The 72,089-nt window shown below is 35.7% G+C and overlaps 1 pseudogene; it reads left to right on the forward strand.

The window, feature by feature from the left end:
* Window positions 1-26,718: 26,718 nt before the first annotated feature.
* On the forward strand, window positions 26,719-56,855 carry LOC141489443 (armadillo repeat-containing protein 8 pseudogene; annotated as a pseudogene).
* Window positions 56,856-72,089: the final 15,234 nt, after the last annotated feature.

Below are 72,089 nucleotides of genomic sequence, written 5' to 3' on the forward strand. Positions count from 1 at the left end.
GAAGATAGATGTAATTTTAGCTCAGTACTTCTTTCTGTGAGAACAGGGCAGTCAGTCTCAAGACTACTATCTTTTATTTCCTACCTGTCAAGAATTAAATGATTCCTTGGAGAAGGATTGATAAAAGAACATCTAGAGATATATATTCACACTTCAATTTGTGCTGCCTCGATTCCTTCATTAGTTTGCTTTTTTATTTCTTTAATATACACAGACCTATTTTTATGATAAATTCAAGCAAGGTTGCTTTCCTTATTATGCTAGATACATTCATTCATCTGTGTGTATGCAGAAGTGATTTAGTTTCATGTCATCAAAGTTATTTATCTTTTTGTAATTGCTTCTAAAAGCTATGTAGGTGTTGCCTATATAGATTAATTGTTTCCACACAGGTATCCAAAATGTTGCTCAAAGGTGTGACTGTAAGCTCAATAAGCAACAACAGAGTGATAGGACATCTAAAAAACTCCAATGTAGTCTTAGACTCCTGGGATTTGGGAGTTGATAATCCCACTGTCTTTTGACCCAGTCAGACCAAATCTGGAGAATCACATTGAGTCTGGGCAATGCATTTTAGAATGAACAAAAATAAGCTCCAAATCCTCAAAACAAGGGTAATTTGATTTAAAAAAAACTGCTTCAAGTTCATGCCATATGAGTCTTTGAAGGAATATGAGATGTTTTACTTAGAGAATAGAAGTAAATAGGAGTAAAGCTAGAACTCTCCATAAATGCATGATAAGCAATCATGTAGAAAGGGAATTATACACCTGTTATGTCTGGACCCCAGAGGAAATAGCTAGGAACAATAAATGTTCATTTCAAAGATACCAATTTATACATGATAACAGGAAAAAACTCCCTAGGATCATACATTTAAAGCTAGAAGGAATCTTAAAGGGTAATACAATATGACTGATTCATTTTACAGATGGGCAAACTAAGGTCTAGAGAGGTCAAATAACCTGCCCATGATTCCACACTAGCATCTGGAAGAGCCAGTATTAGAAATCATAACATCATACTCTAAATTCCATGTTTTGGATTTTTTTCCCTTTGCATCATGTTGCCAACCACAGTTAGAGCTACTCCCAAAGTGGATTGGGCTTCTTTGGTGACTAAATGCTTTCCTGATATTGGAGCTCTAAAGAAAAACCAAAACAAAGCAAAATGAAACAAAATCCAAATAGTCTTTTCCTTGTAGAATATAGAGATTCTTGTTCAGATGTGGATTGCACAAGGTATTCAACAAAGTTCCTTACTGAAGAATGAAATTTCTGAGACTCTATGACAGACACACTCTAGTTTCCCTCCTTCAGGTTATCAATGTCTTTCTTCAAATTTAGGGCCCAAAATGAAACATTTAATTTTTCATATAGATTTGGACCAAGTTCAAGTACAATTAGGCTACTGCCTCTCTTTCTCCAGAAATTATACTTCTCTTAATTAAAGAGCTATTGTCATTATAAATAATTCAAACATACTATAGCATGAAAAAGTGGGGGAAATGAGAGTGGGGAGTTTAAAGGGAAAATGGGAGGAATGAACAAATTCTTTATCTGAAGATTAGCATAGAGGTAAGTATAAACCAGGAAAAGATTAAATTATAATGTTTTTGAGCATTCCTATGATAAGAAGACACTTTCATAAAAAAAGGTTCCAGTAGATTAAGGCATAGTTTATCTGGATTTATCTTTATCACTTATAATGTATTAGGTGAAAAATAACATTTCCTTGTGAGGTATATCAAGATCAAAATGTTCCTTTCAGATTCAAAAGAGTAATAGGATTAATTACCTAACAATAGTAGAAGAGAAATTTGAGAAAACAACTAACTTCCCCTCCTGGGTCTTTGTCATTTTGAGGTTTTTCTCTGGTTAAAGCAGAAAATACCAAATTCCAGAGATTAAATCATGCCGCAGTAAAACCATTCCTCCAAATGTGATTTAAGCATTAATGCTCCATCAGACTTTAAAAATGCACAACAAAATCACCAGGGCAACATAGTGGTTTGGAAGATAGTTTAACATTTATAAATGTATGTGGCTGAAAATTTTAAAAACATGCAGTACAACTAACAAACCAAATACAATTATCTCAACCAAATTTTCTTTGACCATGTCAGCTCACCATGGTTATTTAGCAATTAATTATTTCCTAAATATTTCATGTTTATTGGAGAATTTTGTCTCCCCCAATTATACTGTGTATACTCCTTGAAGAGGTTGACATATTTAATATGACATCTGTATTTTCAACAGGGCTTGGACATAGAACATAATAAATTAAGGAAATAAATGGATAATAATCCATGGGGTAGTAGAGAATATTGGAGTAAACAAAGAAGGCTGCTGTAGCATATCATCTTTGACAATTTATGCAAACCTAACTGATAGGTTACTATCCTGAGCATAATAAAATACACATATAGGAAATTATTATTGGAAATGGAGTTGAGATAAACATATGGGCAGTGGTAGAGGACAGGGAATGTTCAAAGACTTTGAAAGACTCTACCATATTGGAGTGATCCTCTATGGAAGATTTGTAGAGGACAAAAACAAGAATTTCCTAGGATGAGAATGAAACGATGAATGCTTTGATATCATAGAAGAGATTCTTGGTCAGGTATGGGATGGATTAAGTGATCTCTAAATATCCTTCCAAATATGATATTCTTTGATTCTGGGAATTTGGAAAGCAGGGGCAGAAAACCACAGTACACTCAACTCCATGCAAAGATATTACCTGCACATGCTAGGGATTCTTCAAATGAAAGGTTGGATATGTATTTAATTAAAACATGGCTGCAAATGGAAAGAAATAGAAACTGGTTTACCCACTAACATTTTTTAGTAATAATGGATCCATTGGAATAGTACTACTACTATTAATATTTAGACTTTGAAATCCTCATTTGGTTTTTTAGTAAGGAGGTGACCCAAGAAACCAAGTTTAATAATGAGGCTTTCAGGGTTTAGGGAATAAGTGAAGGGTAAAGTAGAGAGAAAATATATTCTCCTCTTTCAAAAGCTATGACAATAGATTGGGCGGGGCCAAGATGATGACAAGAACTGAAAGTTTCATAGGTACTCTCTCATAAAACTCATAAGCTAAGAACTCTAACTAAATTTTCAAGAGACAGAACCCACAGAGGGACCCAGTGAGGTAGTTCTCCTACTCACGGTAACCTGGAAAAGAGCAGAAAGGCTCTGCTCCCTGGGGTTGGAGGGGCAGCCCACCAGAGGGGTGGCCCACCAGAGCAAAAGAACTTAAGCCTCCTGGAGGCAGCCCCAGGGAGCTGGGAGCTGGGGCTCCCAGCAGTGGGGGAGTTTCCTGAGCTACCTCCCGGACAGCACCGGGCACAAATTGGGGGAACAGCAAGGAGGACCTCTGCCAGAGCAAGCACATGAAGCCCAGCCTTCAGGGCACACAGAGAGCAGGGTGGCTAGCTCAGCCCAGTTCCAGGAAACAGAAGCAGGTGGAGCCAGTAAGCAGGAGCCCCCAGGGCATGAGCCCATTGAACCTAGGGAGGGGAGTGAAGACAGAGACTACCAAGCTCTGCCCCTGGAACAGGACTCTGGGGCTCTGAACACATTCAGATCCTGATCGCAGTCTAGACCCCCCCCATAAAACAGCAGGAGCCCCCTCCACCTCAGCCCCGTGGCAGAGGGGGGCACATATGGTCACTCACAGACCAGGAGGGAGGAAAGAACCTCATGCACTGAGACCCTTGTGGGAGTGTCCCAAAAGCTCAGGAAGCACCCCAACACCAGGCTCAGGCTGGGGAAATGAGCAAGCAGAGAAACAAGAGGAAGACCATTGAGAAATATTTTGCATATGAGCCCAAGAGGGATCAGTCTGAAGGTAAGGAAGCACAAGCTCCTGCATCTAAAGACTCCAAGAAAAACAGAAATTGGGCTCAGGCTATGACAGAGCTCAAAAAGGACTTTGAAAATCAAATGAGGGAGCTAGAAGGAAAAACCTGGGAAAAGAAATGAGAGAAATACAGGAAAAACATGAAAATGAAGTCAACAACCTAGTCAAGGAAATTCAAAAAATGCTGAAGAAAATAACATGCTAAAAACCAGTTTAGGTCAAATGAATTAAACAGTTCAAAAAGTTATTGAGGAGAAGAATGCTTTAAAAAGCAAAATGGGCCAGATGGAAAAAGAGATAACAAAACTCTCTGAGGAGAAACAAATCCTTCAGACAAAGAATAGAACTCAAGGAGATTGATGAATTTACGAAAAACCAGGACTCAATACTTCAAAAGCAAAAAAATTAAAAATTAGAAGAAAATGTGAAACATCTCATTGAAAAAACAACGGATATGGAAAACAGACTTAAGGAAAGATAATTTAAAAATTATTGGAATACCTGAAAGCCATGATCAGGAAAAGAGCCTTGACATCATTTTGAAAGGATTACTACAGGAAAATTGCCCTGATACTCTAGAAGAAGAGGGCAAAATAGAAATGGAGAGAATCCACTGATCCCCCCGAGAAAGAGATCCCAAAAAACCAACCCCTAGGAATATTATAGCCAAGTTCCAGAACTCCCAAGTCAAAGATAAAATATTAAAAACAGCCCAGAAGGACACAGTTCAAATACCGTGGAGCTGCAGTCAGGATAACACAGGACTTAGCAGCAACTACATTTGAAGCTCATAGGGCTTGGAATATAATATATTGGAAAGCAAAAGAGCTTAGAATGCAACTAAGAATCAACTACCCAGCAAGGCTGAATGTCCTCTTCCAGGGAAAAAGACGGACTTTCAATGAACCAGGGGAATTTCAAATGTTCCTGTTGGAATGGCCAGAGCTAAACAGAAGGTTTGATCTTCAAATACAGGACTCAGGTGAAGCGTAGAGATTGAAGGAGAAGGGGAAAATATGAGGGACTTAATGATGATGAACTGCGTGTATTCCTGCATAGAAAAATGACACTGATAATACTTACATGAACCTTCTCAGTTAATAAAGCAGGTAGAGGGAGCTTTTATAGTTGAAGCATAGGAGAAAGCTGAATTTGAAGATAAAATATGGTGTAAAAATGGAGTCAATAGAAAAAAAGGGGAATGTAATGGGACAAAGAAAAAGGAGAGGGGGAATGGGCCAAGATATTTCATATAATAAAATTTTTCTTTATTACAATGAGCTACGGCAATGACATGTAAGTGAGAAAGGCAAGGGGGAATCAGGGAATCTTCGCTCTCATTAGAGGTGGCTAGGAGAGGAAACAGCATATATACTCAATGGGGTATAGGCATCTAGAGTAAGAAGGAGGTGGGGAGACAGATGGAAGGGAGGAGATGTGAGTGATGGAGGAGAGGATGGACCATGGTGGGAGAGTGGTCAGATATAACACATTTTCTTTTTTACTTCTTGCAAGGGACTGGTCCAGGACCATAGGGCCAGGTGGATGCTGGGCCTAAGGGGGGTGGTATGGAAGCTCCGGGCCTCTTGACCCCAGGATCAGGGATCTCTCTGCTGTGCCAATCAGCTACCTTACAGCAGAGTCAGAGTGAAAGGAGAAAGAAAATATAGTACATGGTAGTGGAGAAATGCGAAAGGAAGGATTTGCAATCAGCAATGGCAATGGTGGAAAAATATGGAAGTAACTTTTGTGATGGACTTATCATAAAGAATGTGATCCACCCATGACAGAGTTGGTGGTGTTTGAACACAGACTGAAGCACATTTATTATATTATTATTATTATTATTATTATTATTAGGGGAGTAGTGCAGGGCAAATGGGGCTGGGTGGCCTGCCTGAGGCCTCATAGCAAGGTGATCGGTTGGGTGTTGGAGGCCGGATTTGGACCTCGGTGCTCCTGGCTCAAGGGCCAATGCTCTGTCTGCCACCCAGCCACCCCTAGAATTATTATTATTTTATTTTATTTGGGGTCCTTTTCTCCCCTTATTTTGGTTTTTGCAGGGCAGTGGGGTTCAGGTGGCTTGCATGTCACACAGCTGGTTGATTGTTGGGTGTACGGGGCTGGATGTGGGTTCAGGTGCTCATGACTCCATGACTTTTGCTCTGTCCATTATGCTACTTGGCCATACCTACAATTATTACTATTATTTTTTTAAATATTAATTTTTTTCTCTCCCCTTTACTTTATTGCTCAAGCGAGTCTATATTTATAGGGGAGGGGGCATTTCATTTACTCTTGAACAAGAATATTTTATTAATGTATAAAAACATTATTTGTACAAAATGAGAATAAATATTAAATAAAAAAAGACTTAAAAAAAAGAAAAAAAGCTATGACAATAATAGTGACAATAGTGATGACTTTTGACTGATAGACTACTATCCTTTTCCATGTTATAATATAAAAACCTTTCATTAAAGTTTACTGAAAGTTTTAAAGATAGTCTTTGGAAGGAAAATGCTTGTACCATTTATTTGAAAAGCACTATCTATAAAAGAAATGAGTAATTCTGGCTAACAAAAAACTTCTAGCTGATTAGGTGGTGAGCTCAGGTTTTTATCTCTTGCAGAAGGAATATAAGGGATTATAACAATTAAATTTCATAATTATGGGATAAAAATCTTGATCACTACATCTTAGCTTTAATTCTGTGAAAGTGATATAGAAATAGCCACCTGTGCCTGGGAGAGACAACCAGTTTAACATTGTGTAAGCCATCAAAGTTGTCGTCTTTGAGATCTGGTAGGACAGAAAATAGTTGAATATTTCTTAAAGTTTCATATCAGTGCACTTCTGGCATAATGATAGTACAGAAAAATTCACAAATACCTTATTTTCTCAATATCTAACTATTTATTACAATGTATTTTTTTTCAACTCAAGAACAGATGACAAAAATTCATCTTATTTAGTGAATCTTTGGTTGTTAACTGAAATGCATGTTGTATCCAATAAACAATTTCCTGTTCTGGCTGCATCCATGGGATTAGACAGTGGGGAACACTCAAGGTCATCAGCATAATCACTGTCCAAACAGCTCTGTTTCTCAGGGATACCAATGATATGTCAGGGTCTCTCTCCCTTGAGAATCTATTGATTTTGTAATGAAAAAAAGATAAAAGCCTCAGATATTCATTTTTTCTTTCTCTCTCCTTAAATACCTTGTATTGGTTTTATTGCTTTCATATATCTATATAGCAATTATTTTATTTATTATACAAATTCTTATATACATTATGCATATTATCACCCTCATGGACTGTATAGAGATAGACTGTGAATTCCTAAGAATAGGTATTCTTCCCACTTTTGTCTATATATCCTGCACATCTGGAACTTAATTGATGATCAAAAAGTGCCTGTTGTTTGATAAATTGGTTAATTTTCAGTATTGGGATTTAATGTCTCAGAATTTAAGGTTCTACTAACCATTTTTGAAGTTCATCATCATAAAATATAGGATCATGATTACTAGTGATAGTCATATAATGTTAAAAGGAACAGTAAATTGAGGGAAGGTATTTGTGAGATGTTTCAATTTATTTTTACAAAATATTCTACATAATAAAATATAGTATTCTGGACAGAGAGCGATTAGCAAGTTTGCAATCTTAGCATTTTCTTCACGTATTCTCTTCAACTCCCATATTTGATTAATTGGCAAGAGTTTGTTTTGTTCTTTCTAAAACATATTATTCAAATTCATCTCCATTTCTCCACTTACATAGCCTCCACCCTATATAGTCATCAATCAAAAAGTATTTACCAAGTACTATGTGTAAGAGAAATGGCCAGATGCTGGAGATACAAAGATAAAGAGGACCTATTCTTGAGTTTACATTCTCTTGGGTGAAATACCAGAAATATATATCTACATATATCTACATGTATTTATAACTATGTTGTACATACATAGGGTTGTGTTATATGTGTATATTTATATATGTATGGACATTATATACATATATCATAAGCATATATAGAACAATTATGAAATAAATATCAGACAGTTAAATACAAGATAATTAGGGAGATATGTCACTAAGAGTCTTGAGTGGACTAATAGAATAGCCTTCTAATTGGTCTCCCTGTTTTAGATTTTTTTTTTACCTTTCCTAATTAGTCATCTTCACAACTGCCAAAAATCAAATTTACAAAGTTCTAATTAAAATTTTTAAAACTTGTGATTACTTTAGAATAAATATCTATTTCTCAGTCTCTTATTCTTTACTATCTGTTTTCCATAATTTCATTCTAACCTTTTGTCTAAATGTGTCAATCTATCATCCATTTCAATTCAAGTAGGGATTGTTTTATTCTTTGGACAGGTGACACAATGGATAAAATGCTCGACCTGCAATTAGGAAGATCTGAATTTAAATATAAACCGTATTTTCTTGCTACATAACCCTTAATTCACTTAACCTGTTTAATTTAAATCCCCTAGACAAAGAAAAGGTAAACCACTCTAGTATCTTGGTCAAGAAATCCTACAAACAGTATTGGTAGATTATGATCCACAGAGTCACAAAAAGTTGTATAAAACTGAAAAATCAAGCAACAACAAAATTATCTTTTACAATATATTTCATTAATATAAGATACTTGTCTTGAAACAGTTTGCATGATGTAAAAATAGAAGCAAAATTAATCCATTATTTGTTTATATATCATTATGCAAACAAGAGTATAAGAGATGTCATCAGAAAGAAGCATAAATATTTTTAAAAATAGTCAGTCACATAGCAAGAATAGAACATAACCAGTAGAAATTGGAAGTTCTGCTGATATTTGTAAATTACCAAGAGAGACAGGAAAAGAGACAGCTTATTGGGTTCATCCTTTCTAATACAGTTATGAGAAGAAAAGTTTAAAGATGGGCAGTAATAGGTGGATTGCATTGTACAACACTGCAGGGAATATACAAATCTATGTTCTATAATCTGGTCTGCTGCTTATTGAAGGTTTTGTGGCAGTATTGATAGAGAACCAAACTTGGAATTAGACTTACTATACTGTGTAACCATGTACAAGTCACTTAATCTCTGTTCACCTTGGTTTCATTATCTGTAAAATATAAGTAACAATCTCACCTCTTTAAAGGGTTGTTGTAAGGATCAAATGAGTATGTGTAAGGTATTTTCCAAACTTCAAATTTCTATATAAATGTTAGTTATTATTCTTTACGATTGTATCACTAGAATTTTAACCTAATAGCCACAATTAATTCTTTTTTCAACAGTTTTTTCTTTTTTTTTCCAATTACATGCAAAGAGAGTTTTCAACATTCATCCTTTTGAAAGATTTTAAGTTCCACAATTTTCTAACATCTTCCTTTGTCTTGCCCCTTCCCAAGGCAGTAAACCATCTGATATAGGTTGTACACATATAATCTGTATATAATATATTTCCTTATTATTCATATTGTGAAAGAAGAATTAGAGCTATGGGGGAAAACCTATGAGAAAGAAAGAAACAAGAAAAAGAAGTTTAAAAGTGAATATAGTGTGTTTTACTCTACAGAAGACTTCTTAGTTTTTCCTCTGGATGTGGATGACATTTTCCTTAATAAATCTCTCAGAATCGTACTGGACCACTGATCTGCTGACAGGAGCTGTGTCCATCACAGTTGATCATCTCACAATTACTGTTAATGCCACAATTAATTCCTTATTGATTCATACAGACTCCCTATGCCTGAAATGTATTTCTTGTTCATCTCTGTGTTTAAGGTTTGTCTTCCTTCCAGGCTTAGTTCAGAAACCTCTTCTGACTTGAAACCTTTCCTATTCCATGTTCTTAGATTTCTCTCATTCTGAAAATCAACTTGCATTTATTTATCTATGTATCTATCTATGTATTCATTCATTTATTTATTCATTCATTCATTTATTTATTCATCTATCTATTTATTTATTTATATATTTAGTTAGTGTGAATTTTCATTCACTCTGCCTAGAATATAAGTTTTTTAGGGCAAGTATTTTTTTCCCTATTTTTGTCTCTGCTAGGTCAGCACACATTAATATATACATTATATATATATATATATATATATAGAGAGAGAGAGAGAGAGAGAGAGAGAGAGAGAGAGAGAGAGAGATCATAGTATTTAATAAATGTGTGCTGAATAGAGCATGTTCCTTTGTAACCCCTCTGTATGGCACTTGGAAAGCACTTAATGATTTCTTTTGACTAACCCTGTGCTGCCAAATTATGACTATTTGGGAAAATAGTAATTCTGTCTTTTATCACCATTAATGTCCTAGATAGATGGAGAGGGCCTTTTTTGCATTTGAGGGGAGATGCTGTCAATTCCAACAAATTTATCCCAGCATCTTTGTCCATCATTACTCAGCTTGGAGCTGAAAGTCTAATTCTCCTTAGGAGTGGAGTTTAGAGGCTTCCATCAATATTAACTTCATTGACTATTATTTGCAAAGATTGCCACTCATCAATCTGTTTCCATGGATTGCCATGAGCATTTGAGTATGAACCCTCAAATGACCAGGCAAACAAATAGCATTCCCTATAAGGAGAGATGCCAATACCATTGCAAATAAGATTACATAATTTTCTCATTAGGATTATGGTAGATAAAGATGATGAAAAGAAATGACTATATGTTCTCTGAGATTTGAGACCTTTTTTCAATAAAAGGACTCTCCTGGCTGTCATTATTGTTGATTTCTAAACCACAACACTGAAACTGCAATGAAAAAGGACAGAAAACCAATGTGGTTGCTCTAGTTACTCATAGACTGAGATTATTAACTTTTCTTCACCCATAACTTTCCCATCAATTATATATATATATATATATATATATATATATATATATTATATAATTCATATATGTAATCTTTTTCAAATCTAATCAACATCTTCTATCAGCTTTCATTTTTAATCTCTCTTTTCAAATCTGTCATTGTTTAACAAACACTCTTCCTCTTCATCCTGATCCCACAAAACATTGTAACTTCTTGATTCATCAACCTCAACTCCCATAATTTACATCTCCACTCTATTTTAGTCAGTACAGGGATGATCATTGCTTAGACCTCATCATCCCCCCAAAGTTTTCCACTACCCACAATTTCGATGGTAATTTCATGTCCTCCTCCTCCCTCTTCTCCTTCTCCTTCTCCTTCTCCTCTTTCTCCTCCTCCTCCTCCTTCTTCTTCACCTTTCTTTGCATCCCTCATACTTAACATAGTACAAAGTCCTTAGTGTTTAATTACTTGTTGATAGACAGTTTGACTCTCCCTCTATTCTTGCCTTATTGTAGCTATTGGAGATCATTTGTCCTCTCCTATTTACATCTGTGTGGCTTTCCACCATGTCTACTCTTGTCCTTCCTTCTTCTTTTCACAGTTTTACTCCTATGAGTTAGCAGGTTTACTGTACATTTTCCTCCATCTTCAAATAGCTAATTGATTTCCATCTTCAATTGTCTGCTGTTATTGTTCCTACTTCTGAGACACTGGATACTGAGAGAATTGTAGAACCCTGCTAGCTGGGTCCACCGTAAAATTATGTAATCTAATTTCAGTTGGACTGACATTGATATATGGTAATCCTTTTTTCATCTCTTGATTGACTCTCTATCATGTTCCTTAAAATGATTACCATCACCAACTTTTCCCAGTCTTCTTAAGCATCAATTGTCATCCTCTCTCTCATAAAGTGACTATACCTCGCATAGGAATTTAAGGTCATTTGTCATAAGCAGGCTCACATATTCAACCCTTCCTTAAAATGAAAAAAACCACCTTCTTCCCTTTTATGCAGATGTGGAGAACTCTGAATGTACAATACTACAAATACTTATAGTCTCAGTTGCTATGTTCATTACTTTTGCTAAACTGATTTGTCTTTAATTCTTTTTGTTCTGTTATAAAGGATGTCTCTGTAAAGAGGGGAGAACAGAAAGAAATATTGAAATGAAATTGATGTCTAAACAAAATTAAGATTTTAAAAATCCTTCTACATCTTCCCCTGCATTTTTCTTCTGTGCTTTAGTATTTAGGGAAAAGGGGTGTTTTCCTTGCCAAGACTAAAATCAATATGTGGACTCAACAGTGCCTAGAAATTTTGGGGGGAATTTCTCCCATTGAGTATTCTCTTTCTATCACATGCTGTCTTTCTCCATTTTTTTCAATCATCTAAAACATATTCTAATTTTTCCCAATTTCAAAAACTTTCACTTCCATTTTTTAAGTTATCATTCCAAATTTCCTCACTTTCAAGCCAAATTCTTAAAAAAAGAACAATTTACATTTGCTTTTTTACTTCCTCACCTTCCACTTTCTTTTTGGAATTAGAGATTCTCAGTCAGAAAGTTTCTCAAAATCACTTTGTTCAACCTGTATTTTAATTTTTTTTTATTTTTAAGGCAATTGGGCTAAGTGACATGCCAAAGATCACACAGCTAGCAAGTCTTAAGTGTTTCAGGTCAAATTTGAACTGAACTCCTCCTGGCTCCAGTGCTGGTGCTCTATCTACTGCATCTCCTAACTGCCCCAGTTCAACCCATATTTTTAAAAAAATCCCTTCTCTAACAATCAATAGTCTTCTTTTTTGCTCACCCCTCTACCATCTATTTTTCAACTCCAAAGTTTATTGATGATTTCTTTATGACTGTATAAGACATCGTTTTTGTCAGTTCTCATGAGGCTGCTACCATTGTTAATTTACCCTTTCTTCTGTTGATTTCTACATATGTGCTTTCTCCTGGTTCTCTTTCCACTTCATCAAGCAGCTCTCATCCTCTACAAATGGGAATGCCTCTCTAGGCTCTAGTCCCAACTCTCCTTTCTCTTTTCTCTAGACTTCATTCCTTGGTTATTTCATCTACTCTCATGGAGTTCACCATCATCTCCAAGTATGGTTTGAAACTATGGATGTACATTTCTCCTAATTCAGGTTTTCCCATTGGTAGTTCCTTTCCATTTTAATAAAGAAACTGAGGAATCACTTGAATGATGTAACTGAGCTGCCCGTTCTAAATCTATGCTTATTTGCTGAATATATCAGTAATTCCACATAACACTATACAGAGATTAAAGTTAAATAGTTATCTCATGGTTCCAGAATAAGTAGTTCCTCCAACTCCTGTTTCCTTGGGCATCCATAAGCCTATAGAATAGATATCGTGGTATAACAACCATGTTTAATAGAAGGCCTAAGAGGAATATAGAGAGGTTTTTTTAAAAAAAAATTTCCCTCTGAGTTCTAAAAGCTGTTCATTAAACCATCTCATAAACACGGGTTAGTGGCCTGGTGCCCTGGAAAAGATGATGACTGCCATCTACTGGACTCATACTGAACTGCAGAGAGTGGCCACAGGCCATGCTGAAGGAATGTATATCATTTAAATGCCAGAGGACTTATCTTGATCCTTAAGGTACTACAGAGAACTATGAGCAGAACAGAGCCTACCAAACAAATGGGGATGAGCACCGCCTTATGGAGAAGAGCTGAATTGTGGGAGCAGTGGAGCAGAAGTGAATATTGGTAAACTGACTTCGGTGAGACAGCAAATAGCAGGAATAGCAAGGAAACTACCAGTGAGATCTGCCCTGAGGAGGGGAGCTAAGGAAAGTAAGGAGCCTGAATCACCTTCCATGTTCCCCATTGACCCAAACCCAAGTTTGAGTCCAACCAATACTATTGATGAGTTGACAGAACCTGGGCAAGTCATCTTACCTCTCTGAGACTCCATTTGCCCAAATTTCCTTGAGCTTATGTAAAATAAATATAATAATACATCTAATGCTTATTTCTAAAGATTGTTGGGTGATTTGAATGAGAAAAACCTAGGAAATGCCTTATAAATTTAAAGCATTCTGAATACAAACTTCTACTATAATTATTATTTTTGAAGCAATAAAAGAGGATCTGCAGTTTAGAAAGAAAGAAGAAAAAGGACACGGGCATGGGGAGGTGAATCTGGACACATCCAAATGTTTCAGGTTAAAAGGCATTCATCCAGTCAATAAACATCCATTAGGCACACGTGTGTGTGTGTGTATGTGTGTGTGTGTGTGTGTGTGTGTGTGTGTGTGTATGAGAGAGACAGAAACAAAGACAGAGACACACAGAGAGAGAGAGACAAAGATAGAGAGACAGAGAGTAGGAGGAGACAGACAGACAACAGAGACAGACAGTCAGAGAGAAGAACAAGAAGAAAAAGAACAAGAAGAATAAAGACAAGAACAAGAAACAAAAAAGGTGGAGGAGGAAGAGGAGGAGGGGAAGAGGAGAAAAAAGAATGGAAGAAAGGAAAGAAAAAAGAAAGGGGGAAAGAGGGAGGAAAGGAAAGAAAGGAGGGGTACAGAAAAGGAGGGAGAGGAGAAAGGAAAAGAGGAAGGGAAAGAGAAGGAAGGAAGGAAGGAAGGAAGGAAGGAAGGAAGCCCTATTCCTGCTTTAAGGAATATACTCCATGCTAATAGAGGAGACAATGGATAAACAACTATGCAATAAACAATGTTTTCAGAGTAGATGAATGAAATCTTAAAGGGTAAGACACTTCTTAAGTGGAGGAACCAGGAAAGATCTCCTGAAGAATATAGGATTGTAATTAAATCCTAAAGGGGAAAAAAGAGAAGGTAAAAGGATGAGGTGAAGTTGGAGAATATTTCAGGCAGAGAGCACAAGTAATGCATGGACACAGAGACATTTGATATTCTAGGAGCTACAACCAGACCAAAGTAGCTAAATCATAGACTGTGCGGAAAGGAATTCAGTGTAAGACCCCCATAAACACTTGGTTACAAAGAGCTTAAATACTAGGGTACTTCATATTTGTTTTTTGAGGTACTAGAGAGTTAGTGGAACTTTTTGAAAATAGGAAGGAGGGAAAGATGACATGGTGAGCGGAGAAACCCGAACTTGTTTCCAAAGGGTGCAAAGTGGTCAACCAATAAGCATCTATAAAGCCCAGTGTTAATTATTGAAAAGATAGAGAAAGGTAAAATCAAAGTCCCTGCTTTCAATGAGCTCACATTATGATGAGGAGACAACATGTAAACACTATATATATATATATATATACATATACGTATATATATATACATATATATATACGTATATATATATATATATATATATATATATATATATATATATATATATAGATATATATATATAATAGACAAGGGGACTGCAGGAGCCTCCTAGAGAAGAATGAAATTTGAGCTTAGTCTTAGTGAAAGCCAGGATGATAATATTGTGAGAGGAGCAGAGCAGTGTAATACCAAATGGAGAGAATAAAAGGATCATTGAATTAAATTACAGATATGATACTTTTTATGAAATGGAGAGAACTATACAATTTAAGGAAGAAACAGCTGCTTGACCTCCAAGGAATGATACTATGAATTTAGACTGCCACCACATGAGAGATCATTCAGTAAGAATAAGACAGAGGAAATAATCATTGGTGTGATTCAAGACTCCCTGAATCATTGATTCAACTATTTATTGGCCTAAAATATTTTTTTAAGAAAAGGGAGTGGGATGGGAGGAGAATGAGGAGTTGGTGAAACATCAAGAATTTTGCAAAATTGGAATTGAAATTTGATACCTCATGATATTTCTTATGTCTGTCCTAATCCACTTTAAGCAACCTTTATCTTCTCTATGCCCTATGGTAGCATGGGACATGAAAAAAACAACAACATGAGGGTCAAGACAGTGGATGACTCAAGGAGAAAATGAGACCTTTCAACCATGCCATTTGTCAGCTCTTCCTCTTATTTATATTCTTCTAAAAGTGATCATTAGAGTTAAATGCAATACTTTAGATGTCATCTGATAAGGGATTACCACCTCATTCCTAGAAACTGAGAGTATCTTGATGAAATCCATAATTTCATTAGCCTTATCACACTACTCACTCATAGAGATTTTGCTCCACCAAGATATCCAGAAGACTATTCTTGAGTAAATTGAAATCTCACCCATTATTCCACTTTCTACTTGTAATGTTGGCTTTTCTAACCAAATCTAGTCCAGTTCCTTCTCTTTATAGGTGTCAAAGTGAATTTCCTAAAGCTCAAGTCTGAAAATATTAATACCTTGAACCTAATAAACCCCAGTTGCTCCCTATTACCTCTAGGATCAAGAATAAAATCCTTCTTGGGGCTTTTAAAACTGTACCATTTCCATTTTCTCAGGATTCTCATACTTAATTCAGCTCCATGTACTATATAATCCAATGACATTAACCTTCATTTTTTTGTCTATCACTTTTCACTGGTTTTGCCCCATGCCTATAATGCTCTATGTTTAACCTCACTTCCTGTTTTCCCCTGGCTTCCTTTAAGCTGCAACTTAACTTCCGTCTAAGCCACTTATAGCCCTTCTCTATCTCTTCAGTACTAGTTTTTCCCTCTGAGATTACCTCTTATTTATATTGTATTTATCATATTTGAATTTGTCTCCCAAATTAAGATACTTGCTACCTGAGCATAGGGGCCATATTTTGGCATTTTATTTATGAGCCCAATCACTAAGGTCCCTTTCAAATCTTAATCTATGATCCAGAATGTAGCCATTCCTTTCAGCTCTATTTCATATGGATATCTGATAGGTGTGTCATCTATGCTTTTATCAAAATCATTGGCAGGGCAGGGCCAAGATGGCAGAGTTGAGAAGCATTCATCTGAATTCTATCAATATTCCCCTCCTAACTCTTTTACAATAATACCTCAAATAAAATTTTGAAGTAGCAAAGTTAAAAAAAAAGACTAGAGAAAGACATCATGTCTCTTTTTGGCCAAATGTTCAAAACAACTTAGAAGATCAGAGAGATGTTTGAATAGACATGAAGGTTGATGCTTGAGTCCGTGTGGATAAAACATTGTCTGGAACAGGAAGTGGTGCCAAAAGCAGTAGCAACTTGGGAACTTATCAAGACAGAGATGATAAATAGACCTGTCAACTAATCAGAAAAGGAATATAAAGGTCCCCTGTGCTAGCACTGGATGAAGGGCAAGGTGTTGTCTGGCAACTATAACCACATTTGAATTATAGTTCAAAAGCAGAAAAGAGCACTTTCAATCAATAGGGATCAGATGTTCTGTGAGACAGTGTGTCTCTTTGGATCATAAGGGATCAGGAACCCTGAGGGATAGGATCACTTCCAGTCCCAAAAGACCAGAAGAAGAAAAAAGAGTGAGAAAGAGGGAAAATTTGAAATTCAACATTTTAAAAAAATAATTCATTTTTTTTTACAAATAATTAGGAACTAATGAAATCAGTGGAATTAATTTCAAAATGATTTGTTGAATAGAAGAGGGCAATAACTGGAAAAAAATAGTATCTAGGACCAGGACCATGCCTCTGGACATGACAGCAGAAAAAATAGATCTTTTGAGTAATTGACCAACACCTACAGCTATATAAATAGATAGAGAGATAGATAGATAGATAGATAGATAGATAGATAGATAGAGATAGAGATAGAGATAGATTTGAGATAGAGATAGAGATAGAGACAGAGACAGAGACAGAGACAGAGATAGAGAGAGAGATATCTATATCTATATAGATATAGATGATATAGATATAGATATAGATGGATATGGATATGATATGGATATGGATATGGATATGGATATGGATATGGATATGGATATGGATATGGATATGGATATGGATATGGATATGGATATGGATATAGATATGATGGTAAGTTCTCTATAGAATTATTTCACCTGGAACGTTCACCGGAATTAATACAATCCATTTAAGGGGCAGCACAATTGGTGACAATCCAAGATAATCAGTTGTACCAATTCGATTTGTTTGCTCTTATAGGAATGGTTCTTGACAGCAATATGTACCTGAAAGGAATAGCTTTTGAATGAATGTACACTATAACAAAAATAACAGTGAATTTAATAGTACAAAGCTTTAAGGTTTAAAATAACTCCTATGAGATAAGGAGTATAGTGCATGCATTATCATTTTCACTTCATGAAATAGGAAACCTGAGCTTGCAAATCTCCTATTTCAGGATCCAAAGCTGGTACAAGTCTGAGGCAAGATTTACATTTCCAGGGCAGATAGTTGGAGCGGTGAATAGAGCACTGGCCCTAGATTCAGATAGGACCTGAGTTCAAATCTAGTATCAAAAACTTGACAGTTGCTGACTGTGTGATCTTGGACATGTCACTTAACCCATTGCTACATAAAAACAAATAATCAAAGAAAAAAGAGATTTATATCCAGATCTTACCTAGGATCCAAAAAATCTGGGAAATTTTTTATGTATAGATTATCTCAAATTCATCCCTTGAATCTTTTTTTTAGGTGTTTTTGCAAGGCAAGGGAGGGTTAAGTGACTTACTCAAGGTCACACACCTTGGCAATTATTAAGTGTCTGAGCTGATTCCAGTCAGCTTAACACAGTAAGTGATGGCTATGGCTGGATTGTATCTATTTTCCAGAGACTCTATCTAGCTAAATTTGGAGAAATTTCTCCCCAGTTGGCCGTGAGGTGGTTTATGACCACTGCAACTCTTAAAAAAAATTGACCAAGTTTTAGAAATATTGTAATCAGTGTCCATAAAGCTAGAAAATCTTGGATGTTTGAAATATTTATTAAGCATATTAGCATAAGTCATGGTGGCAAGATTTAATTTGACTCCAATTCAATTAAACAAACATTTTAATCACTTGCTGATTAGGGAGAGAAAGTGTGACAAATGTTATAGGGCAGGAAAACACTGGATACCAACATGGAGTGTGCCTGTGCTAGTTGCTGGAGGAAAAATGCTAAGAAAGTTTTTTTTTTTAAAATAGTGTTCTTCAACTCACTTATTCCAATTGTCTTAAATAAATATAATTTTAGGTGGCAGCTAGGTGGTGCAGTGGATAGAGCACAGACCCTTGAGTCAGGAATACCTGAGTTCAAATCCAGCTTCAGACACTTAATAATTTTCCTAGCTGTGTGGCCTTGGGCAAGCCACTTAATGCCATTGCCTTGCAAAAAAACTAAAAAAAAAAATAGGGTTCTTGTTCCAAAAAAAAATATTCTAGTGAAAGATATAAATATATCATACAGAGCTAGAGTTAAATAGACAAGTAACTGTAATACCAAATGATATATTTTAACTGCATATAGTAAGATAGAAGAGATAAATTGATAATGTCTAACTAGGGGGGAGGAAAGTTGAAGCATAAATCACCATCCATGAAGAACACTTCCTACAGGAATCAACATCTGAATCACAGAATCATGAAGTTGAAAGGCATATCAGCAATCATTTTATGAACATATGAGCAGAAATCATTCAGACTAAGTTTTAGACTTGCAGAGATGGAAAACTCACTGAGCTGAGTTGTAAAGAGAAGGTAAAATTTTAACATGTAAAGAAGAGGAAGAGAGGTCATCGAAAGCATAAGGGTAATCCATAGAGGTGATAGAGGGAAAAAATACAGGGCATTCTGGGTATATGACAGTTTTCTGGCATTTAAAGGTCTTCATAGCATGACTTCAACTTAACTTTGCAGCCTTACATCACTCACCTTAATATATTCTATCAACTATACTCAAACTGGCCTTTTTCCTGTTATTCACATAATGTGCTATATCATTATATTTGGAATGCACTTTTTTCTCATATCCATCTTTTGGACTGTCCAGAATCTTTCAAAGCTCAGCTCAAATGTCATTTTCTGCATGAAATCTGTCTAAATTTCCTCCTTCCCCAGACATTTGTTTTTCCTCCCAGAAATTACCTTGTATTTGTTTCTATATCCTTATATACATACATATTATTTCCCCCAATAGATTGTAATCTCTTTGAGACCAAGGATTGATAACATTTTTTTCATGTAATTCTAGTGTCTAGTATACTATCTTGCACATAGTGAAATATGGGTGCTTGTTCATTGATTGATTTATTGAGTGCAGGGAACAAGTAAGATACTAGTATACAGAGATAGAATAGATAAATTATGGAGATTACTGAATGCCAAGCAAAAGGGCTTGAATTTGAATGATAAAAAGAACCTGGAAAAAGCTTTTAAGCAGGGAAAATGATAATGATTGTTTGGGAGGGAGGAATCTAGAGAAAGAAGGATAATGGAGGCTGAAAATTTTGAGGAAGTTTAGAAATGAGTCATCAAATAATGGCCTGATCCCATGTTACTCTTTTTTGTTGTTCAGTTGTATCTGATTCTTCATGACCCTATTTGGGTCTTTTCTTGGAAAAAATACTGGAGTAGATCACTATTTCCTTCTCCAGCAAAAATTACAAATAAGGAAACTGAGGCAAAGAGGGTTTAAATGACTCATTTAGGTTCACATAACTAGTATCTGGGATCAGGTTTGATTTCCCATCTTCCTGATTCCAAGTCTGGTGCTCTATCCACTGCCTCATCTGGCTGCCCTACTCTCCTCTCCACACTATGATTAATTCAGCTACACTGACCTACTTACTTCTTTTGTACACCTGAGAGTTCATCTCTCATAGACTCTGCTTGCATTGACTGTCTTCATACCTTGAATATTTTCTCTCCTCATCTGTTTCCTGGGTTCCTTAACTTTTGTTTTGTTTTGTTTTTGTTTTGTTTTGTTTTTGCAAGGCAATGGGGTTAAATGACTTGGCCAAGGTCACACAGCTAAGTGTCTGGGGTATGATTTGAAGTCAGAACCTCCTGACTCCAGGCCAGTGTTCTATCCATTGCACCACCTAGCTGTCTTAGTTTCTTAACTTCTTTCAAGAGTCAGTTCAGATCCCAAATTCTATAGGAGACCTTTTCTTGCCCTTCATTTTGAGTCTTTTTACTCTAAGAATACTTTCCATACCTTCCATATATAATTATTTGCATATTATCTTCCATATTATAGCATGAGATCCTTTTGATAAGTGACAATATTGTGGTTTGGTACCAGTCACATAACTGCTACAGTTCTCCCTTCCACATCATTTCTTCCTCTCATGGTTTTTATTATATCACAGGCCAACTTAAGAAATTAAATAAGAATTTTGGATATTTATGTGGAAACCACATATGACCTGTAAAGACCAGCATATAATCAAAAAATACTAGAAACTCAGAGATGCATAAAATATATGTATAGTATTGTATAGTGTTTGTCCTTCATTTTTGAAGACCATGACATCAGGGAAATAATGCCATGACAAGCACATGAATTAGATTTGGATGAGAGGGATGCTGTGATATGTCACCAGCCTCATTTTCTCCTCCAGAGCCATCTGGGTCCAGTAACCATATCAACATATTTTATTTTTTAATACCATAATAAATCAGACTTCTCTTCTGGTTCAAAAGAAAGCTCAACATTTTTTAATGAAGATTTTCCAGATTGTTGGGGCATTACTTCCCTAACCTCAGTGATGTGGAAGGGATAACTACTCAAAAAAATGCTTATTGCCCCTTTAATATTGGCAAGGTTTTAGATGCATGGTTTAAAATGCTGAAGATACAAAGATAAAAGTGAAATGAAAGGTGGGTTGTGTTTATATTGTTTGAAGTAAATACACCTTTGTCAAAGTCATTGTGATATCATTGGATAAATGGAACTGTGGTGTATAGGAGACACTATTCCTAAAATTGAGGGGAATAGCATTGGGTGGATGGGGGACTTGAGTTTTCAGAGAGTCTAGATACCTCCTCTTCTCCCTTAAAGGTAACCAAGGGACACTTTGACTACATGAAATCTAACAAATTTGGCATTTAGGCAGTGGGAGGGTGGTCTGATTTGAGCTTTCAAAATGTGGACTAAAGTAAGGCTTCTTGGAGGAGGTAACTCTTGAGCTGAGGTTTAAGGAAACTAGGAATTGCAAAAGATTGAACTAAGGAGGGAGGAATAGAATTGTGGGAATGAAGAACAGTCTATGCAATGGCTCTGAGACAGAAGTAAGAAGAGGCATCAATTATTAAACACCTACTACTTCCCAAGTATTATGGTAAATTCTGGGTGAGTGGTGTAAAGTCTGGGACTTCATCAGTAGAATATTATAGATTGGAGAATAGTTAACCATGTGCTCCTCCTCCCTTGACAAAGCAACTTCTGGGATATTGGTGAAGAGTCAACTGACCCCACCTTATCTGTTGAAGTCTGGATGACCATTCAATTCCTGGGGCTGAAGAGACAATCTGGTTTCAGTTTGGATTTATATGCCCTTTTCCTTGGATTAATTTACACATTTAGATTGTAAAACCACATTCCTCATTAAGGAGGGTGGGTCAGTGGGGGCAGGGAATCGAGTTAGGATAAATGTGATTCTTGGGTCTTTTGCTTTTGCCTCAGTCTTTGTAATTGATTGGGGCCTGTTCCTCAAGAAATGAATAAAGCTTTCTCTTCACACCTTGACAGAACTCTGAAATTTATTTAAGTGTCAATTGTCCCACACAGTTTGGGGGTTCCTTGGGATTGCATGCCCATTGGGGAACTTGACCTCTCAGGACTTGGCAAAAAGGCTCCTACAGCCCAAATTTGTCAGTTTGACATTTTCTGGGAAGCCTTGGTTTCCCCCTCTGTTCAAGCGACCCAAAGCAGAGAGACTTGGTAGGAAGAGAACAGCAAATCTGTGGCAAGAACCTGACTGTCAGTGAGGATAACGAATAGTCATTAACTTTTGTGCACAAAGATCCAAAAGATGGTAAGCCTAGACCTTGGAATCTGAAGGCACTGGATTCCTGGATGTCCATTTGGGTGACTGAATGTTGGGGGTGACCCCTTCCAGTTTGGGCATAAGAGACTTGAATCTAAAGACACTTGATCCTGAGACATCTCTGTCAATATTTAAAATGGGAAGGGCCCTGTCCTAAGCCTTCCTCCACAGTAAATCAGGTAAATAAGACTAAAATATAAAGGGAAAAGAAAGAAGAAAATGATTAATTATTGTTGTCTTGTATGGGGAAATAAAAATATAGGAGAAGAAATGCATTTGTTGTGCCTTTGGGAGGGAGTGATTGTCAAAAAAGAGGCTGAAATCTCCCCACTCTGCATTCCTGAGACATCAAGAATTTATCATTGGCCTGTCTTTTGAAATTGTCAGTTTGGAAAATTCTGCTGCATTTTGTGTGATCCGTGTTTGTACCTCATCTGTCTTATGTGTTTAAAATGTCTGTTTAATTATGTGATTTGTCAAACAGGGAAAGGAGGAGTTAGCAAGTTCCCCCTAAAGAGTTCCTTGGGTAGCCTCATTTTGTTATTTTGGATTTTTAGGCAGTATTCATCTAACTGTCCCTAGCTCTTCCCTTGAGGCTGCTTTCTGCCTGTGTTACAGTGGCTCCCTCTTCACTCCTGGGTTGTCTCTTGAGCACTTAAAAGAGAGATTTTTATTTTGATTACAAAGGAATGGATTATGGAGGCCAAACTACTCATCATGTTATTCTACCATTATGAGAAGGGCCCCCCCTTCCCTGTTTATGTTCCATTCTCTTCCCAGTTCTCCATGATTCTGCAGTGCTAGAGTGTTTTCCCCTCCACTCTCTTTCAGAAAAAGGGCTGAGAGAGGGAGAGAGAGAGAGAGAGGGAGAGAGAGAGAGAGAGAGAGAGAGAGAGAGAGAGAGAGAGAGAGAGAGAGAGAGAGAGAGATACTTCAGGAAGAATTAGTAAAATAAATGTTTAAAGGGATCTTATTTTGAAGTTAAAGAAACAGGAAAGAGACAGTGAATAGCAGAAATGCTATTTTAATTTGAAAAATAGGAGTTACTAGAAAATAAATTTCAGAAAGACTGGAGAGTCAAGTTAATTCTAAAGTATATAATGTGGTTACCAAGATATGTCAGTATAGGGAAAACTAAGTAGTTAATCTTTTTCCAGAATGTTATGGTAACATTAGAGCTTCAGGAGTTTATCAATTTAGATTCTGATAATGTTGGTTATTACAGAAAATTATAGGACACATAAGGATTTAATAATAGAAGATCAACTGCCCCCTCCCCAGAAAGGTTTGTCCCTCTATAAAAGTTATTCAGCTTACTCTATTTGAAAAAGGTGGGGCGGGGGAACAGGGAATATTCTGATTAGGCTAAGGGATTTTTGGATGATTGTTTGCCTTCTCCAGGGTTTTAGCAGTTATAATCAAGAAATGCTAAATATTATAAGCTTGGAATGGAAAATGTATTGTGAAAAGTGGAATCACATCTGTGGTTTACATAGCTGCATAAGCTATGTGACTCTAGTTCTAGTTCTAGTTCAGAATAGTATGAAGTAAAGTCAAGAAGAGATAATAAAAAGGAAAGGTGGAACAGTATATTAAGCTGTATAGTCTGGGTCAGAGGTTCTGAAAGTACTGGGAAGAAAATCCAGATAGAGAGACAACTGTGGTTTTTGAACCATTTGTTAAGTGTGGAAATTGGTTGAAGCATGTAGACAGATTTGAGCAGGTTTGACTTTGCATAACACAGATGGATTTTGGGAACTTTGTAAAGTGGCTTACAAATCATTCTAAGAGAAGAAGGAAGCGGTTGTACAATGCCCCCCAAATGGAAATCAGCCCCTCCCTCACTGAGCCAGTGGTACTGTGCTAGGTGTGCAGAGTTAAGGAAAGAGGAGGGGGATTCTTAAAGGGAAAAAAAAGCTGTGCTTTGGGGAGAGTTTAGAAGAAGTTCAAGAGAAGAAAGAAAAGGGAAAGAGTGAGAAATTAGAGGAGGGAAGATTTCCTATCATTGTGCTTTCTCCCTGGGTTGGGGGAAGGATTGGTGGGATTGGACACATGGTGGTCTCAATTCCATCCACCATCTTATTAAGACTTGAAGCCTAGACTGAGTCCACCTGAGAGCCCCACCCATCCGTGGAAGGAGAGGGGGAGAGAGGAGACCTAAAGTACTTAAGCCCTAAAGGGAAAGAGACCCCATCACAAGTGGGATATGTGATAGGAAAGGGGAAAAATATAAAAAATGCAAGGGTTAGGAGATGCATTTATTGAAAGGAAATCATGTTTAATGAATATCTGCTCTGTCCATGTGGCCTGAGTAATGACTCTCACTGTTTAAGGTTTCTGAACTAGAGTTTTGGGAAGCACACTGAGGGTTTTAAAAACGGCATATTAATGTTGTAACATTCTAACAAAATCTGTGTAGAATGGGAGGAATTAAATAACCTAGATTGTTACATTAGTTTGGAATTATAAACTATTTTAACACTATGTAACTTTTGCAAGGAGTTAAGTGGTTTGGGATTTTAAACTTTATTTATTAAACTTTAATACCTTTGGGTTAAAGAAAAGTGATATTGGGTTAACTAAGAAGAGAAATACCTGTTACCACCAGGGATGATTACTGATTTCTTTTGGGGAAAAGCTCTAATTAATTTTAATGTTAAGTCTAATAATGCTAACAATTGTATTTTTATTTTGGATAGAGCATTTGGAATGTGTGTGCTGCATTCTCAGTATGAGGTACTCTAAAGTTTTATCACACTAAACTGAAGGTAAATTTATTTGTTATTGATAGAGGGTTTCAAATGTATCATGTATGAGATTGGATTCTGAGAATTTGGGTAAAGAAACAAAAGTGTAAAGATCATGGGATATTCATTTTGTTCTTCTTCCAAGGGAAGCAAGATGTTTAAATAGGAATCTTATGATTAATGTATATTAACAATGTATGTTTAATTTTAAAGAAGTCTAGAATGTGGACTTCTCTCTTGGTAACTGCATACAGCTGATGGGGGGGGCTCTGAACAAATTGCAATTGATGAATAAGATGGGTTTTTTTATCAGTTATGTGATATTCTTTTGTATCTGCAAAGAGATTATATTTGCAATATTTAGTTATCTCTTATGAATGTCATTTAAATACTGTATTGTTAAAGCCTGGGATTAATGTCTGATTGCTTTGAAGGGCAATAAGGAAAATATGAAAAGTATGACCCTTTCTGGGCTAGATCTGTGGATTCATGAATAATGTATTAGTGGAAGGATTGCTTTGTTCCATCTAGTAATTTATGTGTTACTCTTATTGCTGTTCTGTTATATTGAAATTAATAACACATGTTAGAAATCTAAAGCTACCTAAGGAGTTCTAATGGTTTTAAAGAATTCTGAAAAGTAATTTGGATGTTAAGGGTGGCTAGGTGGATAGAGCACCAGCCCTGGAGTCAGGAGATTTGAGTTAAATCAGGCCTCACTCAATGATTATCTAGCTGTGTGACCTTGGGCAAGTCACTTAACCCCAATTGCCTTGCCAAAACAAAAATAACCATTTGTATGTTGAGGATGGCTTGTAGGTAAACAAGTATATGTACAGAAGTTTCTAACTATATATGTGAATTGGGAATATTTTAGCTCTAGATGTATATTCTAAAGTAGTGATTGTTTGCTTTGAAGCAAAAGCATGTAATATGAGAAAGATAAACAAAAGATAATTTGAGATTTTTCTATGCAATCTCCTGGACAAAGGAGGCATTTGTTGTAAGATACAACAGGCTAGAAGGAGTTTTCTCTAGCCAAGGGGAATCTGATATATCATCTTTATATATAGATAGAGTAGATATGATTTCAGACAAAGGGATGTCTCTACTAAGAAGTAGGAGACAGGCCTGTAGGGCCAGTCATAGTTAGAATACCATGTTTTAGGCAAAGACCCAGGAAGGATAACTCGAGCTTTAGGTAGGGGTTTCATTAATTGAAACTCCATTAAAATTATAATTGGAATTTAGTGAATTGTATTCACTGAAGTTCTAACTAGGTAAAACAACTATTTTAAATCACAGGACTTTTCATTGCTTTTCTCTTATATCAGATACCAGAATGGTCAACAAAAAGAAATACTATTGGGTAAATGGTACGTTCTTTCGGAGTCAAGGAAGCCAATGTATCAAGGATGTCAGGTGACAGGGATAGGCAGCCGAAGGGGCAGCTTTTCAGTATGGCTGAAGTAGGACCCCTTTGACTTGATTTCCCCAAAATGATATTTGGATAATGTTATAAATGAATGAAAAGAAAAACCTGCTAGAGTGAGTGAAAGTTGTACATTTTATTCATGAACCTTGCAAAATACACCTTACAAGATACGGGTACCTCACCCCTAGGAGTGAGGCACACCTTAGTTTCACAAGTCAGGTAATTTATTGTCCTCTGAAACCCTTTCTCCTCCCTCTTGGATGTTTATAGGCTCTCAGAGTTTGAATTATAAACTAAAAGGTCCACCCATTCCATGATATGACCCTAATATGATGCCCCCCCACATCATCCAATGCATGATATGCTAAAGAACCCCAATCATCACAGGGGGTGTGTGGGTTAATATTCAATTACCTAATTGCACAAACTAAGTAGCATTAGGTCAAGATCTGTAGGTCACTCTTGACCACTGGGATTTGGTATCCCTGGAATGGGATTAGGAAGACTCTTTCAGTCTTGTGATTGGCTGGGCCATTCCCCCTTTGTAATGGATTCCTTAAGGGTTCCCCTCCACATCCTGAGAAGACCATCACCCTATATTTCTCACAGATAATGTCTCACTTAGAAGAATAAATCTGACCTAATACTTTTGACTTACCCACATGACCTCTGCCTGGACAATGATATTCAATACTTATATGTGTAAAGGAATTTTCCTTTAATGTTCTGGATCTTTATAGTTAGTTACTAGCAAACTAGAAAAAGAAGTTTTAGGTGAATTGGATCTAGTAGCCAGAGATGGGTTAGGTGTCTGGCTCTGACACCTGCTATCAGTTACATGTTAAAATAGGAATTAAGTTTCCTTAGTTTTTGTGTTAGAAGGGATGTTTAGGTAAGGAGAAGAATGGGAAATTCTTAGGATAATTATAGTTTCAAGTTCTAGTTTAAGGAAAAGAGTGTGAGTTAGATAAGTATACCAGGAAAAGGAAAATATGGGAATATTTGGGGAAAAATTCATTTTGGTTAAGGATGTTTGTTTCCTTATTGTAATGAGAGCAAAGGTTAAAATTGCTTATGTTAAACCAGATTCTGGGTACTCTTGGAACAAAGATGATTGTTAAATGTATGTGTTACAAGCTTGAGTCAATGTGATCATTCTCATTGAGAGTTTGCTCATGTAGTAAAATACTAAGGGAAGTTTGTGTTAAAAGTGAACTATGTGTGTCAATATGGCAATAAGGCAAAATGTAAATTGTAATAAGTTCCAGAATCTCATTGTTTTGTTATGGAAACATATGTTTTGGTCTGAATAAGATATTAAGTAGTTTCTCTACCAGAAGACAAGGTCTCAAGGAGTCAGAGCTGGAGAGGACTTTTTTGGAACAGATTCAGAAGCTGCTGAAGGACATTGGATGCCTCCAAGGGAGAAGAGAAAAGAAGGAGAAGAGAGGAAAGACACTGGACCAGTTCATCTCCACCATCTGTAACTTCCCCCTGACTCTGTAAGTGTGACACCTTACTTATGCCCTTCTCCTTATGGAAAGAAGGAAGGGAGTCAGGGTGAAAATGTTCTCCATTTAGAGAGAAAGAGAGATTATTTCACAGCAGTACCCCTGAATCTGACCTAGACTCTCAGTTCCTGGTTAGAGGTGCACTGTGGCACAGGATTCTGATCCAGAGGAGAGAGACACCAGTGGCATGTGAATGAGTCAGTTCAAGGTGACTGTTGTTTATAACTGACTGGCCAGGATATTTCCCTGGGGAGTAGCAAATGTCTGGACATGTCCAGAAGTGGGGTACATATATTCTGGACTGTACAACTTAGAGATAGGTGGCCTCAGATTCATGTGAGATTAATGATGATACCTGGATCCCTTGTAAATATATGCAAACTGGGGCATTTGTTAAGGGAAACTGTGATTATGAGTTAGTTTGGAATTTCAAGGAAAGTGCTGAAAAGGCCATTTGCAAGAAAATAACTTAAGGAACATCAGTAGGTATATTAGCTATTCTTGGGGTTGATCCAATGGCACAAAATCAGGAATTTAGTTTGATCAATTTTGGATCCAGGAAGACCTTTTCTAAAGACATTGGTATAAAAACTTGCAGTGGAAACAGGTGCAGTAACTTTGAAAATGTATTTATTATCATGGTGATTATAGGGCTTATCTAAAAGGTCCTTTGGAAGTAAGGAGGTGAACTGGGAATTGTTATTTAGACTTAAGGGCCTACTTAGAAATTTGAACAAATCTCATCAAAATAAAAGAGGAGGGATTGAGTGGTATCAAATATGAGATTTCTTCAGTAGAATATTATAAATTGGAGAATAATTAACTATGTGTCCCCTCCTCCCTTCACAAAGCAACTTATGGGATATTGGTGAAGAGTCAACTGACCTCATCTTATCTGTAGAAGTCCTGATGACCATTCAATTCCTGGGGCTGAAGAGATAATCTGGTTTAGGTTTGAATTTATATGCTGTTTTCCTTGGATTAGTTTACACATCTAGATTGTAAAACCACATTCCTCATTAAGGAGGGTGGGTCAGTGGGGGGAGGGGATGGAGTTAGGATAAATGTGATTCTTGGGTCTTTTGTTTTTGCCTCAATCTCTAATTGATTGGAGCCTGTTCCTCAAGAAATGAATAAAGCTTTCTCTTCATACCTTGAGAGATCTCCAAAATTTATTTAAGTGGCATTTGTCCCACACATAGGGCTATAAAGAAAGGCAAAAGATAGTCACTGCCACCAAGAACTTCACAATCCAATGAAAGAAACAGCTTGGACTAAGCACAAAGCACAGAACAGTTTGTAAGAAAGATGAGAAGAAAGTCATGATGGTTCTGAAGCCAAGAGGGGGGAAAAAGACCGAATTGTCAGAAATATAAAAATCTTTCAGAAAGGTTAAACATTGGGAGAAAATATTCTAGATTTGGTTGATTGGCAACCTTAAAAACAGGAATTTCAGTTAAGAGTTAGAATGGAAGATGGATTACAAAGGACCAAACAAAGAATTAGGTAATGAATTGAAATAGACACATAGATGTGTCAAAGGCTAGTGGGGGGGTTTTCAGGCAAATCTGAGTCTATTTCTTTATCTTTATCAATGCAAGTAAATCAGTGTAGGTAATAAACTTGAAGATGCATTTGAAAATGAGATTCTCCCCTGAAACAAATTCCTAGAAGATGTGTAGAACAGGATGTGTTCAAAGAAATAAATGGAGTAAAACAAAACCATACACCCTTTTCCTCTTAGCTTGGGTAGTAAAAACTTCTGAAATCTGTAGATATGTAGAGGTAATTTCTAGAGGATGACGTACCCTTGCTTTTCACATATGATGCCCGTGTGACCTTGGGTAAGTCTCCATATTGTATGCACCTTTCCAACCATAAATTTCAGAAAAGGTCACTAATGATATTGCCAAGAGGAGTTTCCACACTCTGAAGTTCTCTATACAAATGAAATCACAGGAACAGACAAGCCTAATATCAGTGCAGAAAGTAGTATAACATTTAAAATCATTTCCTCCATTTAAATCTACATCAAGATTTCTGGTTCTATTTTCCCCATATTGAATTTTCCCAAATTGAATATTTTGGAACATTCTTTCTGTATTGGTTAGTATTCTTCAGACATGACAATCTTAATGATTTTATTGTTTTTTGTTATGTTATTATGCTTCATTTTATTTATATATTCCTGAATTCTTAGACATTTAAATTGCTTTTAATTTATTTTTTAATTAGTGCAGTGGTGCCAGTGGTGTGGTTTTAGTTTTACATTTATATTTAATGTTGTTATGGACATCTTTAATGAAATATCTTTTTTTTGTTTGTTTATGTCTAATAATATCTTTAGGGCATATTGCTAGAAGAATCGGTAGTTATAGGGTAATGTTATTGTTGCAAACTTTACTATATAATGCCAAATATTCTATTCTAAAAATGGTCTGCAAGTCTGCAATAAGTCTATCATTTTATCTGCAATATGAAGAATATCTTTTTTTTTAGTTTTTATGCCACTTTGATGATTTTGAGATAGTATCTCAACTTCTTTTAGCTTGAATTCACCTAGTAGCCAATTAAACATTAAAAAAAATAAAAACACATTTTCATTCCTTCCTTTTGAATAAAATTGTCTATTATTATATTATCCTTTTTCTTACCTAACATTGATTTGGAGTTTCAACTGTGAATTTTTAATAGTTCTTTACACATTTTAAGTTCAAGTTGTTAATGATTATATTATCATAAATATTTTTCCAATCTCATATGTTTATTACTTTTATGTTGCTTTTGCTGTATGGAATTTAAAAAATTGATAGAAAGAATATTATCTTACCCAATAATTCCTTCCATTTGTTGATTGTGAAAAAATTTTTTCCTGAACAACTAAAATAATTTATTGAACTTTTACATCTTTTCTCATATATATGTGTGTGTGTGTGTGTGTGTGTGTGTGTGTGTGTGTGTGTGTGTGTGTGTGTGTATTTATCTCTCAGTTGAATTTCAGTAATACATATGATGTAAGTTATGGCTACAATTTTATTTCTGCCTTATTAAGAACTATTTTCTTAAGATGAAAATTCATTTATACATTTTATTTTAAAATAAATTAATAAAACAATGTTCATGGGAAAAGTATGTCTATGCCCATCTCTCTGATGCAAGGCTCCTTCTATAATAATTGAAAATTGTTTGATGTATATATAGGGGAGGGGATAGGGATGGGTTGAAAAAGAGATGCCTGATCCATCTTTAGACTTTATGACTCTAAATTGATCCTATATACATTCACTGTGTTTAAATTGACTACAGTAATTTTCATTTTCTTCAGGGAATGCTGGTCCTAGGATGTTTGCTCCAGTAATATATTGTATAATGAAAGGAATGCTAATTCCCAAAGCTAAGCTTTATCATACAGAAAAAGACTAAATTGAAATCCAACATGCATCTATTGTCCAAAGATTAACATAGTCATGTTTGGAGAATCTTGTCCTGAGAGTATTGGTCACCAGGTGATGGATTATTTGGTTTGTTTGTTTGGTTGGTGGTTCTTGATATTTTGGCTACAACAACTCATAAAGATAGTTGACTAAGACTGAGAGGGTGAAGAATGACTTGAAGTGAATAACCAAAAAATGAAATAGCTTCTCTCTGAGGAATTGAAATAAATGGAAATTGTTCATCATGCTCTTTACTCCTCTATGTCTCTTCCATCTTGTTTCTCCCCCAGGAAGCAGATTTAAAGCAGTATTGTTGCAATTCAACATCCATAAAACCCATAGAATATCTTCTGAAGGGAAGAGTCTATTTAATTTTATCTTTGTGTTCCCAACATCTACTACTAGACCTGGCAAAGAATGAGTTTAACAAATTCAAAATCCATCTTGATCTGAATACAATCTAATTTTTTTTGACTAATTTCATAAGAGTCTCCTCATACAGTCTGCTTCAATCAAGGATTCCTACTTCCTGTTCCTGGAATGTAGACTTTCATTTCCAAGCCTACATTTGCATTTGTTATTTGTCATGCAGGTGCACTTCCTCCTCACTTTCCCCTCTTGAAATTAGGTTTTCCTGACCTTCTAAATTTTTCACTTTGTATATAATTTGCTCTCCAACTCTCCATCCTCTCCAAGATTACTTTGTAAGCAAGTATGTGAATAGCTGTTGTTCAGTCTATCTACTTTCTGTGACCATATTTGGAATTTTCTTGGCAAAGATACTGAGGTGGTTTGCTATTTTCTTCTCCAGCTTATTTTACAGATGAAGAAAATGAGGCAAACAATGAGAATTCATATAGTAAGTGTTTGAGGTCAAATTTGAACATTATTCTAGGCTCAGAACTCTTTCCACTTTACCATCTAATTGCCCACAAATTGCCCACTTATGTGTGTGTGTGTGTGTGTTTATAAAATTTCTTTAACTTTGACTTAGTATATATCACATAGTTCTCTCTCGTAACTTTTCCCATTACTCCTGAAAGTAAGCTTCTCAAAGGCAAGCATTATTTCACTTCTATCTTTGTACTTCTAGAGCTCAGTGCTTTACCTACTGAACTGAATTGGATTCCATCCCCAGGTGAAATCTGAGTCTTTATGAAATTTATAATGGCCTTTATTCACAGTGACTTTTAATACTGAAAATGTGCATGACCTCAGACACTTAATAATTGCCTAGCTGTGTGACCTTGGGCAACCCCATTGCCTTAAATTAATAAAATAAAAAAGACTGAAAATATGCAAATATGATCATTTTTATTTTACAAATGAAGAAACACGTCCAGAAGGGTTAAATACAGAGAAGATAGGTCAGAAAGGATTCTGCTTATCATCAGAGAGGAGGGAAAGGTTGAATTGTTCACATAGATTAGGGAGTGAATACCGGTCATACAGAATTATATCTAATCCCAGTCTTGGTTTAGCAGTCAATCCAAAATTCATTTTTTTAACCATGTGGTTTGCAGATCAGATACTGCATCCCTGCAGATGCCATAAAATCCATATCATGAACACCATCAAGTCAAGAACAGCAATTGTTTCCTTAAGGGCCTGGATTTCATTGGTCATGTCCAGATATATAGATGACCCTTAAAATGAAAATAGTATTAAACTGATTCTTCTAATAGTCTACGGCACCTCATTATCTCACCTTTCAAAATGATGTCCATTTATTCAGCAAACTTTATCTTATTGATATTGTTTTCATTGACTTGATCTTTTATTTGTAGTTCTCTTTTTTAAGTGAAAGTTTCATTTACATGAGTATTAAGCATCAGTGGACATTAAATGAGTGCTGCTTTGGGTGCTCAGGAACACAACAATTTACCGTACTAAAATTAATTTTAATTATGTCTTCAACTTGGATAATGAACTCTACCAGATGTTTTTTCAAGAAAGAATTACCATCCTTTATCAGGGGAAGATTGTATTCCAATAGTTTTCTAATTAGTCTCCTTGTCTCAAGTCTCATTTCTCTTTAATCCTTTATACCTACAATTGCTACAGTGATTTTCCTAAAGTGCTATTCTGACCATGTCAATCCCCCTCTCAATAAACTTCAGTGGTTCCCTATTACGTCTAAAATCAAATCTGAACTCCTCTATTTAGCAATTAAAACTCTGTGAATCCTCCCTCCAACTTATCTTCCCAACTTTATTACAAATTGCTCCCTTTCAATCTCCCCCTATGGTCCAATCTGACTGACTGCCTGGCTTTGCTATTCTATATATATATGGCATTCCTTTTCTGTCTTTATGGTTTTCCTTCATACACACATGTTTTCCTTTTCACCTGAAATTCAATACCTCTTCAGCCCTTCCCCAGGATCCTGTTTCCTTTCCTTCCTCTCTCTCCCTCCTATAGTTAGTGCATCTCCCAACAAAAAGAAATACCTTGAAGATATTTTATATTTTATTTGGATGTTGAGTTTAGAATTCAACCAGGTTGAAGATCATAAGAAACATGGAGATTGAAATATAAAGGAAAAGAACTTTCAGAAACAAAAGAAATAAAGAGTATGAGACTTGAATAGTTCAATTGTATATGAAAAGACCAGCTAGCAAGTGAAAGACATCAAATATACATGGAAACATATACCTGAGAAGTTGCATATTGACTTGGAAAACCACAAATTAATGTTATCTATTTTACAATCACTTTTTTGTATTTTATTGAACAATTTCCAATTGCATTTTAATTTGGTTTGGGCTTTTATGGGTAATTTTATGGAAAGTTTGACACCTCTACTCTAGATAAAATTTTGTTTCAATATTTTTAACACCAGTCATCCATCTATATGACAGGTTCTAGGCGGTATAACTTGGCTGATCATCATAAGTAAAGGTGAAGTCCCAATTGAGAAAAGTCACTTCTGAAACAGGAATAATTTTTGAATAAGAGTGACTAGATATCTTCCATTATTGACCCGGAGGTAACAAATCTCTGTGCCAAAACTTTAAGGGAATTTAAGAGGAGAGACTTTTGCCAAACTGGAGCTAAGAATCATTATCCTAGCTGAAAAGAGTTGTATAATATTCCAACTCAAAAGAGTGCAAGATTGCACAGACAATTCAATAGTTAGAGGTGGTGAAAGATTGCATCTGTCCACCAAAGATTAAGATCAAGGCTTTAGTTAATTATATCAAAAACTTATAAGGGACCAGAAAATTAAGTAATTTGTCTGATCCAGATCAAGAAATAACCTCACTTTAAGAAAGAAATTTACCCAACATAGCCTATTGACGGACATACCCAGTGGTCATCTAAACAACACAGTCCACTCTATCAACCTAAATACAGAGAGCCTGGTAGGAAGTCAGTCTAACAGATTAGCAACCAATCTAACTGAATGAAATTCCCTTTGAGGAACCAGCCGAGTTGGATGGAAGAGTGAATCTCTGATTTATCACTGATTTTTCTACCTCAATAAACCTTGTGAGGACTGTTCAAGAAAGAAAAGATCACAGATAAGATCTCTCTCTCTCTCCATTTATATTGCACATACACATATACATACATATATGTATACAAAATATATGCATATATGTTTGTTTTAAACATATGTGTGTTTAGATGTGTATAATTGTGTGTGAGTGTGAAGGATAGTATAGCAGGGAAAGATATTTTTACAGGTTCGTAAAGTTCTGTGAAAAGAAAAAAGCTGTCCACAAAGTAACCTGAGAATCTTGAGAGTTGTAGTATCTGCTGCTTCAGAGAGTTAGTCAAAGAACTGCATATTTGCATGCATATATGTGTGCATATATTAGTATATAGTATATGTACATACCCATGCATTCTCTCTCTCTCTCTCTCTCTCTCTCTCTCTCTCTCTCTCACATCTCTCTCTCTCTCTCTCTCTCTCTCTCTCTCTCTCTCTCTCTCTCTCTCTCTCTCTCTCTCTCTCTCTCTCTTTCCTTCTCCCTCCCTCACCCTCACAAAGAAATGGATATATATAGATAGGGTGGTTGTCCTTCATCCTTGAAAAGGGTCAAAATAACACCATGAGTACAATGTGTCTATATATGATCAGATTAATATGAGTTCAGAAGACTATCACAATTAGGGCACAAATAATATGAACATTTAGTATGGAAATGTCTAAATTTTTGCATCTGAAATTTCTTTTGAGATACTGCAATTCATAGAGAAAAGTGTCTACTTTGATGCAGCCTTGAGTCAATGGCTCCCATGATTTATAATAGATATTAAAATTCTTCAGAGAGACTTTGAGACTTTTCTTGTATTGGATGCCCCACCCCACCCCAACTTCCATGAGAACACTTCCCTTGTATGAGTTCTCTGTAAAATAATTCAAATTATTTCTCTAGCATTTGAACAGTATAACCAGCCAATCAGAGTTGTTCTATCTTCATTAAAGTTTGAATGTTTGGCAGTTTAGCTCGAGAAAGGACCTCAGTGTCTGGCATCTTCTCCTGCCAGGTGATCTTCAGAATCTTCCTAAGACAATTTAAATGGAAGTGATTCAGTTTCCTGACATAGCGCTCATGTACTGCCAAGGAATCATAAGCATACAACAATGAGGTCAGCATATTGACTCTGTATATCTTCAGGTTGACAGGCACCCTAATATCTCCTCTTTTTCACATATTCTTTTGTTGTCTTCCAAACACCAAGCTAGCTCTGGCAATATGTGCCAGATATAGATGTAGATATCTAAACTAGATTATAAAGTCTTTGAATTCATGAAGTATTTCACTTTTGTCTTTGTATCTGTCTCTAACCAAGTTACTAACATATAGTAGAAATTATTTAGGGGGAGTTGCAGGGCCATAAGGTTAAAAGACATGCCCAAGATCACACACAGTGTCTGAGTTAGGATTTGAACTCAGGTCCTCCTGACTCCAGGGCCACATGACACTGTGCCACTCAGTTGCCCCTACATAGAAGAAACTTAATAAACTCTTAATATTTGTTCCAATTCCAAGTCAATACAGTGCTATATTTATTCTATATCTTATCAGAATTCAATGTTACAACTTTACATATTTGTACTAAATAAGTACAATGAATTATTTTTTCCCCTGAACTTCAAGATGAGGCATGCAAGATTTTCATTCACAGTTGAAAACAAAATGTATCATAAAAACATTAAGAGCATCATTTTTTTCCCAAAAGTAGCTTCTAAAATCTGCTCTCTAATGCTTATTAGGTACCTGTAGATTTAATTTTACTTTTTTTAATTAAACTATCACAAAATATGAATATTTTATTCCATAAATGTAAAATATGATTGTAAAAAAATTACAGGAACAATCATTGTCATCTACTTATATATTCAAATAAATGAAAGAGAAAAAAATAAACATGCATACATATGGAAGAAATAGATTAAGTTTGAGAGAGCTAATTGAAATCAAGCTTATGTCACCATTTCTTATTCTCTTCTATTTTCAAGAATTAGGATTTTATTTTAAATGACCAAATTTTAGATGAATTCAGAATTATTGATAGAATGATCTGTGAATATTGCTCTAATTGTATTTTTCCAGGACAAAATGAATGTGTGAAATGTGTGAAATTGAGCTATCATTTTCAACCAGAAATATTTCTTTCTGGAGTTGAAAAAAAATTTTAAAATTTAGAAAAATACTGGAATGCTAATCTATCCATTTAACCCTAGTAGTTAATAAACACGAAAGTGAATTTGATATTCTAAATAAGAACTTTGACAAGACAAGTAACAGAACCAGTGAAGTCAGGTTTCCTAAGTATTTGATTTCTGTCTTCTCACCCTAGGAAAGCATTCAAATGTCTGAGTAAGAGAAATATTTAACCATCCTGTTCTGACCTTTGTCACCTAGAATACCCAAAGCAGTTGGTGTTGTCTTGGTAACTGCAATAAATTTCTTCCTTGCAGACTATTGAGATTTTGATCATAGGATATGAGGCTCATGTGTATTGACCCATTTCTATGAAAATATCCCCTAAAGCCTTTTCAGTACTAATGATTAAAGGATATGCAATGGGAAAGATGAGATGCTAATAATAAATCAAAACTATTTATCCTAAGAAACCAAATGCTTACATTACTCCAACTTTAATTTCCTTTTCAGATCTATAAGTGGTACAGAAATTGTTTTAAATACATAAGTATGATTTTTTTGACTTTTTTTCTTATGAGCAATTGAGCAATCAGCAACAAACACAGACATTTTAATATCAAAAGATGACCACAAACTAGGTTTGGAAAAACAAAACAAATTCTTGTCTTTACAATTTGTTTTTAAGTATGCATTAAATTTCATCTGGAAGTAACAAAATTGCACTCTTTGGTTTTCTCTCCTTCTTAACTTTTTGTTTCCTTCTGCTCATTCTTAAATGAATCATTGAGGATTTCTCATCAAATATACTTTACACGATGTTTGGAAGAGAAGTATGGTTTTGATCACATAGATACAATATAAGTGATTTTACAGAAGAAAACTTAAGGATATGTTTCTTGAGGGAAAAACTATTGCATTTTTATCTCTGGATCCCCAGAATGTATACTAGAGCCTAGCCCTAAAGGGATGATTGTTGAATAGAACTGATATGGATCCATAAGTAACCAAGAACTCATACTCCAGAAAACTTGTTGAAATATCAATGGGCCACTGTTGTCTGGAATAAGCTTCCTTCTTTAATGCTGGGAAAAAATCCTGCTTCTGCTTATTCACTTGACTCTTAATGGTATGAACTCTAGTCAAAAGATGATACTTCCACTACCTCTTCTAATTTGCAAAGCACCACCTTACCCCATTTCTTTTAACTCCAAATATTTACTTCAAATTCCAGCTAAAATCTCACCTTGTACGTGAAGTCTTTACTTGTTGCTTTTAAGTCCAGTGCCTTCCCTCTATCGAGCATTTCTAATTTATTCTGTATATAGCTCATTTGTACATAGTTGTTTGAATTAGATTATTAGCTCCTTAAGAGCAGAGAATTTCTTTATATTTCCAGTCTTTAGCTCATTGTCTACAACTTAGTATTCATTTGATTATTGATTGACTGACTTCAGCCCTCCAACTCCAAGGTCTGTACTCCTAGTTTTCATAAAGAACAAACTTCACCTTCCCCAAGATGAGACCACATCCCTGGTCATGTTCTCCAGTACTTGATCACTTTTTCTCATTTCTGGGACACAGAGAATAAAAGAAATAGGAATTTATCTTGCTCTCCAGCATACTTCCAACTCAGCAACTTCCTCTTTGGAGTTTCCTCCAACCAAATATGACAACCTATCTAGTCAATCTGTAATTTTTTTTCCTCAACCCCAAATCCTACCCTTATATAGAGGAATATAAATTTACATGCTGAGGTTCCTCAAATCTACTGATCTCCTAATCAATTTTCTCAAATCCTTTGACCTACACAAGGTCCACTTATGTAGGACTTTTCTACATACTTTTCTATACACAGGAATGTCATATCTTTTCTCTCACCAGTATTCAAATGTTCTATTTAAATGATCAAGGAATCTCAAATGCCTCTATCTGACCCAAAGTGCTTTTCCTGTCTTTTTCTTTGTCCCATTATCCCTAAACTGATTCTTCATCCTTAAGGCAACCTCTACTTCAATGCTTCCCAGGACTATCATTTAGGCCTGTATTTTTTCCCCTTCTTTTCTAATGGTAATTATATAATAAACCTACTCTGCTATATGCTTAATTATCTATGCACAAAATCCTTCCTCCCTTATTCTGTTGTGTTTTCCTTTCCAAGCATCAAACCAGATTATTGTCATCATCTAACATCTTCACTATCAGTCACAGTGCTGGATGAAGGAAGTAACAGAACTCTGCTGATTGGATTCACATTTTCCCTAGGATGCCATGGCATTGCTGTCTCCTTGCTTTCTTCTAATTTGCTTAACCTCTTCTCAGCCTCAACCAAGCCCTTTCTTCTCATCAATGTTAACCATGCTACTTGTGCCCTTGATTTTATCAGATCCCATTTCCAATAGTAATATCATCTCTTTCCTCTCCCTCCTCCTCCTCCATCTCTCCCTCTTTCTCTCTGTCTCTTATTCTAGGTATCTGTCTCCTTATTTGTATCTGTCTATCCCTGTCTCTGATTTTCTCTGATTCTGGCTCTATGTCTCTATATCTCTCTGTCTGTCTCTGTGCTTCACCATCTGAGTCTCTATCTGTTCCATTCTCTGTTTGTTTCTGTCTGTTTCTGTCTCTCCTTGTCTATCTCTGTCTTTCTACTTGTCTGTATGTATCTCTCCCTTCAAATATGCCCATCTCCCACATCCTTAGTAGAATATTTACTTGATTCTACCATCCCTTCAATGTCATCCCTGCCATTGCTCTCAACAAGGTTACCTTTTAAGTAAAATTGCTCTCAATTACCTTTAATTGCCATATTGGATTGATTTTTCTCTGTCCTTTATTGTAACATCTCTGCAACTTTTATTTGACATTTTTCATCAGCTTCCTTCTACTGAATATTCTCTCTCTCTTTTTTAAGTTTTTGCAAGGTAATGGGGTTAAGTGACTTGTCCAAGGCCACACAGCTAGGTAATTATTAAGAGTCTGAGGCCAGATTTGAACCCAGGTACTCCTGACTCCAGGACTGGTGCTCTATCCACTGCACCACTTAGCTGTCCATCTCTTTTTTTCTTGATTTCATGGTATAGCTCTTTCCTTGTTTTCTTCTAACTTCTCCTTCCCAGTATTCTTTATTTTTTTGTATCATCATCCAGACTTTGTCCCCATTGCAAGGAAACCCCCACCCCAGGCCTCTGTTCTGAACTCTCTTCACTTTTTTGGTTCAGATCTCATCTTCATGCAAATGACCCCCATATCTATAAACTCAATTACAGTCTCTCTCTCCTTTACTCCAGTCTTTCACCACTAATTATCTAGTGGAAATAGCATGGATACCTCAAACTCAATGTGTTCAAAATAGTGTTCATCTTTCCCTTAATTTTCCCGTTTTTTCCCCCACCAAGTAAACCTAAACTCTCTTTTTCAACTGAGGACAATGGCATATTATTGCATCTCCTCGTAAATGTGACTTTAGACAGGTTATCCAACATACCTGGAATAGTCTCATCATATCTTTCAGAATCCCCAGCTTCTTTCATGGCTAATACTCAATTGTTATACAAGAAATTCAGCCATCTCCCCACAGTTTCTAGTGCCTTCCTACTTGGAAATTACTTTTTAATTAATTTTCATATATTTTGTATTTGCTTATCTATGTAGATAATTTTTTCCCCAGTAAATAGAATGTACTCTCTTTGAGGGGCCAGAACAGTTATATTGCTTGCTGAGTAAATTTTTAAAAATGAAAATTGTTGAGCTTATAGGAAGAGAATTGATATAGAACTCTATCCCCCAAAGCTTCAAGGAGACACAAGGGACTATCCATGAACTTTGTGTAGGTAGGGGAATCAACACTCAGGATTTCATGAGATATAACCTCCTTGTCATCTTCTTTTTACATTTTTATAACAAACTGATCTTTGTGAGGAGTTCCCTAAGTTCTTGGAACCAACCAGACAGAATTCAGACTTTGAATGACATGGATCTTATTTAAATGAAAGTTATCACCTATTCAGGGTCTGAAAATGAGATGCATAAAGTTGTATACCAGAATCACATATCCTAAAGGATGAGAGATCCAATCTTCAAGAGTCCTCAATACTACATGAAAGTCTGTGAGACATCCAACCCAAATCAGTCCATCCCAAAGATATTCAGATTTTCCAGATTCTGCTTTGTCTTGAGTTATATTTTAGAGTAACTTGCTGCTTCTGCCCACAAAAGCATCCATTGGACTTTCCTAGAGTAGGACTGTAGGCTCTAAATTTTGAGGCCCTGGTGTTAAAATTGAATGAGAAGCATGGAATTCAACCTATGTAAGGTCAGGAGAAAAGTCAGAAAGGGTTCTGGGAACTCCCAACTCATGAATATGAATCAGACGTTTTTCATGTTTGAGATAATCCAAACCCATGCTTTTTTAAAAATCTTATTGTCTCTTTTTCCAGCTCTTATAACTTCATCCTGGACATAGTAAAAATCTTGGCAGTATTTAGCTGGCAAGGTCAATAGAGGCCTGGACTCAAAGTCAGGAGGATCTGAGTTCAAATCTAGTTCAGAACTGACCATGTGACCTAAGGCACTTAACTTTTGTTTGCCTCAGTTCCCTCCTCTGTAAAATGGGAATAAGGAAAGCACTTAGCTTCCCGGTTGCTGTAAGTATAACATGAATGACTATTTGTAAGGTACTTGGGAAATGTTCAAGGTAAATAAGTGCTAATTTTTTTTGATTGTTGGTTAGAGTCTTCCTGCTGGTGTACTTCTAGTTGATTGTGGAAAAACAGGATAGGGAGTGGTCACTGGAAGAAATACAATTATAAATCACCTGAGGAAGTACCATCCAGTAAAAAATGCTTAGGCTAATATGTCAGAGAACTTGGGTTCAAATTCCAATTCTGATATTTACTATCATTGTAATTTAGGACAAGGCTCTTAAAATTTCTATGCCTCAGTTGCTTCTAACTAAGAGTGGGGGAGAGGAACGTGGAACAAGACCCTATGAACTTGGTTCTAGATTTAAAAGAGACCTCAGAGGTCATGGAGTCCAATCCTTTTAATTTATACATGAGAAAACTGAGGCACAAGGAGGGATGATCTTAAGGGTTTATTTGAGTTTTAATTTTAAGATGCAATAAAATGTGGAATATCCATAAAGCCAAGGGAATAATCCTACTTAAATCAATGTATTATGCTGCTCGTCTTTTTCTAGTTTTGGTTATTTGACTCAGGGGAAGACGAAGTAGAGCTCTGAAGTTTAAAACACACACACACACACACACACACACACACACACACACACTCCATTTATTTTACTCAGGGATTTACCTGTGGAACAAATTGAGCACCTAATCAGTAAAACTGACTTACACTATGCTTCTTTAAAATAAATTCTACCAGCAGATGGATTGGGAATGAGAACATCAGAAGAGCATAGTGTTCCATTGAACACACACATACATAAAGGTTATTACTTTCATAGATGAAAAACACTGCAAAATTCCCGGGCAAATTTCAGTTGAATTGTACCCATGATGATATTGAGTTCAGCTCCACAATGTATTTCCTTGAACATAATAGGCACATATTGAAGGCATTGTATTTTACCAGAGAACACCCTGAAAGAGGTCCCAGGACACTTATGTTTTCTTTCTGCTTCCCCCCATTGACTGATCAACATTAAACAAAACAAATTCTCTGGTTTTTCATTTCTTAATTATAAAGATTTTTATTAACCCCCATTAGCTTAAACAGGAAAAACATTCTTTTTACAGAAGCCAAGTTCATCATGGTCTTCCTCAATATGAGTTTGCCCTTTGAGGGTAGCTCTCAGAGCAAGTTTGACCTGGTTTAAGGCTTTACTGGATAAAGTTGTTTGAGCACATTCTTCCAACATCTAGAATTGGTCTTTTTATAAATAGAAAGGTACATAGTACCTCAATGCTTATTAACTGATTGATTGATTGTATCATTTGATAAGCCTCTCCTGATCAGAAAGCACTCACTGGGACTAAGACAAAGAATAGTGGGAAGGCCACATTGTGTGATATTTCATAATCTAAGATTCCAAACCTAGAGGAGGAGGAAAAATGGAGGTCCTACAGCAAATGAAGAGGGAAAATTAAAGAAGACAGATTTATTGCCAAAACTGATCACTATAGAGAATTAGAAGAATGTGAGAGAAATTTGAAGCCTATCTTGAATATTTGTTTCAACTTTCTCTGTGACAAAGTTAGACATGACTTTGGATCTTTTTGCATTGTGCTCAAATTAAAGCAATTTATCAAGTGGCTCATTATGTTAAATATCTGCCCTTTAATAGCTTTATCAAAACACAAACCAAAGTAATGATCTTCTGTATGAAGAGTCATTAGCACTGATTAATCACCCTTCTCCTTCTGTTTAATCATCTAACAACCGAATTCTGAAGTATAAGCAAAGAATGAATGAAAATCAAATCCAGAACTCGAGTCAAAAATTTATTAAGCATCTTCTCTGTCTAAGATATTCTACTAGACAGTGGGAGACAAGAAGTATGATCCAAAAAATTTAATGAACATCTACTTAACATCTACTACTATGCTGAATGTTGGACACACAAAGATAGAAACAAAACAGGACTGTCTTCTACTGTGATAATAGCTAGATGGATAAAGACAATGCAATTAAACAGAAATTCCCAGGAGAGCGTGCTAGTACTCAGGAAGGATGAATTGACTTTTGAAAGGGATGGCACTTAAACCATGTGAAGTTTGGCAGAGAGGAACATTGGGTGCATTCCAGTTATGTGAACTCTTATATACAAAGGCAAAGAATTACGTATTTTAATGCCATCAAGAAGGATTGCCATCAACTTGGATTGACTAGAATGGAGAGGGAACAAGAGTCATGTAAAATAGGATGGCATTGACAGACTAGAAACATCCATTGCAGTGCTTTCAGTGAATGACCAGAGATTTTGTTTTTATCTCAAAGGGAAGGAACCACTAAGGAATGTTGAGTAAGAGTCTGACAGAGGAGATCCTTGTCTTAGGTATATCAATATGGCAATTGTATCTCATTGGTGGCATGGAGCCAAGGATGGTGTGAGGCTCAAATGAGAGACCAGATGCAGCACTCTTCCAATATTAGGAGTCCTATGTAAATGACAATTATTAACATTATAATTGTTGTTTATATTAGCCTAAAGTCATAAGGTCTCCTGTCTAGTAATGAGTTCATTTCTTGAACCTTTTATTGTTTCAAGCAAGATTTAGAAGAGCAATATAGGAATATGCTGTTAAATATTAAGCAGTGGGGTCCTCTGAAAAAAAATATGAGCATAACCTTTTTAGTTTAGACTGAATTGTAAATATTTTCTTAGGTCTAGGTATCTATACATATACATATATAATGTGTTTGTGTATATTTATTTTAAGTATGTAAATATGTACACATATCCATGTGTGTATGTATGTGTTGTGCACATGATTTGTGTTTCTGTGTTCATAGGTTCATGCATGACTGCATGTACACATGTATACAAAAAGCACATGTGAACACAATACATGTTAATGTATAGACATGCACATGCATGATATACAGACATATTTGCAAGCTACAGGAATACAGTACACATCTGCAGAGGAAAGAACCCTAGTGTTCTGGAGTATAAACACTGGGAAATCTACTATAGTGTAACAGATTTTAGAATCTAATCCTGATAAAATGTTATATTTTTTGATCTAGAACTTAGCTTAGCTAAATGAGAAGGGGCCCATCATCACCAGTAAACTAGTTATTGAGTGGTGGATTCCTTGACCATAAAACCTATGAAACAAAGAAAAATATAAAACTTGGTAGATAGATAACTGATAGAAGAAGTAGTAATGTTTTCTTAGTGTTTGGATAAGATTAGGACAAGCAGCAGAGAATGTATTCATACCTCATTACATCTCAGATCAGAGGCTACATTGAATGCATAATCATCTGCAGGGGAAAAAAAAGTCAGGGATCAACTCTCCCTTTACTTTAGTTTTGGGTTGTAGCCCTTTCAAATTAAATAATTTACTATTTATAGTAAATTAGTGCAGCATTGACCTTGATGCCATTTTCCTCCTCCTTGAAGGTGTCTGAGTGGAAAGCACAAGGTCTTCATCCATTATTCAGAACCCATGGAGGTATGCCATCACAATGACATACAAATACTAATGAACTTCTCTGGGCAACCACATTTTCCCACGATCTTGTACAAGCCCTCTCAATTGATCTAGCAAAGTCTTTTATCTAAGCATAAAATCTTTGCTCAATAATCATATGGTCATGTCAGCTATAATGTCATGAATATAAGCAAAACAAGGAGAGAAATAGTAGTTGTAGCTACATGGAAAGACAGATTGTAGGTTCTTCTTGAAAAGGCAAAGAAGGGGGAAGGAGGGAGTAGCATAAATTGGCTTTTATCAAAAATCCCAAAGTAAGAAATAGCAGTATTTCATGGGACATTCAGTTATCCTCATATTTAAATATACCTCTATTTTTAAAAATACCATAAGAACAATTGCAATTTACATACCAGCATCCATTATTATATAGTGCTAATGAAGTATAACATTTTAAGAAAACTTCCCCGGGAACCCTCAAATCAAATCAATGTATACTTTAGTATTTAGTGACTTCAATGAAAAAATAAATAATAGCAAGAGGGCAAAAAATAACCAGGAAATATAAAAATATCAGGAAAGATGGAAGAATTCATGACCAAACAAGAGATAGAGAACATTACAACATATAAAATAAATAATTTTGATTATGTTAAATTTAAAGGCTTTTGTACAAACTAAAGTTCAAAAGTAACAGAAGAGAAGCCAAAGACTACATATTAATATTATAGAAGTTCATGAATGGTAGCGAATATCTGACTTTTAGATTTGTATCTGCAGTCTTGAACACAGTGTTAAAAACATACTAAGTACTTAGCAAGCACTTTTTATTCATTCTGAAAAGCCTCATACAATGTGATTAATACTGTTTACAAAAATAATTAGTAAGACATGGAATTAGCAAGGCAATAAATAACATCAAAAATTAAATAGGATCTATTTTTTTTAACAGGAAACAACTAATTCATGATGTGGAAGCCAGCTTGAATTGGTTACCTTTGTGAAATCAGATAACTCTCTTATTAGAAAAAAATGTCAAAATTAATACAAAGTTGTAGAAAATATTTCTTTAATGAGAAAAAGGTAGTGCATATGATTCTAACCTGAGGGGATCAAACAAGTTATTGGTGATGAAGAATGAGGAATAAAAAGAAAGGGAACAAATTTGCATCTATTAGAACAATCTTACATAGCCTATTTTTTTTTTACCATTATCGACCAATTGATACAAGGAAACAATAGATTTTAAAAATAGGTTTAGTCAGTAAATACTAGTAATATTTGTGAAGGGCAGTAATATGACATCTAAGGACCACACTGATTTGGTGAACAGTTCATGTAAAAGGGTGGTTTACAATTGTATTACCTCACAAAATGGAAAAATGAAATAGAGGGAAAATTAATTTAAGTTAAGGTTTAGTGTCAGATTGACTAAAGTCATCCTAATAACAGTTAAGAATGACACTGAATGGTATAATTATCAGATCTATGGAGAGTGGAAGAATTCATGGCAAACAAGAGATAGAGAACATTATAACATATAAAATAAATAATTTTGATTATTAAATTTTTGATTATTAAATTTAAAGGCTTTTGTACAAACAAAACCAATGAAATTGAAATTAGAAGGAAATCAGAAAGTTGGAAAATAATCTCACAAAGGCCTCATTCTCAAACATGTAGGGAACTGAGTCAAATTTATAATAATACAAGCCATTCTTCAATTGGTCAAAGGATATGAACAGGCATTTTTCAGATGAAGAAATCTGAGAAAAAAACCCTTTGTCTCTATAGTCATATATAGCGTTCTAAATCACAACTCTGATCTATCATGTTAGTTGTGTGACAAAAAAAAGAAAATAATAAATATTTGAAAGGGTGTGGGAAAATTAAAGCACTAATGCACTATTGGTGAGATTGTGAACTGATCTAACCATTCTGGAAAGCAATTTGGAACTATGCCCAAGAGCAACTAAACTGTATACTCTTTGACAGCAATACCACTAGTAGATCTGTATCACAAAGAGATTATATGGCACATAGAGGATGCGGAGAAGAGCTGAGCTATTCAGTGGATCATCACACAATGTTGCTAATTCTGTGTATATTATTTTCCAATTTCAACCCATTTCATTTTGCATCAGTTCATACAAGTTTTCCAGGTTTTTCTGAAATCTACCTATATAGTATTCCAGAACATTCATATATATCATAGCCTACTCAGTCATCCCCCAACTGATGGTGATTCCTTCAATTTCCAATATTTTACCACCACAAAAATGTTTGTTATAAATATTTTTACACATGTAGGTCCGTTTCAGTGTTTATGATCTCCAGAATGGTTGGATCAGCTAACAAGCTTGTGAAGAAATAGAAGGATCAGGTAGAAGCAAGACATATATACATATAAGGAAATAGAAATAAAGCAAGAAAATCAAAAGCAAATTGTAGGAAGCATTGAAAGCTAGACTAGGAAGTTTTGATTTTATCCTATAGGTAAGGGAACATTTCAGAGGTTTCCTAGGTAAGTGAGGTGATAAAAGCAGTCATTTAGGAAAATTAGCCTAGCAAACACCAATAATAATTATAATAATACACTTGAGGTGGGAGAGTCAAAGTAGGTCAAAGGATAAATTATCCAAGAGTGATGGCTGTATCAGTGAGAGTAGATTTTAACTGGAAATGTTAGAATGAACCAGTCCAATCCTCTTGTGTCATTACTGAGAACATTTAGGTTGTGAATCTAGATCCTCTTAGATCAAATTTTGTCTTTTTTTCCCCACTGAATTCTATTCCCTCACAGAAAAGGAAAGAGTAGAAATACATTACAAAGAAAGATAAAATAGAATTGAGTAGATGTTCTGTGTGTGTGTGTGTGTGTGTGTGTGTGTGTGTGTGTGTGTGTGCATTTATATGTGTATGAGTGTATGTGAGAGAGAGCCAGACAGAGACAAAGAGAGAGACAGAGAAACAGAAAGAAACAGACAGAAACATAGAGAGGAGAGAAAGTAGAGGGAGACAGGGAGGGGAGGAAGGAAAGGGAGAATGGAAGAAGTAGAGGAAGAGGAAGAAAAGAAGCGAGACACAGAGAGAGAGACAAAGAGGGAGACAGAGAGACAAAGGAAGACAGAGATTATTTTTTATGTACTTTCTAAATTCAAGTCACCATTATTAGTGCTAGTGATGCAAAGATAAAATGAATCGGTCTCTCCCTTCAAAAATATTCTATTTTACTAGGGGGTTATAAGATATATAGTATTTTATACATAGACAAATAAATTAAATAAATATACATAAAATGAAAACAAATTTTTTTGTTGTAGTTTGGGGTAAGGATAAGGGGAAGAGTAACAATTTGAGGGAGATCAGGAAAGAACTAGGTAGGAGATAGCATTTGAACTGAATTCTAAAGGGAGCTCTTAGATATTTAAAGAAGCAGAAAAGAGGAAGAGAACACCCTAGAATTTGCAAGCAATCTATGCAAAATCACAGAGATGAAACAGGATATGTTGTAGGCAAGAATCAGCAATAAGGACAGTTTTACTATAAAATAGAATGTAGACGAGGGAAGGATGTAAAATTAGTTTGGAAGGATAGAGGTAGACTGTGAAGGAATTTATATTTTAAACAGATAAATGAGGAAGTAATAGTGAGCCCCTGATTATTTTAGCAAAAGGGCAGTATGTTCATATCTATGCTTTTGGAATATCAGTTTCAAAAATAGATTGGACAGGGCAAAGATCAAAAGCAGGAAGATCTATGAGGAGACTATAGTAAGTCAAGTGAAAAGATAATAAGGGTCTGAAAATGGGTAAGAGATGTGTGAGTGGAGAGAAAGAGACAGATGGTGAAGATACTCAAAAGGTAAAATTAACAAAATTTGACAAGTCACTTGATAAGGTGGTTGTGATTGGTCAGTCATGCCAAATTCTTCATGACCCCAATTGGCCTGACAATAATACTGAAGTGCTTTGCCATTTCCTTCTGCAGCTCATTTCACAGATGAGGAAATTGAGACACATTGTTAAGGAAATTGCCCAGCATCACACGACTACTAAGAGTCTGAACTCAGAATTGAATTCAAGGTTTCTTGACTTGAGATCCAATGTTCTAGCCACTGCACCATTGCAAGAATGATTATGAGGTTTGGAGATTGGAGAAATTATAGTATCCTTGCAATGATAGGAAAAAAACCTAAGAAGAGGGATAGATTTATAGGGTAAGATAGTGTTTGGTGCATGTTGAGTTTGAGATATTAATGAAACATATACATGGAAGAATCCATTATGCAGATGAAGGACTGGAGATTTATAAACGGTGATATATAGGAGTATTAGACTTGAGTCCAGAAACTTAATTCAGATATGGTCCTAGATACTTAATAGTTGTATGACCCTGTACAAATGACTTAACTTCTATTTGCCTCAGTTTATTCATCTACTTCCCATGTCCTTCCTTGTTGGAAGGACAAAATAAAAATATAGCCAGGTCACAATTAGTGTGAATGATGAATTTCCTGAATTGGCTATATGTATTTGACTTCCCACTATTCAATGTTATAATTATGTAAAATATTCTAGTTGGTTCGAGCCCAACAAACAGAGCACATTTGAATAATACATAATGTGACCTCTTCAGGGATTACATTATTTGCATTTTGCAAATCTTAAAGCACAATATAAATGCTGGCTATTAAAATTATTATTTGTTGGCAGAAAAATAATTTAAATTGACTCTTTAGAGTTAGTAATTAAACTAATTTAAATCCACATAACTGATTATCTAGCCTACATCTCTCCATATGGTTCAAAATTAGCATGAGAGAACCTTTTCAAATGCAACACTGGATGTCTAAACTATAACTACAGCATTATTCTGATTTCCCAGTCTAGTTTCCCTGTCAAACAAGAGAAAATGCAATTAATGTGATGTGTGCCCTGTCCTTTCTATAACCTTATTGACTTTTTGTGATGACTTCTTTTTCTAGAAGCTCACCAACTATCCCTTAAATAATGGCAAATTCTAGAATCAATCCAGGGATTTTCTCAAGGTCAGTAGTCTGTAATTTGTAGACTGCAACACCTTTTTTTGAAAACTAGGCCTTTATCAGCCCTTTATGGTCTACCCCATTGTTCATAATCTAAAGAGATCATTGTGGTGGCACAGCAATTTCTTCCTATATCCACCTTTTCTTATAGATACTGGTTTTCTTTTACATGCTATATAGTCTATTTTATTTTTTCCCATGATTTTATAACTTTCTGTGGGAAATGCAATTCTTTATCTCCTTATCTACATATGTAATTCATTGGCCATGAAATACTAAGAAAAATTGTTGTATTTTAAAAATTTAACTGAAGTCACATTGAAAAGTCTTGAAAAATTAGTGCCTCAGTCATATTTGTCAAACACGCAAATAGTCATACATTTGTGGTGATTCTGAGACATACTGAAACTTTTTCCTGAATTATTGTCCTTTTCCACAAGAGGGCTTTTGCAAGTCAAAAATTTGTTCATAATAATGATCTGCTTACCTCTCTTGGTAAGAATTAGATAAATGTTAGAGATTTAAATATTTGAGATATTCCCATACATTTTATCTTTTCTCTGAAATAATAAATTAGAAAAATATTCATTTACATTGAATTAAACTACCTTCATACTGATTACTTTTACTAGATAATGTAATAGGAAGTCAACTTCTAATCATTATTTTCAAAGTTAGTTTTAAAAAAAGGATCATAAATTAGCAGTTGCAGGAGATCTCAGAGGCCATCTAGTCTAACCCTTTCATTTATCAATGAGGAAACTGAGTCAAGTAATATTAAATAACTTTCCTTAAGTCACTATTAAGTACCAATACCTCAAATATTCTGACTCCCAAAGGAACCAAGATTCCCCCCCCACCACTATCTCTGCAACTAAATTTTAAAAAATGGTGGGAGGGAGAGTCAAGATGGCAACATGACAACAGTCTTTCCCAGAAGCTCTATCCAAAATATTCCAAAAGACCTTAAAATTATGTCTCTAACTAAATTTTTGAGAGACAGAACCCACAGAAAGATCCAGTGAGGCAATTCCCCAGTCCAAGGTAACCTGGAAGATAGTAGGAAGACTCTGTTCCACAGGGTTGTAAAGGGCAACAGTCACTAGAAGAAAGGAGTTCCAACCTTCTGGTAATAGCCCCCTGGGTCCCTGGGAGAGCTGGTTCCTGTCAGCAGAAGCAATTTCCTGACCTGCCAACCCAGGGAACACAAAGGACAACTAACCTCTGCCTAGAGTGAGTGCAGAGTCCAGGCCAGCATGGTCTTCAACACAGCTGTGGCCATTAGCACAGCCCAGGTCCCAGGAAATAGAAGCAGGCCTATGGAGTCACTCAGCAGGGAGCCACCTGGTAGCTGCTCCCCTGAGCACTCAGTCCATGGAGGGTAAGGGAGTAGGGGGAGAGACAGTCAAAATCTCTCCTCTGTCCCTAGGACAGGACTCTGGGGCTTTATCCATATTCAGACCCTGGTCACAGTCTGGGTCCCCATTGCCATAGGGCAGGGACCCTCCTCACAGCTCCAGGACAGAGGGGAAGGCTTGTGGTCATCCACAGACCAGAGCATAGGCCAGGAGAGTAGTCAGAGCCTCTCATAAGGAACTTCAAGGGGTGGGGGTGTTCCAGCAACACTCAAAAGCTCAGGAAGCACCCCAAAACCCAGCCACAGTCTGGGAAAATGAGTAAACAGAAAAAAAGAAACCTGACCATAGACAATTCTTTGGCCCCATGGAGGATCAAAATACACACTCAGAAGATGACAAAGTCCAAACTTCTGTATCTAAAGACTCCAAGAAATATAGAAGTTGGGCTCAGGCTATGACAGAGCTCAAAAAGATTTTGAAAATCAAATAAGGGAGGTAAAGGAAAAATTAGGAAGAGAAATGAGAGAGATGCAGGAAAAATATGAAAACCAAGTCAGCAGTTTAGTCAAGGAGATCCAAAAAAATGCTGAAGAAAACATGTCAAAAACCACTTTAAGTCAAATGGAAAAAGCAGTCCAAAAAAGTTAATGAGGAGAAGAAAGCCTTTAAAAGTAGAATTAGTCAAATGAAAAGGAGATAAGAAAGCTCTCTGAAGAAAACAACTCCTTCAAATGTAGAATGGAACTAATGGAAGCTGATGAATTTGTGAGAAATCAAGACACAATACTTCAATACCAAAAGAATAAAAAACAAGAAGAAAATGTGAAATATCTCATTGAATAAACAACTGCTGTGGAAAACAGATCCTAAGGAGACAGTTCAAAAATCACTGGGCTACTTTAAAGTCATGATCAGGAAAAGAGCCTTGACTTCATTTTTAGAGAATTTCTACAGGAAAATTGTCTTGATATCCTAGAAGTAGAGGGCAAAATAGAAATTGAGAGAATCCACCAATCTCCTCCAGAAAGAGATTCCCCCCCCTAAAATAAATACCTCCCCCAGGAGTACTACAGCCAAGTTCCAGAACTCACAAGTCAAAGAGAAAATACTACAAGCAGCCAGAACAAAACATTTCAAATATTGTGGAACTGCAGTCAGTATTACCCAGGATTTAGCAGCATCCACATTAAGAGCTCATAAAGCTTGGAATATAATATTCTGGGAGGCAAAAGAGTTTGGATTACAACAGAGAATCATCTACCCAACAAAAGTGAACATCCTCTCCCAGAGGAAAAGATGGGCTTTCAATGAAACAGGGGAATTTCAAATGTTCCTGTTGAAATGACTAGAGCTGAACACAAAATCTCCAAGTACAGGACTCAGGTGAAGCATAGAGAGGGTGGACGAGAAGGATAAATTATGAGGGACTTAATGATGATGAACTGTACAAGAGGGAGCTGAATATGAATGTATAATACATTGTAAAATTGGAGTCAATGGGTGAAAAGGGAATGTACTAGGAGAAACGGAAAAGAGAGGTGGACTAGACTAAGATATCTCATTTAAAAGAATCAAGAAAAAGCTTTTGTGGGGGGCAGCTAGGTCATGCAATGAATAGAGCACTAGCTCTGGAGTCAGAAGGTCTTGAGTTGAAATCCGACCTCAGACACTTAATAATTGCCTATCTGTGTGAACTTGGGCAAGTCACTTGACCCCATTGCCTTCCCCTCAAAAAAAACCTAAAAAAAAAAGAAATAGTTTTTGCAATGGTATGGAAGGGGGTAAAATGAGGGGGAATGAGGGAGTCTTCATTCTCACTGGAAATGGCTAAGAGAGGAAGCAACATACATAATAGGATAAAGAAATCTAGAAGGAAAAGGAGAGAAATGGAATAGGGGAAGGGAGGAAGGGGGGGATGGAGGTGATAGAAGAGAGGGTAAATCATAGAGAGGATGGTCAGATCCAACACATTGTGGGGGGGTGGTTTATTTGTTTGTTTGCTTGTTTTGTTTGTTTGTTTGTTTGTTTTTACTTTTTGCAAGGTGGTGGAATTGGGTGGCCTGTCCCAGATCACAGGACTGGGTGGTTTCTGGGTCTCTGGGGGGGAATGTAGGCTTGGGACCTTTTGGTCCAAGGGATGGTGCTCTGTCCACTGCACCATTAGGCTGCCCCACAGCACGCTTCGAAGAGGGACAGAGTGAAAGGAGAGAGAAAATACATTAAATGGTAGTGAGGAGGAATGGATGGAGAGAATTACAATCAGCAGCAGCAACCGTGGAAAAATATGTAAGTAACTTCTCTGATGGACTTAAGATAAAAAATGTGATCCATCCCAGAGACAGAGCTGATGGTATCTGAACACAGACTGAAACACATGTTTTTTTCCCTTTCTTTCACTTTATTTCTTGTGAGTTTTTTATTTTTAGGGAGAGGGGGATTATGTTTACTCTTAGAACAAGACTATTTTAGTAATGTGTAAAAAATGAAAATGGAAATTTAAAAAAAGGGAAAATATGGTAAAGAATGAGTTTTCTGCATCAACCTCAGGTCCATAGGATTGGGCCACTATACTACTTTGATATCTGATAAGAAAAAAAGCAAGGTTTTTCCATAGTTATGTCTGCCTACTCAATCTCTTTGAAGGCCTGTAGTGTATCTCCTCAAAATTATGGAATTATCATGGAATGTATGTTTTTATTTATTTGTTTATTTATTTTTTCCAACTACATGTAATGGGAGTTTTCAACAATAATTTTTTTTTACATTTTTCTTCCTTCCTCTCTTCCCTCTCACTCCAGCAGAAATCAATATAATATAGACTCTATATCCAGAACCATGCTAAACATAGATTCATATTAATCATGTTGTAAAAGAAGAATCACACCCAAATGGAAGAAAAAATTAGGGAGAAAAAAGCAGCATAATTCATAAGATAACTTAAAAAAATGAAGATACTAAACTTTGGTCTGCATTTAAACTCCAAAGATTCTTCTCTGGATGTGGATGGTATTCTCCATCCCAAGTCTTTTAATATTATCTTTGATTATTGTACTGTAGAATGAGCAAGTCCAATATAGTTGATCATCACCCGATGTTGCTGTTAGTGTGTCTAATGTTCTGGTTCTGCTTTTTTCCTCTGAGTATCAGTTCATGTAAGTCTTTCCATACTATTCTGAAGTCTCAATTCTCATAATTTCTTACAGAACCAAAATCCATATACCCCAAATTGTTTGGCTATTCCCCAATTCATGGGCAGTCCTTCAATTTCAAATTCATAGTGAATATAAAAAGAGTGCTATAAATATTTTTGTACATGTGGGATTTTTACCATTTTTGCTATCTCTTTGGAATATAGACCTAGTAGCAGTTTGTTGGATCCAAGGGTTTGCATAGTTTTATTGCCCTTTGGACATAGGAATGTGCTCCTTCATAGTCCATCTTGAAGAATTTCTCCTTTGAATTCTGCTGCATGTTCAACCCATTAGCTTGTCTGGTTCCTTCTTTTCCTCATTTAACATAAGGGGAAGATTAAACTCTCTGAGCCTACTTCATCACTGACTTCCTAGTACTCTGGCTCCATGAAATATTCCTAATATCACTAGTAACATCCTAACATTTGTTTTCAATAATTTTTGTTTGTTTGTTTGTTTAGAAATGTAGTGAACACGAACATTTTGGAATGGCAAATAACTGGTGTGTTTTTATGTGATGTTGATATGAATTCTCCTGTTGCATATTTTTGGTTGTGACACCCAGTAACACTTAAGACTATTATGGGATAGCATTCTTTTTTTTGAACCTTGCCCTTTCCATAGTGTCCACAACACTACAGATAGGTTGCTTTCCTATGTCCTATCCTTCCTTCATGACAGTTCTGTATTGGACTCCATTTTCCTGCCATGATGCAAAAATTACTATTACAAGATGTGAAATTGATTGAGTCTTGCCTTAAATGCCTTTGTACCATTTTTACTAGTCCAGTCACCCCAGAGGAGTAAGTTTATACAGGTGCTACAGCTATTTGTCACCTCATAACTCTGCTGGAAAGATTTCTTTATTCACAAGAATATATTTGTCAAATCTTCTCTCCTTGCTGCAGGGCAACAGATCATCAAACCATTTTATTTAACCATGGAACAGTACAGGTTATTGTTTATCTGCTAACTTCAGTGTCATACAAATGCAAGCTTTGAATTGTTTCTCAGTCTTTGAATCCAAGACCCTTGTAAATATTTTGGTTGATGGAAAATGATTACCTAAGATTTTTGTGAAGATGCTTCAGAGAGATAAAGCTATTTAAATGCAGTTCATATCAACAAAATGCTTAACATCTGGAACTGGAGCAATTCAGACAGATGAAAATTGCATCAAAAGCTGCCTAGTTTGTTTTGGATATGTAGTAAGGAGAGATTGCTAGAGGATCCAGTTGAAGGAGATGAACTTGCCTATCTCATTAAACCAAATGCTAAAATTAATGATGGTCCTTCATTTTTGAAGAAGACCATGACATCAGGGAGCTGATGCCATGACAAGCAAGGAAAATGAATTTAAATGAGGAGAGGCTATACAAAGTCACCAACATCACTTTCTTCTCCATAGTCATCTGAGTCCAGTGGCCAGATATGAATCAGCATGACTGGAGATGGTTCTGGATACTAGATAATTAGGATTAAGTGACTTGCCCAAGGTCACAGCTAGTGTCAGAGGTTGGATTTGAACTCCCATCCTCCTGATTCCAAGGACAGTGCTCTATCCACAGAACCTTCTAGCTGCCCTAGATGTGATAATTGCTAGTATAACAGGTCACCTAATTACTTTGTTTGTTGATTATTTAAAGTGCCCTAGATCGGTCAGTCACTAATATCAAAAGGCTTGACCATGATTTAAAGCATTCTCGTGAACTCTGCCAGGCTGCTTTCAAAGCTTTATGGCTCTTGGAACTAAAGATGAAGACATCCAGAATAAGGAGAGTCTGGGAGAGTGACTAACTCTAGGACTGACAGCCAGAAGGCAGGGAGTGACATCACCCAGAAGAGCACCAACAAGGAACTGAATCTAATAAAAAAGAGGAACTAAAAGCATGATTGGAGAATGAATGGAACCCAGATATTGGGTTGTTTTATTTGCTTTTTTTTGTTTGTTTTGTTTTTGTTTATTTATTTCAGAAATGTAGTGTGGGGGTGGCTAGGTGGCACAGTGGATAGAGCACTGGCCCTGGAGTCAGGAGTACCTGAGTTCAAATACTGCCTTAGACAATAATTACCCAGCTTTGTGGCCTTGGGCAAGCCATTTAACCCCATTGCCTTGCAAAAACCTAAAAAAAAAGTAGTGAACATGAATATGCTCGAATGACAAATGACTGGTATCTTGCACATTTTTCATATGTTTCCTGGAGAAATTTATTCTACCACTTTGAAGTTTCAGATACCTCAAAAAACATAACACTCAAATTGAAAATTTAATTTTGGAAATGCCTTATTTCTGATATCATTGAAAAATTCAAGTCTCACTTGTTCTTTGTTATATTACCGAGTTATAGTTTATTTAATTTATTTTTTGCTATTCTGCAAAGGTTTTGTGATTAAAAGCTTTGTGTATCAATGATTTTTTAGTTTAATGAATAGTCATCTGAAATTTTAAGCTTCTCACCGATGCTCTATAGTATGTTTAACACCTTCATATTGTTGCTGCAACCTAGTCCAACAATAGACTCACTTTCTTTATTTGTCCTGGGCAAGGAGAATATTGTAATGTAAAGTTCTGACTTGGCTTCATAAGCAAAAACATGAGAGTTGACCGCATACAACAAGAATTGGATATGCTCTAGAAATGAGGTGTTTCAAATCACCAGGGAGAACCAAATGTTCTCCTCTTAGCATCCATATGAAGGACCCAGAATCAGGAATTTGGTAGTTTGTTGGCTATTTTCATCCAGACTCACTACCATGAGATATAATTTAAAAACATACTGAAAAGTCACATGATTCAAAGGTATACTATAACCCTTACCTTTATAGTGAGGAACACCCTCACTTGAATACAGTCAAAGCAAAAGAATGGTAAGAGGCTATAGAAAAGTCATCTGGAAAAATAATAATGATAATGATAATGATAACATTAGACACAACTAGCATGCTTTGATTTCTATGGACCTTTATTTTACAGGATTAACAATATACTTCTAACTAAAAGAGTGTTTAAAAGGAAATCTGAAAAAAAATTCAGTTTTGCATCTCCAGATGCTGAGGCAAAATTATCACTTTAAGCTTAACTCAGTGATAGCATCTGATGCTGTCTATACAGCAATTTGATTTGATATATGAATCTTGACACTTGGTGGTACAAACAATTAGGGTAAGTGATCTTGTACTACAAAGCAAAGGCCTCATGACATTTTAATGAAGATTAGAAATTCATCAATACTTTGAGAATATGCGATTTCATCATTATTGATCAAAAATTTAAAAAACCTCTCAAACTTCCAAATTTTAATGTGGGAAATATTGAGAAAAAATTGCAATTGTATTAAACCTATGTGATCTGATACAATGGCATGTTACTTAGAGATTGAAGAATTATTTTGTCCATTGATAAATCTAAAAAGTGTTTTTCAGGGGAATGTTTGTGGGCTAAAAGTAAGATAGAAGGTCCAGAAGAAAAATAGAAAGTCTTTTTTGTATTGGTGTATAATTTTTCATTTTCTTAATAAAACACTATGGTAAAGTTATTGACTTAATATATCTCTCTTCTGTAGCTCCTGCTTATCCAAGTTCTGTCCTTTCAGGGCTAAACAGAATGAGTCAAACCATTGTTTTTTTTTAAGATTTTTTCAAGGCAATGGGGTTAAGTGGTTTGTCCAAGGCCACACGGCTAGGTAATTATTAAGTGTCTGAGGTCGGATTTGAACCCAGGTACTCCTGACTCCAGGGCTGGTGCTCTATCCACTGCACCACCTAGCCATCCCCAAACCATTCTTTATGTTATCATTATATTAATTTGTGTCTCTCATCCCTCTATCTTTTCAAAGCTCTTCCCCAAATCTGAAGTATACTTCCTTCTGACATCTACCTCTTAGAATCCCTTTTGTTTTTGTTCTTGTTCTACTCTTTGCTGTATCTTACACTTTATAATTTTACTGGGGTTTTCTTAGCAACGAAAATTGAGTCATTTGACATTTTCTTTTCCAATTCATTTGATAAATAAGGAAACTGAGGCAAATAGGGTTATATGACTTGCCCAGGATCACACAGATAAGATAGTATCTAATGTCAAATTTGAACTCAGATCTTCCTGATTCTAGGAGCAGAATTCTATCTACTGTATCGCCCAGTTGCCCTACTTTCCTTCAAATCTCAAGTATTACCTCCTGAATGAGACTTAATTGCATTTCTTTTCCTTATTTCCTGGAAATTACTGTGCATTTATTTATAAATATTTTGCATTTACTGATTTGTGTTTATGTTGTTCCCCCTATACCTCATTCATTGAATTTGTAAGTAGGTAGCATTTTCTAGCTGTGTGACTCTCTGAGCAAGTCATTGCATCTCTTTCTTGGAGGTCTTTTCTCTAAAGAGGGAATGAGCATAGCCCCCTTCACAGAACTATTGAAAGGATCAATGGGATTATATGAAAAATATCTTGCAAACCTTAGAGATTTTATAACTATCAGCTACTCTGTTAACTAAAAAGAGATTTTTGTCTCTGTATTCCCCACACCAAGTACATCGTAGGTCCTAAATAATTGCTTGTTGAATGAAAAGAAAATTGACATTCATAAAGTATTTTAATGTTTGTAAAGAACTTTATTTTTTTGTTTTTTGTCTTCTTTAGGATTTTTGCAAGGCAAATGGGGTTAAGTGGCTTGCCCAAGGCCACACAGCTAGGTCATTATTAAGTGTGTGAGCCCGGATTTGAACCCAGGCACTCCTGACTCCAGGGCCAGTGTTTTATCCACTGTGCCACCTAGCCACCCCAAAGAACATTATTTTTGTTAAATTTGTTAAATTTTGCATCATAGAACCATTGTGAGGATAAAGTGGATATTATGATGTAAAGCACTGGAAACCAGAAGATATGTTATGAATTTAAAGTTCCTACTGCTCAGATTATTCTTTTCTCTTTTGTGCCCTAATATCATGTGAAGGAAAACCCTTTACAAATAATTTTCTTAGCACTTCCCAAGTATTGCCATTAGGTGGCATATGTTTCCAAATTATAGCAATGCCCTCCCCTAAGATGTCACTGCACCCATGATTTGTATTTCATTTTGTGCTCTCAGACAGCATTTTCTAAAACTCTGACATTTGGGGCTTTCTTGAAATAATTATTTGAAGAAGAAGAATGAATCCCCCCCCCTCAAAAATCTTAGGAAAATTTGAAATGTGTATTTAAATGAGAGAAGCTAAAATTCTAGTATCCTTAAGCATCGCAATCATCCACCTTAAGCTAAAAAGCAGGTCTGGAAAATGGAACAGCCTATCACAGCCCACATCCCCATCTCCATGACAACATTCTAAGCTGCTTGCGCAATTAAAGGAACAGTGGTGGTTTGCAGGGAGAACTAGTGATGGGGAGGGTAGATTAAATAGGAATGCTGGCTGGGGTCCATTTTTAGACATGAAGAGGGAAGCTAAAACAATTCTAATTAGTGAGGCTGAGGGATGGAAATAGATTTAAAATAAAATACATCACAACATATTCTCCTTCATTAGCAAACAAAAAAGTGTATTTTCTTTTTGCAGATTGGAATTCCTACATTTTCCCTAAACTCTGCCATTTTTTGACAACAGCTACTGGCAGGCTCATCAACCCTTACTTGTTCACCCTTTATATGATATTTATAGAGGAAAAATATCTATTTTTATTCTTAGTAATGAGGCACTTACCACCTGTCTATGCTTCTTTCATTCGGATGGTATATGGATAATTGTGGGAGTCCCTCTATAACCCAGCATATCTTTGGCTCCAAGAACTCTGTTCTCAGTAATGAAACTATATATTTTCAGGATGTTTTACAGTTTGCAAAATGCTTTAATGTGCATTACCTCATTTGATCCTCAGAATAACCTTCTGAGATAACCCAGAATGGCAAAAATCAACCCCATTTTCAGATTTAAAAAAAGCAAGAAATCTCAGCAAGACAGGTGCAGAGCTAGACTCTAGTTCAGAACTTCATGACCCAGTCCAAAGTCCTCTTAGCTGTGCTGCCTCTCATCTTCAGAGGATACTTGTGGGTTCTTGAACAATAACCCCCCCCCAATTTCTGAGAAATCTCCCTTAGGACTAGATAACTTGCATTGGATTCTGAGGAACACCACTCCTAATAACCCTATGTGAAGAAAACAAAGCCTATAGGAAAGTTTAAAGGAAGCTGAATTGTTTTTTCAATTAAGGAGTGAAAACTAAAGGAAGGGTTGATTAAAGTCTTCAAAAAAAGATGTGGAACTGACAGAATAAGAGATTTTTTGAGACTGATGAAAAAGAAGAGAGAATAAATCCTAGTCATGCACCTATTATTCTAACCTAACACATAGTAAGACTTTGATAAATTGAAGCTCACAATTGATTTTGATTAAAATGAAACAATTTATTGATCTCTTCATAAGAGATTGTCCCTTTATAAGGGATGATGACAAGCTATTTTAATTTTTTTATTGAAGAAAGAATAACAGCAAGTTCTGGAGAAAAAAAATGAAGCAAAAAATGATAGGTAGAGGAACTCTATATAAGAACGCAAATGAAGCTAGGTGGTACAGTGGATAAAGCACTGACCTTGGAGTCAGGAGGACGGGAGTTTGAATCTGACCACAAACACTTGACTCTTACCAGCTGTGTGACTCTAAGCAAATCACTTAACCCTGACTGCCTCACATCCAGACCATCTCCAATTGTCCTGATTCATATCTGGTCACTGGACCCAGATGGCTCTGGAAGAGAAAGTGAGGCTGGTGACTTAACATAGCACCCCCTCCCTCAAATCCATTTCATGTGCTTGTAATAGCATCATATCCCTGTTGCTGTGGTCTTCCTCAAAAATGAAAATAGAACCCTATTATCATATAAAAACATGACTCTGAATATAAAAAATTCCTAAGATTAGAATAATAATAATATGGTATTTATAAATTTTTTCTGGAATACTTAAAAATAGATTTTACAGGTTAATAAATTTCTAAATGTGAGGAAGTAAAAGTATAGACTTCCTCTCTTAAAATTCCTTCTAGTCCTTGAATACCTTACTTATGACTTGTGAAATAAATCAATTATTATTTTAACAATCTTGTAAGATCCTTAGATTTTGATTGTGATCATTGCAATGAAAGTCAATCAGAATGAACTAAGATTAGAATTAGGAAGAAAATACAACTTGAGATGTGCTTTGAACCTTTGAAGGAGCTTGGGATTCTAAGACATTGGGGTAAGTAAAGAGATTTCTATGCATGCTAGATACAAAGTAGTCATTGTTAAGATGTCAACATGAGAGAGAGATTATTCTGGGTCTGCTCAGATACCTTGTGCAAAGCATTTTGGTTTTTTGGTTTTTTAAATAAAAATAATAGTTATATTCAGTGCAGCTGACTTGTGGAAATGGACATATTCAATGTCATGTAAAACCTGAACTGAAAAAGGATAATTATGGGAAGAAGGATAATCTTTTTATGAGGAGATCAGTTAAATTATTTCATTTTGATAAAAATCAATTGTGAACTTCAATTTATCAAAGTTTTACTATGCCTCAGGTTCCCTATCAGTTAGAATTATAAGTGTATGACAGGGATTTATTCTCTCTTCTTTTCCTTCAGTTTCAAAGGGAGCATTGTTGCTTGCTCTGACAGTACTTATCTCTGGATTATTCACCCTCCCTACTTCCTCCAGAATTCTGATCCTAAATCGTTCCCACATCTCCAGAAGTTTGAATGTTACCAATGACTTTGTTATGACCAAAGTAAAAGCATTTTTCCTCCATCCTCATTTTCTTTTTACTGTATTTGAGCCTGCTGACATTTCTATACTCCTTCAATCTCACTTGATTTAATTCACTTTGACTTAAAAATCATTCATTTACCACCTACTATTTGCCTTCCATTGTGCTTGACAATAGGGATAAAAAGACAAATGAATCAGCAATTTTTTTTCTAAAGTATTTTCTGTGCCAGATCTGCCCCAAGTACTGACAAAAAAGAGAAAAAGATGAAACAGTCCCTACATCCAAAGGCTTGCATTCGAATGGAGATGGAATCATGCAAATAAGGATATAAAGATTATATACAAAATGATATGAGGCAGTTTGAGAGAAGGGATGGAGATGGAACATTATTATCGGACTGGACCAGAGAGAGGATGGAGAGGAGTAATGAATAAGCCTGCTAAAGTAGAAAGGAGATAAAATAAGTCTTTCTCCTATGGAGATTTTCTACTAGAAAGAATCAACATTATCCAGAAAAGCAAATTCACACAATTCAAAATAAATTAAAAAAAAACTCTAGGGAGTGAGAATGTAACTTTGAAACCTGAAATGGTAAAGAAAATTAGGCTGAGTCTTATGTAGAAATTCACTTGATGTGAATCCTGAAAGGATTTAGGGCTTCCAAGAAGTGAAAATGAGGAAAAGGCACTCTATAAATGCCAAACATGAAATAGTTGTTATCAAGAAGTGAATGTGAGGTGACAGCATTTCAGGTATTGTGGATACTTAAACAAAAATATGTAAGGAGGAAATGGAATACCAGGTTTGGAAATTATTAAGAAAATGATTTGGCTTAAATAGGAATATATGAAGTAGAAGTAACCATGATAGCACTCATGGTATCTTGGCTCTCTTTCTTCTGTATCCTTTAAGAACTATTCTTTCTTCTCATGCCCTCAAACTATGGGTGTCACTTCAAGACTCAGTTTTGATCATTTTCTGCTTTTTAGGGCTTATGTTTGCTTATGGCCTCAGTTTCTACCTCTATACCGAGAGTTTTCAAATCATTTTGTGTAGTTCTTCCCTCTCACCCAAGTACCAATCTAAATTCTAATCAACTACTAAATATTTCTATTTTAATGTCTTAACATTAGCTCAGATTCCACATGTTCAAAACAAAACTCACCATCTTTAATCTTGAACCAGCCTACCCCTCCAAATTTCCCCTTCTTAGGAAACAGTAGGAAATGGATTACCATTTTCCAAGAAGTCATGCTTGATTCATTCCTCTTCTCTGCTAAGTCCTGAATATTTTTCCTCTTGTAGTTTCTTCATTTCCATTGCCATCATTCTAGTTTATTTTTTTCTACCTTTAACCTACTTTTATTCATGATTGCTTTGGGATGAAGAATAGATCATTCAGTAAAAACATACAGTGAAAACAAAATATGCCTTACCATATACAAAGTTTTAGCCTACAGTAATGATGTACCTTAATTATGTCCATGTGCACAAATCTAACATTAATTTTGTTAAAAAAAATAAACCCAATTAAGACCTCTAGGAGCATTTTGTAATAAAGTAATTTCTAATTGTTCCTTGTAGATAGATCAAACACCTCCAAAATGCAAATTCCTATATACAGTGAGCACTTTACTTAACATGGAACACAAGCAAACTGAGTATGTGGACAGTCTCAGAACAAGCTGACATTGTAATATTCAACTAGGTAGGCAACAAACCATAGTACCAAATGGAAAAATTTTATTTGCAAATTAATTTCAAAAAACTAAGTTAACTTCCTATAATTAAATACAGAAAATATACTGATTTGCTAAAATAAATAAGTTGTGATATATTAACACTTCATTATAAAGAATGCATACCAGAACACATAAACAGTGAATGATTCTTATTAAGAAGTTACTATAATATTACTGGCTAAATGGAAGTGCATATTGTGAAGCACTATGGGTGGTACATGTTTTTCCACATACTTCTGGTACCTATCATTCTAGTTCAAACCCACATCATCTCAGCTTGGGTTTTTTTTTTTTTTTTTTGCATTAAGCTCTTGGCTTGCCTTTCCTCTCTACTCAAACACATATTGGTGTCAGTCTAATCTTAAACTCTACTTTCACGATATCACTCAGTATAAAATTTGCCATACTTCCTATTTCGTATTCTTAGTGTAAAATCTTCTGAATGGATTTCAAATCCTTCTATAATTTGATTTTTACCTTTTCTATTCAAAATTTTATTATCATTCAGTTATTCACTCTTTAATCTAGTCAGGTTGATCTCAATATCACTAGCATATACTATTAGAAACTTGCTAGTTCAGCTATCTTTGGGAAGTTCATGAGTTGTCAACTGAAACTATTATCTTCTATATATTTCAAGGGGGGAACTGATTATATTTCCTCTAGTGATTGGGTTTTATGCATATCAGTAGAATTCAGAGAGTGGGACTCAGTACTTGTCATGTGAATAGATTAAGGAGGTAGCCTGCTCCTTACTAATGAGGCTGATCGTTCCTGCCTCAAAACTGATTTGTCCCTTGAAAATAGATTCCCATTGACCTTACTATCTGGTCCTACTTAGAATGAAGAAAATATGGTCCTGCATTTAAACTATCATAATATTTGTACTTTTTTAAGAGGGCAGAGCTGAGCCAGCCTCTATTCTAGCATGTGATCTACTAGAAATGGTAAGTAAGTTTTAATACATAGATGGGGCTTCTGAATATCAGCTAATAACTTTCCTCCTTCCTGGTAGACCTCAAAACATACAATTCTTTCCTTCTTCCTGTTAGTCAGTGGAACAAAAGATTCTTTCTTCTTATTCTAACAAGCAAAAATGCATTTAGTAATCAATAAGTCTATTTGTGTTTCTTTTTCTATTAGGAGTTTGAATGGGTATATGACCTTCTGTCAAGAAAAAAAGTCAACTGAACCCAGGAGAAATAATCTAGCACAAACTTCTTTTGAGAAATAATTCTGTGTCTGATATCTTTAGTATTATTATCTACTATTCTACTTTCATTATCCAGGAGGCTGTTTTGAACTGTTAGGAATTTCCCTCTGAGAAATCATATGGTGGTTAGTTTCTATTGAGTCTTGTGTCTCTATTCCAAACAAAACACACGCACACACACACACACACACACACACACACATACACACACGTACACACACAAGCACACACACATGCATCTAATAGTGTGATATTAGATTTTTTTGTCTCAGGAGGTTTATATTCAAAATTGAAAAGGATTCCTAGGTAGAAAGAATACATATTTGAGTTACTTTAATCTTGTTCACAGCTTCTGGCAGAGAGATATAGCCATGGAATATGTTAATATTTAATTTCTCACTCTATTCCACAGTCTCTGTGACAGATTTTTTGGTGGAAGAACGTGGGCAGTGTTTCCTTGAAGCCATGTGTTCAAGTGTTCATAACAAATAATTGGTAGAAGAATGTGGGCACCTTCTTTCTCTAAGGAATTCTAATAGATATTTGATAGGGGAAATCAGAAAGTCTTATTATTAGTTTCAGTTGAAAGTGGGCAGGAGTTTACTGATTCTCTCTCCCTTTTTCTTTCTCTGTAATAATGCCATGCTTGCCATTCATTCCATTCCTATGTTCTTTCTCTAACATGGAATATCCTTATTTCTCCCCTCAGTCTAAATAAATTCTACTCTCACTTCTAGTTGATATTCATTATCAACCTCTTCATGAAGCCCCCTGACTATTTCAAAACTCAATGACTTCAATTTCCTCTAGGTTTTTTGTCACTTAAAATCTCTACCAAACAATTTAACATTTAAGAAAATCTTATTTTTTTATGAGCAGCATTGTCTTCCAAATCAAGTTATAATTTCCTTGAAAGCAGGGACCTTACCTTTGAACTTTTCATATTCTAATTTCTATATCAGTTAATTAGGGACCTGACTTCTTTCTTTGACAGATTCATGTTGGAGGCCTTCTTTGCTTTTTATATCAGTTGCGTTATGCTTTAAAATGTCATCAAATGATGAACAACCCTTGCTGAAATGACTGTTGCTATTTAGCTAGTCAGTTCATAGACCATCTTCATTCCTATAGTCAAAACTTTCAGTAGGATCTGTGACAATTTTTGCTTCACTGGCAGAGCTTTCAGGTCACCCCTACAAGATGATGAGGCATAAGAGCATGTAAGGGGGATTGAGATGACAGGGTAAAAGGTCAAGGAGGATTGCAAAAACTAGACAATATCCAAGATGAGCAATCACATGACTGCATCCATATATGCGTATGTGCTTGTATCCATTAAATTATAAAGAACCTTGTGGATTAATAGATAATTAATACAATATGCTTTGAGAATTCAATATGATGTATCTACTGGGAAGGCAATGTGAACAGTGGGGTATGGAGTTTTATATAGAAAATAGCCTCTGGCATCCAGGTCCTAAAATTCTAGTTCTGGACTTAGGATAAGCATGGTCACAGATAATCAGAATATGGGGGTATCAAAAATGACAAATGAAAATCCTTATCACCCTCAAACCTATTTATGTTTTCTTTCAGTAATTATTAATCCCTCTACACCCAAACTAATACCCCTTTCCTTGAATCAATTCACTCTGGGAAAAGTCTCAGAGGACAAAAGCTTTTAGTTATTGAGCAGAATTTACCTTCATCTTTCCTTGACCCAAAACCACACAACCATATGGCACATAATCAGTGAGAAGCTCAGAGGAACTATCTCAAAAGCCAACTTCACTTCCCATCCCATCCCAAATGACATTCCTAATATCTAAAATATTATGTAAAAGTTAACATAAGATAATCTCTACTTCAACTTCTCAGTCCTCTCAAAATACTAGACTGATTCCCAAACCACCTCAATTGTCTACTTCTACCTTTTGACCTTTAGACATCATAACATGGTTCAGAATAAGAGGTAAACCAACATACTAACTTCCTGCTACTAGAAAATTCAACTAAATTCTCAGTGTGACCTAGGGGCTCTGTTGACCTAATTCTGTAACTGGCACAAAGTAGGCACTTATCAATGTTTACAAACTTAATTGAATAAATACAAGAGTAAGAGAGGGGATTTCTCCTGCATGGATGTGCATGCAAACATACAGACCCATACATATCAGTTGATTTTGTTATGGAATGCAATCAAAATGTTGACATTTTAATGTGTTATACAGTGTGACATCTTTTTTTTTAGGTTTTTGCAAGGCAAAAGTGGTTAAGTGGCTTGCCCAAGGCCACACAGCTAGGTAATTATTAAGTGTCTGAGACCAGATTTGAACCCAGGTACTCCTGACTCCAGGGCTGGTGCTTTATCCACTATGCCACCTAGCTGCCCCTAATACAGTGTGATATCTTTATGAGTCCAGAACATCTTTATTAATTAATCAGTAGGTAACAAACTAGGCTATTCACTGATCCAGACCTCTTTATGGATTTAAATAGTTATGCCCAGGACAAAATATTGCAATACTAGAATCTGAGAGTGAAACCAGGGAAGTTACTTATGGAGACTTTTAGTTGGGGTGATAGAGGGAGAGAAAGAGGGGAGAAATTTCTCTCTTCCTTTAATTGGCCACATAACTTTTCCAAATATTCCTTTATCTAAAAGAATGTCTTTCAGAGAACTCACACAAAGAAAGCACTCAGATGGAGATCAGAAGTGATAGACACACATTCTCAGAAGAACTTAGGAGTAAATTGTGAGATACAGGAGACATTAGCACAGGCTTGTCTGGGAGGTCATGCCTGCACAAAGAAAGTCCGGCTCTCTATGAGCCAAGCAGAATTGCAGTAACTCAATTAACATGGACTGTACAAATTTAGAGATAGCTCCACTCCAAAGGTTTATATGCATTATTTGTGCCTGAGATGTGATAGAGCCTTCTGAGCAACTATTGGTCTAATTAGCCTTGATCTCAATTGTACCTTGACCCCAACATAGTGATGTCTTTTTGGTCCTCTTCTAGAAAAAAGCACAATAACCCATGCACCAGTAGGAGATGGTAGCAAAGAAATATGAAAAATTTATGTGTGGTCATAGTCAGGGACTACAAATAAGCTGGAATCTCCTGAGTGATCACATCCCACTTCATTGACATAACAATGCAAAAACATCTCCTTAGTAAGAATTTGCCTGTGTGGTATAGTGTACTAGTCTCAAAAGGGGATATAAATTGTTCACATTCTCTGACCTCAAAGAACTTACAGTTCGGTAGAAGAATAAAATATTAACATATGTTGCTTCCTTTCACAATGCTTCATTGGGAGCACATTAGTGAGATATAATACTAAACCAAAGTGAAGTTTGAAGTGCAGATCATGGAAGAATTAAAAAAGAAGTTAAATTGAACCAAACAAAATAGATAAATTATATTTAAAATATTCTCCCATCTGTGTGAGGGTAATCTCATTTTTCTTCTAGAGGAGGAGCAGAAAGACTAAATAGCTCCTAGGATGAATTATAGCCCAATCTTTCCCTTGAATCACTGGCACATGGGTGGCTAAAATTAGGCTAATAAGTTGTCCACAGTTGTGGATTTAATCAGGATGACAAACTGCCTGTGGGGAAATTCCTGACACCATTACAAATACACAACTTGTTTATAATTTACAATCTTAGAAAGTTTCTTGGGACATTAGGAAGTTAAATTACTTGCCCATTTTCACATGGAAAGTATGAATCAGAGGAAATATTAAAATACAGGTCTTCCTGATTCCAAAGTAAATGGCCTTTTTGCTATTGCCTCTGAGCTTAACAATTAAGTTCAGAAATTCTGAGTTGCTGACAAAATATTCACCAATCCACAGAACATGGATTTGCTCCCATTCATATTTGCCGGCCCTGTCCCCCCATTGATGTCCATATCAGTGGACTAAAATATTATAAGAATTAATTAAAATACTTTTATTCAGGGCCCTTTCCACCTAAACTTTATCTACTGGACCTTCCCTCCCCCAGACACAGCCTACTCCTACCCCCAACATACATTCAGGCAGAGGATAACTATGCAAAGAAACAAAGGTATGTGACAAATGAAAAGTTTGAAAGACAATTTCTGGGTAATTAATAATCAATTTATTAGTCATGACTAGCAAATAATAAGCTAATGGTCACAGACTTTCTCTTTTAAGCCAAAGATGAACTTTGGGGTATCTAGATGTTTAAATATCCTTCGAAGAGTGGGATGAGGAAAATATTAATTCAATCTCATCATCAGCCTTTACCTATAAAAAAAAAACGCTCTGGATCCCTGAATTAGTAATCTGTTGTTAGTAATTATTTCTTTTAGGTAGAAGAGATCATAAAAAAGAATCGACACAAGAATGAATTTATATATCTGAATTAAATAATTGGCATACAGAAAAGAGATTATATGCATGAACAAGAAGTGAATAGCTAATAGATGGTATACAGAAACATCTCATAGTCAAAATTTGTAATTTCCCATATTTACTCCATGCCCATAATAATCAACACATTTCTTTCTCTTACATCAAAGAATCCAAGAACAATGAGTGTTTGACTGTAGGATGAGCAAATATAGTTCTTTGAAGAGATCATGTCAAAGTTTCATACCAACTTCACAATTAAATATATCTTGGTGATTAAAAATTTTAAAGATCTCATATGTAACTTTGATGAGGTTTGGCTTTAACCTTGTAAAATCCACAAAAGTTCCTTGACAAGGAAAGTTCCTATTCAGTTTGAAATTCCCAGGTGTAGTCACTTATCTGGATTAAGCAAACAAAATGAAGACATTTCTACCCAGAAAGTCACATTTGAATGCATATAAGTTGCTTAGTAAAGACAGAAGACCCTTTAAATTTTTGTCATGAATGAGTTCATCTATATTGGATATTTGTGATCTTAGGAAAGCTAAACTTGAGAGATTTTCATATAGAACAGAACAGATTGTATGGGTAGGGAAAGGGCTAAGAACATTGCTTTGATGAAAGCAGAAACTAAAGCATGAAAGTAGACTTGATAACAATAGAAAGATTTGTTATTTTCCATAAGTATGAATACACATCATAATAGACCCTCCAAGTCTTATCAAAAGTGCTCTATTAATTTCTGATGTTCCATATGTGCAGGAATTAGACTACTAAAAGGAATCTAACAAAATTTCCAAGAATTATGAAGTTTTGGGAAATAAAGGTAACCATGTCATAAGCTGCATTTTCTTATTGCTGGCCGTCAAATACAAAGGATACAGAGGAGAAAATTTAATTTTTGAAGTTAATAGTTTTCTAAGAATATTATAGTTAAGAATGGCATTTGCATTTTGGACTATGATTTAAAATATGTAACCAAGGTGCCAGGCTCTATCCAGAGATGGAGTACACCTAACAAAGAATATTAAAGATGAATTTACTTAGTGTCTTACAAATTTAATCAAAAGGGCTTTGAGAGGGCGGAGCTAAGATGGTGACAAGAAAGGATCCTGTCTTAGGTGCTCTCTCATAAAACTCATAAGCTAAGGACTCTAACTAAATTTTTGAGAGACAGAAGAATCCACAGAGGGACCCAGTGAGGCAGTTCTCCTACTCAAGGTAACCTAGAAAAGAGCAGAAAAGCTCTGCATCCCGGGGTCGGAGGGGCGGCCCACTGGAGGGGTGGCTGCCAGAGCAAAAGAACTTCAGCCTCCCGGAGGCAGCCCCAGGGCACTGGGAGCCAAGGCTCACAGCAGCGGGGGACTCTCCTGAGCTGCACCCCGAGGAAAATCAAATGAGGGAGTTAGAAGAAAAATTGGGAAAAGAAAGGAGAGAGATGCAGGAAAAACATGAAAATGAAGTCAGCAGCCTAGTCAAGGAAATCCAAAAAAAATGCTGAAGAAAATGGATGAAACAGTTCAAAAAGTTATAGAGGAGAAGAATGCTTTAAAAAGCAAAAATGACCAGAAGGAAAAAGAGATAAGAAAACTCTCTGAGGAGAACAAATCCTTCAGACAAATAATAGAATTCAGGGAGATTGATGAATTTACCAGAAATCAATACTTCAAAACCAAAAAAATGAAAAATTAGAAGAAAATGTGAAATATCTCATTGAAAAAACAACTGATATGGAAAACAGACTTAGAAAAGAAAATTTAAAAATTATTGGAATACCTGAAAGTCATGATCAGGAAAAGAGCCTTGACATCACTTTCAAAGAATTACTACAGGAAAATTGCCCTGATATCCTAGAAGCAGAGGGCAAAATAGAAATGGAGAGAATCCACTGATCCCCCCAAGAAAAAGATTCCAAAAAACCAACCCCTAGGAATATTATAGCCAAGT

The sequence above is a fragment of the Macrotis lagotis genome, chromosome 5 (assembly GCF_037893015.1).
Source record: "Macrotis lagotis isolate mMagLag1 chromosome 5, bilby.v1.9.chrom.fasta, whole genome shotgun sequence".
Classification (NCBI taxonomy): Eukaryota; Metazoa; Chordata; class Mammalia; order Peramelemorphia; family Peramelidae; genus Macrotis; species Macrotis lagotis.